The following is a 72,089-nucleotide window of genomic DNA, read 5'->3' as shown; positions in this document are numbered from 1 at the left end:
TGCTTGGTGTTTTTTTGTTTTTATCGGCGGTCATCGTCTACAGCGCTCCATTCCTCTTTCTGTCATAGATCCCATCCCCACACACTTACGATACATTCGTTATTTTTTATTTAACAACCAAAATATTCACTAGAAATAATTTATATGGCAGAACAACGTTTGCTGGGTCAGCTAGTATTATATATTATTAACTCCCAAGAGTTAAACTGCCACTTCTATGAAATGAATAGATATATTATAGAGGATTTTGATTAAATATACCTAGGTACCTTCATTATTGTAATTCACATACTCCCGTTATATTTGATTATAAAAATATGAATGCATGAACACTATTATCGAAATACTAAATTGGTAAGTATTCTGCTGGAAGTACCAGCAAAATAAAATATTATACAAAATGAAAATTAAAAATGGTTTGAATACATGGATTTATTTGGAAAAATAAAATTAGACTGTTCATCTTTTATCGCAGGGGACCTCAAAATCAGTCAGTGCGTCGGTCCTCTACATCAGTAAACGCGCCACTGCCTACATTTGAGTATTTTGTCTTTTTTTACGTAGGTATACAATGAATTAATATATCACGAAGGACTGATAAGTATCTTTGAGACTAGGTGGAGAATCTTGGCGGAAGTGAGATGTGATGGATTATAGCAACACTTCAACTACTTGCAATTCATTGAAGATGTCGACGTTGAAGAGTATAAAGAAAAAACCACCTCTAATATGATCTAATTTAACACGTTTAGCTTAAAACTGTGTAAAATGCGGAATGGTTCGTTAATTTTATACATAGAACTACGAGAATCCTAAATCAATATCACTACAAGGTTTATATCTAATAAATACCAACGAAAAGAAATTTTCATTGAAAACGGACTCGGAGATGTACATCTTGATAATAATTGAATTCGGATTGGAGTGACAAGGTACACACCGAGAATTGAAATACACATCTCTATAAAGAAATGATATGAGAACTAGTTGCATTATTTTAATTAAAAACATCAGTAGCCCGATGATGAGTACCTCTGCTACACGGAAGTAAGTCTGAGAGCTATTGAAGACACATCCACATTCCAATGTACTCCCATGTCGCGAAGGTACTCAGCACTTACCCACTAACCAAATATTTTTTTCAAAATTGTTTTTTTACCCATTCTCTCAAAAGATTACCGACCACCGATGTAGATAGTGTTTGTTACTTTTTAAAATTAAATTAAACCCTAAATCCAAGTCATATTATATAACAGTCAAAAAAGTTTGTGCGTTTTTTTTTACTAAGGTTAAAAATATAAATTAATAATTTAAGAAATACATATTAGTAAGTAATAAAATAAAATATAAAAATATTTGTCGGAATTCAATTTTTATACAATTACTGCAGACCGCTCGGCCACCGTGCTCGTCGTATTGTGTCGTTAAATTGTAATATAATGAGTATCACGGTAACATTTTGCGTTACACTCGTATTTGGTGCACAGAATTTTATTTTAATGTCACGGCGAGCGGTAAAACATATACATGTTAAAAAATCGTAGAAAAGTTCTTAATTGATAGATTCGTCTAAAAAGATTTTTTAAATTTCTGCTGATATTAACCGAAGGTCATAATATTCAACATCATAAGCCAACATTTAAAAGAGTTAGCTGAAAACTTTAATAAATATTTCTCTGAAAATTAAGATCCACGTAAAGACGGACATTATTAATTCCTTTTTGGAAGATATTTAATCATGCGCACTTGATCTTCGTGAGAAAGAAAAGCTGATCGAGTTATTTTCTGATGTCACTCTGGTGTCCAGACATAAAATGCAATCATTGTCTCAATTTTGGATATCATTTGATAAAGAATATCCATCTCTGAGTTATAAAGATCAAATTATTGGTAATTTTTTCGACTTCCTATTTATGTGAAAAGACTTTTTCATCTATGTCAGTAATAAAAACCAAACAGAGAAATCGAGCGCTTTGCCTCTCAGAAACAATGCTGCAACCACGTACCTATATCAAATTTGCTTACAAAGAAGCAGCAGCAGATGTGGCACTAACAAAAAGTTGTAATTTTATAAGATTTAATAAATAAAATTATATCTATAATGGTTATTATTTCTAGTTAATACCGGTCCGCGAAATATTTCTCATATTATGTCCACCGGACCGCGGGTGATAAAAGGTTGAAGAACACTAGTCTTACTGACACTATTTCTTTATTTTACGCTTTAATTATTGTGCTATGAGATACGACCGATTTACGACTTTACGTCAACCTGATACCCAATACGCAAATGCAACCTAACGAATTTGCATAGGAAAAATGCCAATCAAAATTTCTTTTCAAATTTGTTCAGCTCATTGTGAAGGATATTTCCAACGTAGTCTATCAAATTTGTGCTCAAAATGTGCGTGCGCGCATGAGCAACCCGTTTCATGAAATTTGAGTCGAGAAAATCGTCACACAAAATTTTCATTGAAAAAAAATCCTAGAGAGATTACCTATATTTTTTTAGATGTCCGATTCTAAGAAGATCCATAATATTATTATGTGCCTCCACAAAGTGAATGTTTGTATTAATGGATTTTTGTTTTTCACGACAAGTGTATGTCAGTCACTTACTCAACTTATTAGGGCCTTACTCTGACTCCAAACACACATTAAAAACTACATGTGTATTTGCCAGACCCGGGATTAAATTTGGGACCCACGACAGTATAAGCCGTCGCGTTAGCCGCTCGGCCATCGTAGGCGATAAAAGTTAGTAGATAATAGTTTGATATTTTTAGCGTACATCTGTTGATCACTGTTAAACTATGTTAAAATCAGTGATACCTCGTGTCGTAAGCAGGCCTTGCGCTGCTTCGTGTCCGGAAACTTGTACGTATGCAGTTCGCCGTAATACATTTCACCGTGAAATGTTGTATCGGAAATATATGGCCGTATATAAAAGACCGTTCAAACTCTTTGGGTCGTATAGTACTGACATAAAATTCATGTCTAAATAAAGCACGGTTCTTATCGGTTTAGACTTTACAGAGAGCCAGCAGCAAACAAATTTCGAAAATAGCCGATATTATACTGGATTATTTGTTATGTTGGGTTCGCTTAGGTTCGGTTAGGTTAGGTTTGGTTAGGTTAGGTTAGTTGCCAAAATAGGACGGGAGGAGATATACACTGCCATTGTCGGAAAACATAGTCTTCACAATGAAAGTAATGACAATGGTACCCGACTAATTAACTGTGCAGCGTCAGTAAATATGGTTATTGGTAGCACAATGTTTTCCCGTAAGGATATATATAAGGGAACTTGGAAATCCCCGGATGGGTGCAAAATAAACCAATTAGACCATAATATGTTGATAGACAACAGGCACAGATCGGATCTAATGAGCGTCCGGACATACAGAGGGGCTAATGTAGACTCAGACCATTTCCTAGTGTGTGGAAAAGTTAGAGCAAAGATCTCAAACACCAAAAAGGAAATGGGAACAAGAGCAAAACCCTTTGACACAAAGAAACTGAAGATTCCGCAGGAACTGGCTCGGTACCAGGAGAGCTTGAACACTCACCTGAGCGACAATGTTGAGGTTGGAGACCATGAAGAGGTGAATCAACACTGAGAAGAGTGCAAGACTGCCATAGTATCCTCAGCTAATGATACTTTAGGACGGCGAAAAACAGGTGAATGATCAGAATGGTTTGACGAAGATTGCCTTTAAGTCACTACGAGAAAAAATGAGGCTTACTTAATGATGCTACATAAGAAAACACGGGCATCAGACGATGAGTATAAAAAGCGCAGGCGTGACGAAAAGAAACTACACAAGAAAAAAAAACGTGATTATTTAAAAAAGGAAATGGTCTTACTTCAAGAACACTATAAAGCCCAAGAAAGTCTGCTGTTCTATAGAAAGATATATAATGTTAGGAAGGGTTTCAAGCCTCGTATCACAATGTGCAAGGATGACAATGGCATGATACTCACAGAAAAGCACCGTATTCTTGCCCGGTGGGTGGGTTTCTATGATCAACATTTAAATACCCCCCATAATGATGCCGGCAACACTAACTTTAATACTCATGATCAGGAATCAGTACCTACAAAGTGGCATGGATGATAACGAAGAACTACCGACATTAAATGAGGTAAAAGGTGCCATGTCAAGGTTAAAAACAAACAAATCGCCTGGAATAGAAATAACCTACAGAGTGAATTAATAAAATGTGGGGGAGAAAGCCTGCTCAAAGATTTACATAGCCTAATTCACCAAGTATGGACTTCAGAAAAGATGCCAGAGGAGTGGAAGGATGGGCTGATTTGTCCCCTGTACAAGAAAGGAAACCAACTAGAATATAGTAATTACAGAGTGACACTCCTTAACTCTGCATATAAACTGTTGTCGATTCTGATATTCCAGCGGCTGGAATGTAGAAGGAATACTCGGGCACTACCAAGGAGGCTTTCGACGAGGGAGATCATGACAATGTGTTACTCAAATATTCACTCTAAGACAGATTCTAGAAAAGACCACTGAATTCAATATTAACACGTAGGTATCACCTGTTCATCGATTTTAAGGCAGCTTATGATAGCATTAATCGATACCGGTTATACGAAGCAATGCGAGAATTTGAAATTCCGAGGAAAATAATTAAACTTGTAGAGATGACAATGACACCAGTACAATGCCGGGTAAAGCTTCAAGTGGAAATATCCGAGCCATATATATCACTGAATGGCCTAAGGCAAGGTGACGCTCTGGCATGCCTTCTTTTCAATATTGATACACGCGATACGGGATGCAAAGATTCATGCCCGTGGCAGCGGCACGATATTTACTAAGCCTGCGCAGCTGCTGGCGTATGCCGATGATATCGACATCATTGCAATATCAGAATTGGCGCTGAAAAAGGCATTCACAGCACTAGAAGTCTCTGCCAAAGGAATGGGTTTACAAATAAACGAGGCAAAAACTAAATACACGCCTGTCTATGTCACACCACGAGAAGTCGCACCAAAGTTAGATATTGGTGCATACAAGTTTGATACGGTCGACAGTTTCATATACCTTGGATCTCTTGTAACTCGACATAATGATATTACAGAAGAAATCAACAAGAGAATCATGTCTGCGAATAAATGCTACTTTGGTCTGTTAAGACATTTTAAGTCCCGCTTACTATCTCGCCGAACTAAAAGCACTCTTTACAAGACGCTTGTAAAGCCAGTGCTCACCTACGCATCGGAAACCTGGACATTAACTTTGCAAAATGAACGAGCCCTGAACATGAAATAAAAATTCTCCGTCATATTATATATGGACCGATCAGGGATGGCACCAATTGGAGGAGAAGATATAATGCTGAGCACTACGGGCTATACGAAGATTGCAGCGCAGTTCAATCAATTAAGATTGGGAGACTGCGATGGCTAGGTCATGTGCACCGTATGAATGACAATGAACCGGCAAAGAGTGATGTCCAGCAATCCAATAGGACGTAGAAGAAGAGGGAGGCCAAAGATTCGCTGGTTAGATGGAGCTGCCAGTGACTGCCGTATTCTGGGGTTACCAAATTGGAAAGCGGCCACACTGGATAGGGACAGGTGGAGGGAGCTGTTGGAGGAGGCCAGGACCCACACCGGGTTGTCGCACCCCTGATGAGGTTAGGTTTAGTTTTCATTCTTGAATAATTATTAAAATTTGGACAAAACAATTAAGGCAGATAATTACAATATTTAATTATACAACTTTGATAGTAGATTCCTCGGACATGATTTTTTATTAGTGCTATAGTATATAAGATAATTAATATACCTACTAAAAATCTTTACTATAAAAAGTCTTACATTTTGATTTAATAAAGGTTGTGAGAAAGACAAAAAGATGGCAGAACTGCTCTTAGGAAAATTCTCTGCCTTACGCGGCAACACTGAACACTGCCAAAACTAGTCATAACCTATCAAATTTGACAGACTTGGAAAAATATACTATTATGGTGAAATAATAACAATATTATTATTATCTATTTAATTCCAATTCCCAAACATTATATCTAGTGTTGTTTTTTCGTAAAGAAAAAATATTACAGTAACTTTCGATATTGTTAATGTGATATTTATGGAATATTTGTCGCTGCAAAATGTTTTCGTTTAAAAAGCTAAATTATCGGTTAATTAAGTATGATTCGCGTATCATACTTTCCTCGGTATCGAAAGATGTTCATAACATCGTCAGCAAACACAAAACCACCAATTTAACGTCGATTTATCCTGAAAGTACAAGGTTTACAAGATCTTTGCCATTGTTAGTTTCGAAAGGATTTCAACATTCGAGCATAAAGGTAAATACAAATACATGTGTAATTAAAAGCTTATTATTCTTTTTTTTACGTTTAAACGTAGGTATTTGTTTATTTTATCAGTGCGCAAATCCAACCCATCAGCTGGGACATAATATCTTTGTAACATTGTTTTATTTTATAGATTACTAAAATTTTAAATGCAGAGCTTCGGGCTATATGTTCGTTGATAGATCGCTCTATGAAGACTGGTACTAATAACGTTATGAATATTCAATGGAGACATATTCACACATCCTCAAGTACCAGCCAAAAATTGCCCCCATTTGGTCCACCGAAGGAATCGCCGAAGGTAGATATATATTATACTTAATATATTATAGCTAATACATAAAAATTATAAAATAATCATAAATTACCAACCATAAATCTGTGGAAAAGGATAAGTACCTACCTAGTTTAATTCTCGTAAAAAATAATAAATGATTAATGAATGATCTCTATTACAGCAAACAGATTCGGGTCGAGATCGTGTTGACCCACCCAAAAAGGATGATGACGATAACAAAGTACCTCCACTGCTCGCCAAAGCTTTCATTTGGATGCTTACAGGATATATTGTGATCGCTGTACTATCTCTTCTGTTCCCTAGTAATGTCCAGCCAGAGGTTATACAAAATTTTAACCACGTTTTTATTAGCTCGTATTCTTGTTTGTCCAGTACAGATTTTTTTCTTGTGTGTCCAGTACATTTTTTTTCTTGTTTGTCCAAGATTTGTATTGGACGATTGAAGATTTTTAACTAACTTCCCGATTAGCTAGACATTTGAAACTTTTAGATTATAACAGAACACGAAGACAATGCATTCTTTTAATACTTTTAGTCATTTTTAAGTAGAATTGAATTCATTTTCAGTTAATTCTGTTTTGTATGGAAAGTTATCATTGTTGGTTGCTTAGGGGGTGCTAGCAACTAAATTATTAATATATACATGCGTTACTATGGAAATCAAGATGAAATGTCAAAATGACATTTCAGTATTCTATAATAATATGTATTCAGTATTTCTATCAAGTACAATAAAAAGTTTTTATTAATACATAGAATTGTCAAGTTTATATGATTCAACAGAAAATTTAAAAACGTGTTAAGTATATAAAAAGTTCTTTTTATCTTGTAATTATTTTTTACTTATTTTCCATTTTATTATAGTAAATTTCCTAATTCTCTAATAAGTATTTAATTTTTTTACAGATGGCACGTTATGTATCTTGGAATGAATTCCTTTACCAAATGTTAGTTCGAGGTGAAGTAGAAGAATTGATAGTGAGACCAGATTTAAATATTGTTACTATTGTACTGCATGAAGGAGCGGTAATCAAAGGAAAAAAGGTATGTATTTTTTGATATAATTGTACTAAATATATTTTAAATAAAACCAATGATTTTTTTATTTTCTTTTTAGGTAGACCACCGCTTGTATCACATGAATATAGTTGATATGCACAGATTTGAAGATAAATTACGAGAAGCTGAAGAGTTATTAGGAGTTAAAGAAGGTAAGACTTTGGTTTTATTATCTGATTTTTACTGCATTCTATCAATAATATTATTGTTAAACAAACACTTAACCCTTAGCAGCCTCATACGTAAACACTGCGCGACTGCAACACGTATTACACTTGCGGTAATTTTAACCTTACTATCTGCAAAGTAGTCTCGCGCGGAAATGGCCAATGAGCGAAATAATGTTTATATTGACGTGTAAAAGGTGAAATAGTAGTGTTTCTTCGTCTAATAGCATATTTTTGGTCAATGACGTAAAAGCTAGTATAAATGTTTGACAGTTGTTTTAATATCTTGATATTTTGACTATGGATTAAAGGATTAAATCATGTCTGTGTACGATTGGAATGCAATTTTTATTGGCTTTTCTGTGATCTGATTACATTAGTGTCACATTGAATATCTGTATGTAATCAATAGACACAATCGAAGAATTTAAGCAATTGCGATGTATTTTAGGTGTTCCTGTTGTCTATGAAAGAGGTGGTGATACTGCGGGCAAAGTTCTCATCACTCTTTTGGTTATTGGCTTGATTGCTTCACTACTTTCAAAGAGCAAAGGATTTAAATCACCCATCAATCTTGATTCGTTTGTATGAACATTATTTTTTAATATGTTGTCCCTTCCCAATAAAGTGAATTAGCACATCCCTCCATTCCATTTTCCAGTATCCTATTCGTTTTCTGTTGAGAAACCAATTCTTTACTTTATTTTCACCATATTTTTCCTGTACGAATTTTTAATTAAAGCCTTTTTTATATTACACTGCATAATATTATTTTCTATCTTGTTATTATCTATAAAACTATTTACTTTGCGCTTATTGCTATTTATTGCCATTGTGTGCTTTGCGTTCCTTTATTGTTATTGATATTTTAAAATTGAAAAAATTTTAAACAATTATAATCAACGCATTTTCCACAACATGTATCTCTCACTGTTTAGCTTTAGAATTATGTAAATAATAATTAATAAAAGTTTTATTTTAATTTCAGACTCAAATGGGTCGTGCAAAATTTACACTAATTGATCCCTTATTAGGACCAGGGAAGGGAGTGAAATTTGATGATGTAGCAGGCTTAAAGGAGGCCAAAATAGAAGTCATCGAATTTGTTGATTATTTAAAACGTCCTCAATATTACAAGAGCCTTGGAGCAAAGGTATATTTCCCATTATTTTAATTTCGCAATACCTTTTGTAATATTTTGTGTTTCTTAATTTAAAATTTAATATTTTTTCATTTCTGGATTCAATTAGGTTCCCAAAGGCGCTTTACTATTGGGACCCCCAGGATGTGGAAAGACATTATTAGCGAAGGCTGTAGCGACAGAAGCTAATGTCCCATTTTTATCAATGAATGGCTCTGAATTCATCGAAATGATTGGAGGACTAGGCGCCGCTCGAGTTCGGTATTAAACCCTTTGAATGCTAAACTACGATATATTGTTACCCATAATACCAGCGAGAAATGCTAACCATGATCATTGTTGACGTCACAATGCTTAGAATGGAAAATTATTTTGAGAACTTCGTACTGCACTATTATCAAACCAGTTTTTATTATGTTTGCTTTGAAAATTTAATTACCTTTTTTTATCACTTTTGTGGACTATTTATTGGAAATAAAGGTTAGGTATTTATAAAACAGGAAATCCATGATAAACCTACGTCGTTTTAAACCTACCTATTGTTATTGTATCGTATTCTGAATAATTATTATAATACAATCAAAACATAAAAAAAAATCCTAATCAATTATAAATAATCTGAGGTTATTGGCAATTATCGAATCAGATCGAACAGGGAATGTATTGGGTGTTTTTTTAGAGGTGTAGAACTTTGAAATGAAATAAAACACATCAAAATTGTGGTAATGGACATGTTATTGCCTTTATTCGAAATAATAAAATTAAATAATAATAAATAATTTTATGCCATTAGTGTTTAAATATTATTTCGGGCATATGGACGCGGCTGGCTCGAAGAAAACGCAATCTGGAAGTCCAATTCCAAACTTTTTCGAGCAGCTGGGGCCGTATATCGGCAATAACGCGGCGAATTTTGGCTTCCAAGTCGTGTATCATCTCTGGTTTTTCAGTGTAGACCATAGATTCTCAAACTTATTTCGACCACCGCCCACTTTGAGATTTAAAAAAAATCTAGTGCCTCCCATATTTTTTAACTTACCTTTTTACATTACTATCTGCATATGTTAAAAACAGTTATTGCAAATATAATTTTTAAACATGAATTTTTATATAGATACGATAGATAGGGTGTGACCCATATCCTATCTCTGAGATCATAGAATGTTTCAATGAGAGGAAATAAAACTCATACTTAATCATATTTATAAGTATTTTCATTAACATTAAGAGAAGGCTTTAAATTTAAAACTTATCTAATGTGAAGAATGAATCTGGTGCATTTCGACGAGTTTGTGAATATCAGGCTCGAATCCACTTAAAAACAGCCGGAAGTCGCCGCGTTCAGTAACTTGCAACCGATTTATCTTTTTAGTTAACAACGTTGCTACAGCACTACATCCACGTTCACACAAATACGACGATGGGAATGCTATCAGAAATATTATTTGATATAATCTGGATATATTTTAAGATAGAATTTGTCTGCCGTCGCACCTCTAGATTTCTTTAAAGCCTCCTAATTTTCTTTGAGCCTTCTACTGCCCCCCCTGAAAGCCTCCAGCAGACCACAAGGGGGCGTTATCGCCCACTTTGAGAAAGACTGGCGTAGACTAACGACTTCACATATCTCCCCACAGAAAATAAACTAAAGGTGTGAAATCACACGATCTTTGAGGCCAATTCACAGATCCATAACGCGAAATTATGCGTTCATCGAATGTTTTCTTCAATAAATTAATTGTGGCATTTTGCGCCATCTTGTTGAAACCACAGCTCTTCCACATTATTGCCATTCAATTGGGGAATGAAAAAGTTAGTAATCATGGATCTATAGCGCCCTCCATTGACTGTAACATTGTGACCGGCATCATTTTTGAAGAAATATGGACCGATAATTCCATCAACCCATAAAGCACACCAAACAGTGACTTTTTCTGGATATAACGGCATCTTAATAATGGCTTGTGGATTTTCTTCACTCCAAATGCAGCAATTTTGCTTATTGACGTAGGTATTCAACCAAAAATGAGCCTCATGATGGAAATTATGTCGACCGTGCAATGAACGTAGTGCACGGTATGTTTCGCTAACTGAACCACAATTTTCGAAAGAGATTCGCACAATTTGCAACCATTGTTCTGGCGTACGTTTATTCATGGTAAAATGGCAAACCAACTGTCAGCTGTCAAATTGGCTGTCGCTGGAAAAAGTGTTGCCAATTTGAAAAACAAACCTCTAAAAAAACACCCGTTAGATACCTACTACTTACTAACTACCCACAATCGGCAATCCTCTATTCAATTCAACCTACAGGAAGTTGTTATCAGTCTCCCGCACGCTTGGTGTTAAAATAATAATCCGATGTCCCACAATCAATAAGAAAGGTAGGGTGTTTAAATATAATACCATATTTTTATATAAACTAAAATTATAAAACATAGCATTTCTCGCTGGAATTTTGAAAAACTTTGTAGCAGCGAAAAGCTCATGCATTCATTTGGTATAAGGAATATAAGTACTGATCTTCTTGTTAAATAAGATTTTGAGAGATATTTTAACTCAAGATGTTTCTATATATTATGATAATTCAGAAAAGAACAAAACTTAACTTACAAAACATGGAGAACCCATGTACATATTTAAATTCTAACTATGAAATTTCTTTTATATGCATTGTTACTAAAATTGATGATTTTTTAAAGTGTTCAGTTTACACTTTAATAATTGAAATTTAAAATATTGCATTTATGCATATAATATTATATCATATAGTGCAAAATCTTTACGGTGATAGGCGGCGGCTTGGAGAACTACATCCCCTCCTCTCGCGTTTCAGTACTTTCAATACTTCGAAATCGAAAACCATAGACAAGATAGATAGACACGAGCGCCGCCGCCAGGTCTCACGTTAAAGATTTCGCAGTCTAGTGCTAGATTTAAGTAATTTTTCGTAAAAGCATTGAATTATAATATACACGTTGTGTTCCAACAGAACAGACTATGTCAAGTGACATTATTTTCTTCAATAATTAAAACACCAAACAACTAAAAAAACAGTTGGGATAGTCTAACTAAATAAAGACGATATTAAATAATTAAAACCTAAAAAGGACTTATTTACTAAACTAAAGGTATTTGTTTATTTTGGCTAATCTTTTATGTTTTTACTATAGGGATTTATTTAAGGAAGCTGGTAAAAGGTCACCATGTATAGTATATATTGATGAAATAGACGCCATTGGTAAACAAAGACTGGGCATATCGGGTGGAGGAGGAACTGCTGGAACGAGTGGAGAAGGCGAACAGACACTTAATCAGTTACTAGTGGAAATGGATGGCATGGCCTCGAAAGAAGGCGTCATCATGCTCGCTTCTACAAACAGAGCTGATGTTCTCGACAAAGCTTTGCTTCGGCCTGGGAGGTTTGACCGTCACATTCTCATCGATTTGCCAACATTAGAAGAACGGCAACAGATTTTTGAGCGGCATCTGAAGGGCATTGTTTTAGAACATCTTCCACCATTCTATTCAAAAAGAATGTCTTATTTGAGTCCAGGTAATCAAAATCCTTATTACCAAAAGCAGTGGCGAAGAGTGGAGGTAGGTTATGGAGGTTCGACACAAAAAATTAATCAACTCCATCGACAAATTGTATTCTTAGTTTAATAAAAAACAAATAAGTATGATTGACAAAGTTTATGCAGTGTACTATTTATGTCAGATCTTTCGCCACTACACCATAGAGATAGACAACTATAATTTTAGATTAGCCTAGGCACTAGTGTCGCAATGTGAATATTGCCGGTGTATTGAGAGCTATTAGTTCTCCAAGCTACTGCATCTCAAGCTATAGTCGTCGATCTATAGTAAACACCTTATCGCTGATCCATCCACTAATGCAGTGTTTCAGTATGCTTTATGATACAGCTCGCGTTCGTTTATGTCGCCTTCAGGTTAGTGACCTTGTCTTTTAAGGGTCCAGGTGGCATTGCATCTTTCATTGTTTTAAAATTCAAAATACCGTATTTTGGTACACGAGATGTCCATGGTTATATCACTATTCCAAATTTTCTTTTGTCAATATAATATGTAGTATAGATTTAACTTAATTGTTATCTAACATTATATAGTAAGATATTAACATTTTCCTCTCGTATCTGAGCACTAAACTCTCAGATCTATTACAGATTAATGGTATTTCAAGATAGTATAAATTGGTGTATATTTTTGAATTTAAGTTTTACAAAACTACAATTACCAGGATATCTGATCCACAATCTGAGCCTGTATGTGTTATTGTAGAATGTAAAAGAGTGTATTGATTTTTAGGTTTCAGTGGAGCAGATATAGCTAATGTATGTAACGAAGCAGCTTTACACGCTGCTAGATTAGGTCAGACGACAGTAAACGGTGCTGACTTAGAATATGCCGTTGAAAGACTTGTTGGTATGTATACTAATTGAGCGTAGTTATGCACAAAGCAGCCGAGCCACACAAACCTCAAACAGAGATAGAAGCACTTTTATGGAAATTGTGTTTCTTTAAATCAGCAAAGCCTCTGTATACTGTGTATACTTTTTGAATGATAGTTATTATATATATGTATGATTTTGTATAACTTTTGAAGAGATAAAAGCATATAATCTATGAAATTTTGGTGTTTTAGCAGTCCAGGTGTTTTGAGTAAAATGATTTTTTTAGAATGTGCATTCTGCAGAATGCAGCCATCTCTTATTTTTGTAAGAAAAGTCTTTATTTTTAATATTTTCTTTAAAAATAGCCTTCTAAGTTACTAAATTATTATGGGAATTTCAAAATTCTGAAAATAATTCGAAAACCTTGTAAATTATACATCAATATTTAGCTGCCTGGCACTATTTTTTATATGAAAAATCTGTATATTATATTATATATAATAAAATGAAAAACATATAATGTAATTGAGAAAATAATGTTTATTATTTGAATGTAGAAAAACACACCTTACAGTCACAATTTTAAAAAATTACGTAAGTACATAATATTATCATTTGGCTGCTTTTTGCAGAACGAATATTGCATATTTTTAGAACGCATTTATATGACATTTTTGTATGACAGCAGCTTGGTTGCTTTATGCAAATCGAAAATGTCATATTCTGCGATTTGCAAAATCTTTAAAACGCATTTATATGAGATGTTTGTATGACAGCAGCTTGGCTGATTTGTGCAGAACGTAAAACAAACGTGTGAGATTATGGAAATCACAATAACTCATTTTTTTCAAAATTGTGGCTTGGCTGCTTTGTGCATAACTACGCTCAATTATTTCTAATGATTTCATTCTATTTTTTTAAATAGACCTCATGTTAATTCTTCCACAATCAATAACATACCATATAGCATACTCATCAAAGATTTTGTGTTGAGTTGAGTTGAGTTTTCTCCATTTACAAAATAATAACTTGTTAACGGCCCACTTGCTCAGCGTAGGTGAAAATGGAGCTTTTATGGTATTTTACGCGCATTACCATGATCTTACTCCCTACTTCATTTGCCTTTTGTCAATTTATGGCTGCGGCCGTATGTTGTAGCTTAACCACTGAGAAATGCCAATAGAAATGGCGTATTACAAAAAAAATACAACCTTATTCTTAGGTCAATAATTATTATAAAGCAATCATTATTCGTAGGATATTTATCACATTTGAATGGTCAAAGACATAGTTTATAATCAGTATCTTTAGAATTATCTTCAAATGTGTTAATCGTGCCCATTTTTTGAATAATAAAATGCCTAATTCTTATCAAATTTTGGATCACAAAGATTATAAAATATAATTTTTATCGTAAATATGTCACCATATTACAATACTAATTTTACTAATGGTTTTGTAAATGCGTTTAAAAATTAATGAATCTAAAAAATCTTAACACCAATGCACACGGACGTACTGAAATATGACTATATTCTAAGACATTAGAGCGAGAGGCTTAAAAGAATACTATTTTATGTAATAAAAATACTTTATACAGTCATCAAATGTTTAAAATAAATATAAAGGATAATAAGGCTTCAAAATTATATAAATAGATTATCTACAACGTTTAAGGAATGTCCAGGGTTATGCTCTGAAAATACCATAAAAGCTCCATTTTGACCTACGGTGAGCATGTGGGCCCTTAAAGGAAATGACTTGATTTCTAAAAAAACAAATGCCAAATAACAAATTAGAATTTATTAGTACAAGATAAGTAGTTTATATGAAATTAACTCACTGAAGTTGTATTTTTTACTATTCAGGAGGAACGGAGAAACGCAACCATGCAATGTCCCAGGAAGAAAAAAAGATAGTGGCTTTTCATGAATCCGGCCATGCTCTTGTTGGGTGGCTTTTAGAACACACGGATGCCTTGCTTAAAGTCACTATTGTACCTCGAACCAGCCTGGCTTTGGGATTTGCACAATATACACCCACAGATCAAAAACTATACAGCAAAGAAGAGGTATAATTATTGCATTGTAGATATTTATTATTTTTCTTTTTTGGTTCGTGTCTATTAAATATTATATTTTTACAACTCACTAAAACATACATAATCGCCAACATTTTTTAATTGGAGGAATCCTTGAAATATTTTGGAAAATCTATGAGAATCTACCTAAAACATCATCTATCATTATATCATTGCTATAGATATCTTGACGGTGAGCTACTGAACTACAATTCGCCCCCACCTCTCTTCTTTACACTACATACAGTGCTGTGAAAATAACTTCAAAAACTTACTAAATTCATACGAGAAAAATATTTCAAAACTTATATTATATTGAATATATTATCCATATTTATTGAAAAAAGGTTTAAGTACCACCTAATAAAAATGGGCATATTGTTCTAATTTGTCAATACAATTGAAAAAACTTTAAAACCAGACTCTGCATCCTACACAGAAACTCATTGACGGATTATCTAAATCCTTTTATTCTAGTATAAAATAAAATAGAGATTTTTTAAAGTAGAAAGAATGTCATAACGTAATGTACTTTAATTAATAATTTAATCATTTTCAGCTCTTTGATAGAATGTGCATGGCTCTAGGAGGGAGGGCGGCCGAAGCCTTGACTTTCAACCGAATTACTACTGGTGCACAAAACGATCTTGACAAAGTTACAAAAATGGCATATGCGCAGGTGCGACAGTTTGGAATGTGTGAAAAAGTGGGACTTATGTCATTTGCTGAAGAAAACAATGAAAGTGGAAGATCACCTTACAGCAAAACTTTAAAAAATCTTATCGATCTTGAAGCCAGAAATATTGTATCCAAAGCATATTTTCACACAGAAAAAGTTCTGAAGGACAATAGGGATAAATTGGAAATGGTAAGTTTAATATTTTCCATAATATAATTTGGTACCACCCCAAAAACACACCTATTTAAGGCAGCTGAAAATAAGTATGCTATGATGACAAGTACTCGTCGTCTGGTTGATTACTTGGCCTTAGGTTGATGTTTCGATTGTCTGATGGAGACGTCTGTGACTCTTTGAGAGGTGTCAATATGCATCCAGTGTTTTTAAATTCCGTTTACAAAGGATATAATTTTTTGTAATATGTATGCTTCTGAGATTTTCCAAATTATTTACGGTGAGGAATGTTACATTCATAAATGTCATGAAACAATAATTCATTTTACATATCATCAGTCAATTTTTAAAACCTCGTAAATCCAAAACATTTTTTTTTCAGAAGTGATTTAAAATTATTTAATTTTCATTTAAAATAAAATTTTGATTTATTGAACCATTTCTTTTAATCAACGAATAATTTACAAGATTTGAGAATGTAACATTCTATCTTTCTATATATTGAACACAGTCGAACTTGGTTATTACGAGGAAGATGGGACTGACTGAATTTGTTCGATATAACTCGTTATATCAGAGAAAAAGTATTTTTAAATGAGCGGTCACAAAAAGTGGCAATTCAAACAAAAATATACAATTAGAAGTTTACCCGAAACAACCATGGTATTCATAAACTACAAAAGAAGTTGTTTATTGTAATGAACGCTGGTAGGTACCTACTTACTTCACAAACCTTGGATTTTTTTTTCAAATCTTGTCGACGAAAACACAAATTAGGTAGGTACTTAGACACTCAACTAGTGTCATAAACGCAATCCGAACCCGGCGGTATCCTGTCCGTCGGATTTTATTGCTTAGGGTCGAAATGTTTTTAAACGATCCACACATTAGTTTTAAGAAAAATTTTGTCGATATTTTAGCTAGGTATATCCGATAAGGAGCTTGTTGAAAAAGTGAATAAATGTATAGAGAAAATCATAAACTAAAATGTCAACGAATGTTTCCTCATTACATCCGAGATCTCGCTATATCCGTGATTGTAATAACCGAGCTCGACTGTATACATAATCTGAAAACACCTCAGATATATGTGATATACGATGCCCAATGAGACTTGAACCTCTAACCCAGGAGTAGTCAACCTTTTTAAACCTACCGTCCACTTTTGTATCTCTGTTAGTAGTAAAATTTTCTAACCGCCCACCGGTTCCACAGTGGTGATTGATAAAGTAGGGAAGCAACTTTACTTCATAAAATTTATAAAGCAGAGTTACAGCAAGTTAAAGCAAATAATAATAATTAGGTACTTACCAAATACTTTATGTCAGACTTTCGCTAAGTTTACCAGAAATCTTTATAAAACAACTTACTGTGGTTAAATCTACCTTTTCATTAAATTTATACTTCGCATACATATAAGCGTAAAGTCTGATGAAATTACATTTAATTAATTAAATTATTAATGAGATCCCTGAGGCTGATGCTGCGAAATTACTGGATATCTGGCTCAATTTTTGTGAGGAACAAACGAAGGTCTCCTCTTTCGGAAATATTCAGACGGTTTCTTTCTTTGGTCATAATATGATTAACAGCACTGATACAAATACTTAGTATATTTTCTGAAATTTAAATTGTCACGGGGAATTTTATGAAAACATAATGAAAATGTTTTTAAAACCCCTACCGCCCACCATGAAAGCTGGAACGCCCACTAGTGGGCGGTAGGGACCAGGTTGACTACCTCTGCTGAAACCACTGGATATGGTAATTTGCTTCGCCAATATTTTTTTAAAAAAGATTTTTTGTAATAGGTAATATATCTGAGGTGTTTTCAAATTACATATGTATACAAAATTTTGATATTCATAAAATGAAAATAGGACAAATTATGCCAAATAACAAATGACAATTACTAGTATTTACGTGGATTGCAAAAAAATTATAAGGGTTTGTGAGATGTTATATAGGAAAATGGCACATTAAACTGTAACACGATTCAGTAATTTTCATAGGGAAACTACAGAAAGTGCAATCTGGGTTTCTTGAAAATCTTTCTCAGTTTATAAACTTATATACATACTGACTGATTCTAATCCTCCAAATAATAATCTGTTTTCAGTTGGCAGATACACTCTTGGCTAAAGAAACATTGAACTACGCTGATGTAGAGAGATTGATTGGACCCCCTCCCCATGGGAAGAAGAAACTAATAGAACCAGTTGACTTTGAAATGTCCATAGGAAAATTGGAGATAAAAATTGAAGAAACTCCAACTTCAAATAATTCCAGTCAACCTGAGGGCAATAGTGATAATTCGAAATAACTTATTTTCTGTATTTATTTAAGCATCCCTACTATTGTAAAACATATTCAAATCTATATAAATACTGAGTATTAAATCATGCCTTAGTTATCTAGAAAGACCTTATTATTATAGAAGAAAAACTGCTAAACAAAATTAAACTAATTTTAAAATGTGTTTATTGTTTTGATGTGTAAATCTTTCACACCCGACCCCTAAAAAAATTGTACGTTGCTAATAGAAAATGTGAACGGAAACATGTCTGCAAGGTGGTGCGCGCAACAAATGGATCAGATAATGATCTCGTGGAAAAAGTAACACAATCCTGAATGGACTATATTATGCGTATGTATGCTCAAATAAAGGTGCCTTTTCATGGTATCACTTATTACATTTATTTTCACATTAACTTGTTACTAGTAGCTGTGATATATTATTGACTAGACTTCGGTTTTTTAGGTCACCACTGCACATTGATGTACTGAAATATGACTATATTCTAAAACATTACATCGAGAGGTTTAACCCTTACACTGCGTATGGCATGTAAACATGCCATAGACTTGTATCTCGTATTTTCGACCAAACTAGAAGAGACACTTGTGGATAATATGCTTTAAAAATTAGTTCAAACCTTTAGGAAGACATATCAGGCAACAGATCATAAAAATGTCAAGTAAAACACAAGGAAATATATCTTTGAAAAGAACACTCGTTATTCAGTCATTTGAATCGCGCGCCATTGCGAAGACGGGTGTACTCGATGCGTCACCAGGGTTATCAAAACAAAACATGGCTCATGCATCGAAAAGTGTGCATCGATATTATTTTTATTTACCTTTTAATTAATTATTACGATTACGTTAGTGTTATGTATTTTTTCTTAGTGATTTGTGATCTCGATAGAAACTTTTTGACGATTTGTTTTTAGTATTTTTTGTCATTATAAATATATGTGAAATAATTATTTCACCCGCCAAAATGTCACTACCACATAATATTATCGAAGAAATTATGCTGGAAAATATTTTATCAACGCACAGCTCTCCAGTAAATTTGTATGGCTTTGTTCATTGTTCCCATATTTGATATTTACATTATTATAATGGGTAATAATTTTTATTTTTGATGTGCCACGAAACTGTGTTAGCTCTGTTTTCACGCTCGTATTTTGCCTGGCGATCTTTCGACAAGCCCTTTGTACAATGAAAAAGCCGACGGCGCCTCATAAATTATAGTATAATAGTATTTTAGCAGTGGGGTAATTATTTTTACTGTTTTATTCTCCAAAACATCCTAATGAGTAAGTGTCACGATAACGAACATTATTTTATGGCGATGAAAATAAATATAGATTCATAATTTGAAGCGGTAATAAAATTTGAGTTTACGACTTACTAAGTGCGATAACCGATAACCCACTCATTCCACAAGTGTGATTGTGATTTAGTAATATATCTGTCATAGACCGTAACCAACTCTGGCAGCATGTACTCAGCCCTGTGTTTTACAAATACAAACGCAGCGGGGCGCTCGCTAGTATGTGTTAAAAATTGTGTATGTTACATTGGACGGCTGCCATAATGACCGTGCGGCCAAATCTTGGATATTTTTTAGCGTCTTCATTTTCTTCGATTTATTTTAGTGAGAATGTCACGAATATAGTTTATTTCTTGGTGTATTTGGAATAACTGATATATAGTTTATCTAGTAATCTATTTTTTAATTTTAAAATCGATCTGTTTTAGCTGTAGTGACCGTTTAAACAGATCGGTTGACTGAAAATAAATTCCCGCGAAAATGGCTCGCGTGGAAAGGGTTAATAGAATACTATTTTATGTAATAAAAATACTTTATGCAATCATCAAATGTTTCAAATAAATATAAAGGATAATAAGGCTTCAAAATTATATAAATAGATTATCTACAACGTTTAAGGAATGTCCTGGCTTATGCTCTGAAAATACCATAAAATCTCCATTTTGACCTATGTGACGCATGTGAAGTGAGCTGTAAAACAACTTGATATCACCTATAGTCTTACACAAACATAACACACACAACCAGACAAGTACTAATTGAACTAACATTTTTGGTACTGTTCGGTTATACGGAATACAGCGGAAAGCACATTTTGAAAATAGCCGATAAACTGGATTATTTGTTAGGTTAACCTAACCAAACCTAACCTAAACTAACCCAAACTAACAAATAATCCAGTATATCGGGTATTTTCAAAATGCGTTTTCCGCTGTATTCTGTATAACCGAACAGTACCACATTTTTTTTTCAAATAAACTTACCCACTTCAATCATGCAACAATTTATCAAAAAATATTTTGGAATTATCAATCACAAAATGTAGGAACATTATAAAAAAAAAACACTATTAAATTAACTCATTTATATATTTTCTTGTAAGATAATTAAATGTCTTAATATTAATTACAATGGGAATAATTTACATTTTTTAAAGAATTACATTCTAATAGAAATAAACCATTTAATAATAGTATAATACAATCAATGTACACATATCATCAAATATAAATCTCTGATATTACTCAATGTGGGTTAATTTAAAAAGTTGAAAGAGTTATAGGCAAAAACTTTATAATAAATGAATTATTAACTCTTTTTTACATTCATGTTGTGTGCAACCATAGCAAATACTTAAATATAAGTACAATATGAAAATATATGTAAAAATTATATATAGAGGGTTAAGAAATGAGACCTCGGGTCAAAATAACAACTTTACAGGAGAGGGAAAAAACTCACCTGCACACTGTGTTTGATATTACAAAATGTCAATGCTTTTGACATCAATAGTGAATGTATGTATGACAGACGGCTGGCGGCAAATAAAATGATGCATTTATGAGTGATCATTAGTTGAATAGTTCAGATAGAAGATTCGAGATATCGTGTCAAACGTTTTTGGAAGCTAAATATCTTTTTAAGAATTTTCAGCTTTCATCGGTAGTTACCAATACTACCAATATTAATCAATACTGCAAAAAAACTATTTTGAACAAAATGTTACCTACGAGGTATCGTTTCTTATCCCTCAATTTGTAATGCAACAGTATGTTAAACTTAGGACATCTTTCACCTCGTTGTACTTAATACAACACATTCATTCTTACAGACAAAAATAATCCAGAAATTTTATAGTAGTTTCACAATCCTAAAGACTACGGACTACACATATATAAAGAAATGGTAGCTGAATTGAGTATAATACAATCAACGTTCCCAATAGACTAGGAAAATAAATATTAAATAGAGATCGTATCCATTGATCTTATCCTAGGCAGATTAAAATAATATATTTTTTATACAGAGAGGAATGCAAGTCGGGAATATATTATTTTAAATTCCCTCAACAGAACACTAATTTGATGGTAACTCCAGAGCACAAAACAATAAAACAAATTCTATGGTATTTATTGCACAGTCAGAGCTGATTTTGTAACTGTTGAAACATTCTGATTTATTACATTTGCGTTTGGAAAATCAGATCAGAGTGTATTTTTGGCGTATGACAGGTAACACATAATTTATTTTTTCACACAAAAAACACTCGATTGGATTCGAACCAACGATTGTTCGGTTATCAGCCGAACGCACAACCATTACGCCACAGAATGATACTGCAATCGTGACGATTATACAGTATAATATTAAAGTTTAGAATTGTTCCGTTGCTAGGCAGCAAATTTATTATCATCGGCCATTTGCAATTAATTACGTAAACAAACTATTAAACTTCACAGTGGCAGTTGTTACTTTAAAAATAAAAAATTATATAATTTAGTAATATAAGTTAAAGTGTATAGAAATAAACCAACGGCGTTCCAATAAGCGGTCCTTTTTCTTGAGTGTGTAATTTAACAAGATAATTAAGAGCTATTCGAAGAATCTAGTTAATCATAAGTTTTGTTTTTGTTTTGTTACACCAAAGAAGTATAACTTCTAACGCGCGTACATAAGTACACACACCGATTTTTTTATATACTGGCTTTCACGCAGAATTGACAATGAACAACATGAAAGACTTAAACAATAAGGTATTTCGTTTCCAATGTAAGATTTATCTGCTTCAATTGTTATTGTATTAATAATACCTACATGGGATGAAAATTATTACTATAGAAGCTAGTTTTGTTTTTACATTTTTCGACATGACTATTAATTATGACTTTATTACATGTTAAGAGAATTCTTGAGATACAAATATGTCATTGTTTGCTGAAAATTAAACAATACATTCTTATTTCCATTATTTTATGAGTGATTCAATCATATACAGGCGGTCGGTCCTTGACTTTCTTACAATTCGCTATTTCATGTTTCTTAAAATTTTGATTTTTTGCCAGTTTATTTGTTTATGTATGTGTAATATACATGAGTGAGAAACGGAGAAACTAGTTTTGATATGGACAAAAGAAATTTTAATGACTCATAAACTCAGGGTGCAGTGCGTAAGGCGCTGGCCTTCCACCCAAGAATTCTGGATTCGATTCCCGATGAGGACATAATATGTGTTTTTCTCAAAGCCTGGGTGTTTGTGATTGTTCAAAATTACTAATAACCACTTTGTACGAAAAAGCAAGGACATGGTTATTAATAATTCTAAAAAAAAAAGACTCAAACCTCATACGATCGTGACTAAGATGGAAATAATTAGGCATTCTGATAGCGGCGAATTTTTCGCTTCAATCGACAGTATGTACGACTTAAGCCTGTCTAGAATAATGTTCTATTTTAAAAAGAAGATCATGTATAATTAAGGAATATGTTCAAAATTCTGGAAACTCCAAAGATTGTTTCCAAAAGATACGGCATAATGAGGAATGAAATGGAAAGATCTTTGTCAAGGATAAGGATATCAAAATGATGTCCCCATGAGTTTTTCAATTATGCAAGCTAAGGCTCTTAGTTTGCATGAAAATTAGAAGACTCGGTTAAAAAAATATATGAAATTTCAAGCAAGTAAAGGCTGGTTCAGCAAATGTAAACTGAGGTATTCTTTACAATTAATATTTTTCTTCATTGTCGAAATATTTTAAAATACACTTTTCGATGTATTTTTTTACATTACTCTACTTTCATACATTCAACATTCGTACACATTTTCAGGAACCAATTTTCTTCAAAAGTCAAGGACCGCCTGTAGTGAAAAATCCAGTGCTCATTTTATTACTCTATGTCAGTGATATTCAAATTGTGGCTCTGTGGCTCCGCAGAATATTTTCAAAGCTTTCACGACTTTTATATAAAAATTAGATTTATGTTTTATCAAAACTTTTACCAACATTTTTTTCCATTCCACAAAGGAATAAAATTTAAAACACAGGGTTGCGCAAGTGTTAGAAATTGAAAGACTGGTCTGTAGTAATTGAATGATATTGATATTAAAAATGAATATAAAGCAGAATATTATTTTATTACACACATATGTATCCAATAATATTACTTAAAGACAAAATGCACAGCGAAAATTAATAGTACAATAATTGTTGTTTTATAAATCTAGTAAGCTCAATAAAATTTGAGTGTATATGTTAAGCTAACTAATATTATACCTAGAGCTGGTCTACTTACCAGTAGACTTTCCTGGCGTCTGATAGCACTTATTGTGGGCCGTAATATGTTTATAAAATTAGAACTACTCATATAAATTTAACTGGCGTTTACTTGTTATAACTCCATTATAATGATTTTGAAACTAAATAAAATTTTACATTTTGTTGTTTCAAAACCATTAGAAATATGCCCCAAAAATTATGTCTACTCGTAGTAATGCAATGCATTAAAATACATTCAATTGAAATCATTTTTAATTCACATGTATCGACATCAACTTACACAAATTATTATCAAAATATACCTGCTTTGTTGCATTGCATATAGCAAAAATGCCATTTGCTACACACTTTAAAAAGAATATATTTTTTTATAATCTGTAACTACACAGATACAAATATTATAACTAGACTGAATGTTACCTTATATTGATTTTATAGTGTATTTCTCCCATCGTTAGCCTTCCTTCATGTACAAAAATTAATTTATAAAAAAAGGAAGACAAACCTAAACTATTCAGTGGCAAATGGCAACAAATTCTTTAAGGGCTGTCTGAAATTTGGTCTACTATACCAGAATCTCTTCTATGCTTCTCAGTCAAATGTAAAGAATAAGCCATATTTCCAAATTCCAAAAAATATCTATGGTAAAGTATTCATAGTGGGAAACAACTAAGTGAACAGCGGTAATTATGCACATTGGTAAATTTGCATAATTTTATAATCAGCCACTATATTATTATGAAAAAAATACATCTAAAACACTGACTTAGTACTTTTTTATGATTGTAGTAAACATAGTATCTAATACAATGCATTATTATGATATCATAATTGAATATTTACAATAAATTCTTTGTATATAATATTTAATTATGTTTTGAAAGTTCTTTTGAAAGTTTTGAAGTTTCTCTTATGTAAAATAAGTTTCTAAAAAAAATTCAGTTGACAAAATTAAAACTCAAACCTATAAAAAAAATCCAATTAAATTGTATATGCATACATTTATTTATACACAATTTCAAATAAAGCATTATGAGTATGCATGATTATGAATGGTACCTTAAGCACTTGCAGAGATTTTTTAATCTTCTCTATTTTCCGTGTGCATACACTTTTATATGAAAAGAAAGTCAATACAAATGTTTAAAAAATCCAGAAAACAATTAATGAGCGAAAATATAAATATTGGACCATATTATGCATATATAGATCAAGCAACCTATCAAAAAAAAATACTTGTGAATAACAGCAGCTAGTAAATCCATTAAATAAAACTGTCAGAAACACCTGCAGACGCACTACTGATTGATCATTTAATAATAGTAATGCCATTGTATAATACGTAGTATAAATCCATTGAAAATTAAGGCTGATCAAAAATTGATGGTAAAAATTTATCGCCCGTGTTAAAATATATTTAGATTAGCAATAAGTATTGGTGTCTTCATTTGCTTGTACATAAACATGCTATTATTTATACGTATAAAAATACAATATATCAGGTAATCTATACAGATCAACCTTCCTTTGACAAACATTACAGTCAATTAGTTAATTTTTTTATAAACATTGCTTAATCTGTAAATGCATATAACCGTCTAATTTAATACACACAATATAACAAGAAATTAGATATGCATAATAGATAACATCACTTTTCAACAAAACAAAAGAACATTGAAATAGCATTTTGCAGCACTTAAAAATATACACAGCCGTTTTTTCATTTTTGTTTTGCCATTATATCGCGATAATATATAATTCACCAGTATTTGTTCATCACCTCTATAATACTTCAACCAGATAACTTGATGTGTGCTGATTTTGAGTATATACCCAATTACTAACTTCTTCAACTAGAAATCTTCTGTTAACCACCGACAACAACAATGTTTGAAGATATCTCGCTCTTTCTTACCTGTTGACAGTTACAAGAGAAGTGAATATTATCATGGTGAGAAGACAGAAGAACAAATTCATTCCAATTACATATACCTGAGTTTAAAATAAATTCAACTTTCCAACCAAATCAAGTTATCTAGTTGTAATATAAAAGATTGGATATGTACAAATACATGGATATGTGATCAATCACAATCTTGAAAAACATTAGTTGTATATTGCGTTTTCAAGAATATTTCTGTGCAAAAGGGAAATAAGTCTAAAATCATTATTTTTCAGAAGATCCAAAAGAAGATTGAGTTTTGGACATATGGAAACTTCCATGTTTCTGTGTGAAATTTACTAATTCAGAGAGGTTGTATCAACTTTTACTCATTTATAATGGTTATATCAACCGATTTTTCAATTTTTAAGACATATCTGCTTTTTCCTTACGCACACAAATTTCTGTTTCTTCAATATGCCAAATTAAGGATAATGCGTATATTGAGATAAATGAGAAAAAGGATGAGTTAAGTGAATGTCTCTACAGTTTTATTCAAACCTGCCAGAAGTGCTCAAAAGAGCACAAAAAATGTTCCGCTGAAATCTTGTAATATGCGAATACACAGAAAAACAAAATAATACTTTATAGTACACATTCCGACCATGTCCGATCCTAATAGGATCATATGGGCCTCCACAGAGTAGAGGTTTTGTATTAACAGATTTTGTTTTTTTACGAGAAATGGATGTCAGCCACTTGCTCAACCTATTAGGTCCATACCCTGACTCACACACAAATTGAAAAACAATATGTGTACTTGCCAGACCCAGGATTCGAACCTGAGACCCACGGCGTGATAGTCCAACGCTTATGCCGCGCGGCCACCGTGGGTGTTAATACTTTATAGTAGGGTCCACTAAAGATTATTTTCGTGTGAACAAAGCTAATGCGAATGCTATATTCAATCCAAACTCCACGAAATCAATTCATGGGCAAAATCATAAAATATTATTTCACTCAACAGCATTGTATGCTTAGATGATGCCTAATTATAATATATTATGCACAAGAAAGTGGAAAGTAGTTACCTCGGATTGCGTTATAGTTCGTAAATAGTAGGTCAGTTTTCAATTATTTTAAAATACTCTACTCTAGTTGTCGCTGGCAATTCAGCGGTGCGTGAAGTATGGTCTGTCATATTATATTAGAGCAGTAGCTCTACAATCTTTTTACATAGGTACCAAATATTTTATGACAAATAAACTTGCAGATTATCAAGCAATTGGACAATAAATTCATAACATTATTTCTCTGTTTTTACATACTATTTTATTAAGTATTTCAGGGTAACTCACGGCGGATACACTGAATAGAGCTGCTGAATTAGGTACTTACTAAATTCAACACAGAAAAATTTCCCATACAAAGTTGTCCAAAAAACTTTCTTTTGGCTCTCCTAAAAAATGGTGATTTTATACTAATCTCCCTCTTCTACCTACACAGATTTTATAGTATGCATTAAAATATATTCAACTGTATTTGACTCTCAACATTTATTTTGAGTAATATTACTAAACATCTGAATATTTTGTACTATATATTTCAGAAATATTGCTTATTTTGATAAGACAAAATAATTTGAATGCTAACTATATTAATAAAATGCCTTCGACATGTTAGGACTCATTTATAATGGTGAGAACAGTCCGTATCAATTCTATTAGCAATACCATTTTCTTGTATACCAGACAATCAAAGAACTTTGAACTGTTTCTCTGAAGTCTCGTATCCCACAATATTCAACCATAATGACGTCTCAAAATGAAAAGATTAAGCTATCAATATAATAATATAGTGTACGATCCAATCGGTTAAAATATGTATTAAATACTTTTCTCAGCAATAATCTAGATATGTATTAACATTACTTTTTCTAAATATTTGACTTTGAATGTAGGTATACAATAAAAATAAAGCCTATTATAAAATGAGGCAATGAGAATCAAGTTGTCCGTGAGTCAAGTGAGGGCGCCATATGCTAATATTTGACATATCATTCAATACTTTTTATACTGTGATGAGCTTAGTTCTAAATTCAAACACCGGACGATTTAGCAGTGTCTTCCAAACTTTATTACTTCACTGCACACTTGTGAAAGGGATTTGTTCCGCAGCACACCAAATAAAGCCTTAAAAAGGAAATTTACCTTATTAATATGAATAAAGGAAATCATAGTGTAAGTAACATTTTTTTTTATATTTTATCAACATATATTGTCCATAATTTTATTAGTGAGAAGGATGCAATTGACCTTTAGAAAGAATTCTGTCAAAACGCGGCTCTAAATTAGAAAACAAACACGTAGCTCCTCATCTACCATCTGTAACCGCTCTCATTTTTTTTATTTCATTTCCACGAGCGCTGAAAAACCAAATTCGCACAGATACTACAAACCAAACGGCAACAGAGATTTAATTGCTGGTGTAGCCAATCGAGGATATTGACTCAAAAGCTCATATTCTCAGCATCGAAGAAAGAAAATATTTCTGCTCGCCTCTTTGCGATAGTACTTTTCTTTTTGAGAGCCAACCTACTTCAGTATGAAGCAGCAGATACTTAAAATCAGAATCCATATTTTCACACAGTGAAAGTGAAGTGACAAATATTTATTTAAATATATAGATGTTGAATTTATTTAAAAATGAAGAAAATTTAAATGTATAGGCATTATTTAAAATGAATAGTCTGGAGGCTTCTTCCTTCGCGGCACACCTGTTGCGGCACACAGTTTGGCAGACACTGATTTAGATGGTAGATCTTAGATATAACTATAGAAAATGTGAAAAAATTGAGTAAGATTTATTTAAGTACATATTATAATAAAATACTTTTATTTAAATATTGATGAATTTAATATAGTTCCAAGAGAATTCTGATATTCTGGAGAAAATATATTTCCGACCATGTCCGATCCTAAACGGTCCTCCAGAAAGTGGAGGTTTGTATTAACAGATTTTGTTTTTACAAGAAATGAATGTCAGACACAACCTATTAGGTCCATACTCCGACTCACACACAAATTGAAAAACAATGTGTACTTCCCAGACCCAGGATTTAAACCTGGGACCCACGACGCTTAAGCCGCGCGGCCATCGTGGGTGTAGAGAAAATAAATAGAATGATATTATTACAAATTTTAAAAAATTTGGTTAATATTGATTCTTATTGCCTCATATAGCATAACTTTCTTCATACAGCCACATGTAGAGGAAGGACAGATTCTTCTGGCATTGTGGCCAGGACGAAATTACTTTGCAACAGTGTTAGTGTCATTTGAAAATAACGATACCAACATCTAAATGAGTCACATATACTGCCAAAAGAATCTGACACCAATCTACCACAATATACAATGGATTGTATTGTAATTTTCGAATTCTATATACATATTTTGTTGATAATTGAACACTATAATAATTAATGAATACATGCTACATATTATTATTGTAATACTACATTAATAAAAAATATTGGTGTGATTAATTCATTTTTCCGTGAAACACTGAAAGACAATGTTTTCATTGACATATATAAAAAATAAACCAATTTCTTCTACAGAATTTATAATATCTAGTGAGGTAACCACTCGGAGAGAAGATGAATACATACGGCCATGTCATAAACGACAAAATGATCTTTAATTCAAAGGCCATAGACAATCAATCTCGCAATAGTGGCTTAAGGCAGATGTAGGTAAACGGAATTCATAGATGGAGAACTCCCAATGAATGGATGCGTAATTTACAGCCGCATTTGTACTAAAAAGTGTTGCTTACTGTATAATACATAGCTACATTTTAAATAATTTTCTAGCGTTATGAATATATTCTGAATTTTGAGGCAGATTAAACACTTTTGCAACACATCGCATAGCCTAAGAATACATTTTGTTAAGGGTTTAGTTTAATAATAATTATTGAAATAATGCAATATTTGATAATAAAATGATGATCTAATAACTTGTTTGAGGATAAGAATATTAAAGAAGAAAATATCTATGAACAGTGATAATAAATATAAGAATTATAACAACATTAACAAGAATATTGATAGATAGTAAATACTAGTTCATAAAAATTATAACAATTGCATCAATTATCACACTGCATAGAAATAATTAGATACTAACTCTTGATTTTAAAGGCCAATATTTCTTTTCTATTATTATTGAGCTGTCTACATCTCTCAATACATAAATGAACTTAGCAGCTATACTTTTCAGTCTGGCATTCATTTATCATTTCGTTTATTAGTGCAGAGTTTAAATTAATACATATTATGAATTGTATAACAATTAAAACAGTGATTAGTAAACTTTCAGGGCAAATTTTACAACCAATTCACCAAACCATTCAACCAAACCATTTCAACATTTAAAAACACTTTATTTATCACTGCCATTAAGTACTAATATAAGGAGAGCCTCATCGGTTACCCATGATAGTAGATGTATAGAATTAAATAGAAATATTACAGCAAACATTTAATACATATACTTATTTCAGAAACAAATATAATAGAAATATTACTGCTTCAAAGATAAAACTGAGTATGAGAGATTGTCCACATATTTTTTCAATATTCAAGTCCGTTTATTAATTTAATAACAAATAATAATCGTGTATCAGTTGGAAAAAAAATTTACTTGTATTTTAAGACTTATTTTTACTCTGAAAGTCTAAAGTTTAAATTGTACTAAGTGAGTTTTACCTTTGAATGATGATACAATAGATGAGTGCAAAACAGTGTAATGTTGCTTAAATAAATTTTATAACAAAATTTCTAAATTCTAAAATGGCTCCAGTTAAATGTGTGCCATTCATTGTTTACAGGAGTAATTTGGTTACAATACACATACAAATGATTAATTGAATCTGGGGATAGCTTACTAATGGTGTTACCTAAATAGTTGAGATAAATTGAATGGAAAAACAGTCACTGCAAATAATGTGTTTGAAGAAATGCCTCATCGATTAGCACAATTCGTCCTCACTTTCTCTGCTGATGTCAGCTTTAGCAACACTGTCTTCCTGAAATGATAAAATAAGCAGTTAATTTCATACAAGTAGAAAAAAAATATATTGAGCCTACGGTGGGTTTACGTGTGGAAGGCATTGATGGAGATTGGAATCGACTTCAATCTCTTATTATAGTTAGACAAGATAAAAGTGAACATTTTGATGTTCGGTTGTGGTCGGCTATTTTCGGTCAATACACGAGCGCCTAAGAAGGACACAGTCCATATTACACATAGAAAGTCGTCAAAATTACTTTCAATATAGATAATTATTAAACTACTGCCCACAACAAGATCTCGGCGATAACAGCAAGTCGCTGTAATCGCATGTTTTTGAAAACAATTCTATTCTCAGTAATTCACTTCCAATTATTATTCGATAATTAACAATAGAAAAAGAAATTAAAATAACTTCACCTCTTAATTAGTATTATTATGATAGTTAGGTTAAATAATACTGGGTAATTATTGAGTTTGGAAGGAAATAAATTAATAAACCCACACAATTAGCATAACACAAATTATGACTTAATAAGTAGAATTGAACAGTATACATATTAAATATATCGATGATCCAATCAAATTTTTTTATAATTTTCAAATAACGTCTTTTAATTGGTATTGTTAGTAAAGTTGTTATAAAACGCATACTGTGAAAATCATTTTCTATAAAAATACATATCCACATATCATTATAATAATTGTACTATTTTTTCACCATGTAAATATTCGGTCACATTAAAAACAATAATTTCTCATACTTGCCTTTGTAAAGGTTTTTTGTAATACCCCGATCGAGATGGGGTATTCATTGTAAACTGTAAATATACTATTGTATCGTTCGTGTAAAACAGACTTTTCAGACGCAGACGCAGCGTTAACGCTCACAGACGCAGCATTTACACACCTACTATATGTGCACGAAAGTATGTGTGCTTCTGCGCAGGTCCGTTTCTAAGTTATTTAGCTATAAGTAATAAGAAAGAATGACATGCACAGAGAATCCATATCCATTCTGAGCTACTAACTATTTTTAAGCCCGTGTCCGATGCATGAGATGTCCACAAGGTAACTCTGGCTGGGACTCACCCCCAGGCCGTCTTCGCAAGGATGGGCAGACAATAAGAGAGCAAAAAGGGTATGTGTGTCCTGTTACGAGTGAAAGCTAAAGATCATAGCCTAAAGGACAATAATTACAGTCAGCCATTTTTATTTTTTTTAGAATTATTAATAACCATGTCCTTGATTTTTCGTACAAGGTGGTTATTAGTAATTTTGAACAATTACGAATACCCAGGCTTTAAATACTTAGCATACAAAACTTAAAATGGTTTCCCAATAAATTTCATAAAATGCAACAGAATAGAAATATCTACATTCCATTGAAAAAATGAATAACTTATTTATTTATTTTGAATAATTAGTTTTGAGATTTACATTTACTGTCTAAACCTAACCCTTTTAAATAAAATCTCACCTCCGTTGCAGATGCATCTGATGGGGAAACATATGACGGGGCAGCATTTTCCCTCACCACGGCTTTGGGGGCAGAAATCCCTTGGGGTAGAGGCAGTGTTCTTGCCAGATTGGCATATTCAATGTCCATGTGTCGAATGAATGGACTGCTAAGTGCCGACTTGGCGCCATCAGGATCTTCATCATCGAAGGCTTGCAGTAGCATCTCCACAGTTTGAACTTCTGGAGCCTCACAGTAGTTTCCCCATTCTTTGAAAGCTTTCTCGGCAGCTACACAATCGCCCCGCGCCAATTGAACAAGTACAAGAGCCACAGTCAGCCGACCAATAGCTTGAAATGCTTCATTTTGTTGCTGGAAACCAATTTCACGCCTCAGAGCATCTGCCGCCTCATCGAACCTAAATGAAAAAGATGTTTCTTTTATCCAATCCAAAGTACAAATGCTAAGACAGATCAACTGATTTTGTTGACTTACACTTCTGCTACCTCCGCATTAATACCTGACTATGCAAATCAATTAGGACACGTTACAATGTTATATGTACAAATTTTAAACAAAGATCAATCTGGTATTAAAATATACTATTGAAATGAATGACTGTTGTAAAAATATACTTTAAATTAGGAAGTTTTTGTTATGGCCTATAGAGTCGAGGGTCCCAGGTTCGAATCCTGGGTCTGGCAAGTAAACATATTGTTTTTCAATTTGTGTATGAGTCAGAGTATGGACCTAATAGGTTGAGCAAGTGGCTGACATCCATTTCTCGTAAAAACAAAATTCTGTCAATACAAACCTCCACTCTGTGGAGGCCCATATGATCCTATTAGGATCGGACATGGTCGAAAGAAAAAGAAAAGAAAGAAAATAATAATAAAAATTGTATTCCACATCCAATTATTAGATGGAGAATTATTAATATAAAATAATATATCTTACATTTGTAATTTGACTAATATGCGTGCAGCCTTGCTTACATATTCTGCCGCCTGCCTACTTCCATCCTCCAACTAAAAATTACACAAAATTAACAACATTAGTGTACAAGAGTTAATTGGTGGCAATTAAAAAATATTTAGCCCTAAAAACGATTTGTTGATGAAAAAAATATTTATTACATGCTTTATAATAATATATGAGTAAGTGCCAATTAACCTCAAAGATAGGATTAGGCAATCAATAAAAAATTGGTGACTTATATTTGACTGATTGAACAGTAATGGTTTTGAAATTACTATCCTACACCAAAAAATCAAATAATTCTATTGCCTGGAATTCAATGATAATTATAATCATATTAAATTTTTCAATGAAATAAAGTTACTGTAACTTACAGAAACAACATCCGCAGCATGTTGATAAAGATGGAGGGCAATCTCAGGGTTATGCTGCTCCAATATCTTTGCCGCTTTATCGAGAATCGCAGCACCTGAGTCCAATGAACCATGTTGCTGATAAAGATTGCATGCCTCTTCTGCTAATGACTGTATTTCTTTAGGCGTTCCCGAATCCTTGCAGAGCAAAACTGACTGCTCTAAGCTTTTCGCAGCATGGAATAAAGACCTGTTCTCTTTGTAACATCTGGAAGCTTTCCTCAGGCATTCCTTTGCTTTCTCGGTAGATTTATCAACTCGGTAACAGGTCGCTGTAAATAAAAATAATATAACAATTTCAATTTTAACTTCTCCAATTGGTAAATTCTGTATAAAAATACTGACTGATCAGTGATCAATAATAATTAAAATGTGCTATAAATTTAACAGATATTGTAAAAATGATAATTTTCTCCATTACACTCCCGTAACTTTATATGAGGAAATAGGCGTAGAACATTGCCTTTATTATTCTACACTGAAGTGCATTTATTTATTTAAGAAAACAAAACACTGTGGACAAAATAAATCTAAATTCAAGACATTCACAACACGAGATTTGCTATCCAGGGTCATTCATTAACAAGATGCTATAATCTAATTTAAGAATTATAACTTCTTTATTTTCTGAATAATGACTATTGACTTCAAAAAATATTTAAAAATGTTTTTAATATTTGAATGTACTACTTAATCACGTACTATTATCATCATGATAATGCGTTAGTAAGAGTTGTAAGCCGGTGCATTATAATGATAGTGATAACTTGACATAATCAAGCTCGTATGATTTTTGTAATTAACAAGACTGTTTCTTTTTCGGAGCAAAGGAGAACATGTTGTACTCTCCAACCCCTTCCAATATGTTAATAAATTAACTGCATGTACAACTAACTACCACATAAATATAGTTTGTCGAATGTTTAAATCAATATCAAAATAAATGGGTTTGATGGGATCCCAACCGTAAATGAAATGACTTTTACAAGTTACTACACCACTCCCCGAATTGATATCCCAACATTACCCTCTGCCGCCCATAGAAAATAACCTTAAGCCTTAGGGTAACACTACACACCGTTGATAAAATTAATAGATTTATATCTAAGCTTATTCTTTGGAAAAATGACAGACACAAGTATTATTGAAAATTTTATAATTCGATAGTGTGCTGTAACGGGAAAAGGTTGAGAGTCAATCGTCTAGACCAGCAGTACCAAACTATGGCTGGTTGCAAGGTAATTCCGGCCCACAACCTTCACATTTTGTTTTAACCTTTACTCAGTTTTAAAACTGCTTCCCAAAAAAATCGGCAATTTACAGCATTGCTTCATACATTTAAATGACACACCCGATTCATTTCCACTCTGACTATTCATAATCTCTTTTGTAAAAATGGTGACACATTTACACATCATTCTCACTCCTTTACTGGGACTGCAACTGAGAATGAATGAATCACCGAATTGATGTCAAATGGACATTAATTATGTAATACCTGTTATAGAAAATATTATTATAAGATAAGGAAACATACCAGCTTTACTATATTCATCTGCAGCGGAGTCATAGTCAGGCTTCCATTTTAATAGTGATGTCTTTAGACTGAAAATAAATTATATAAACAGGTACTGAAAACTATCATTATTTTAAGTACATAATACCTTCACATTACCACGTTTTTTTTTGCTCGTATTCTTGTTTGTTCGGTGGTTGTTTATCCAGTACAAATCTTGCAATCGATTTTTAACTAACTTCCCGACTAGCTAGACATTTGAAACTTTTAGAATATATCAGAACACAATGCCAATGCATTATTTTAATACTTTTAGCAAGGGCTTTTTTTTTCATTTAACGCGGTGGAACGGCGTTCCGGCACCTTTTTTCACGGTTTTATTTCAAAATCAATTAAACGAAAAAATATTTGCGCTTAAGTAATTACAATAATAATTCGTTAAAATGATAAAATAAGGTACAGGTGGAAGCCATTTTGAATGTTGGCGTGTTATTGTTAGTGAAGTAACCGTATAGTTTAAATAGCAAACCTGCGTATGTAACTAGCTTCATACGTATGTCTTTGCGTATTATGATTTTGACAGTTTGACGTTTATCGCATGGCGGCATCTGCGTATATTGTTATTTACGTTTGTTTAGTCAGTTTGTGTTACGATTACGTGTTGTGCAACTATTTTATATATTATTTAGTGCAACCCCAAGTTTAAATATGAAAAAAATTTCCTGTTACTTCTCAACCACCGGCAGCGGCGCCGATTCCGCAAATAAAAAGCTCAAAACAGAAACGATGACAGAAGATATGGAAATATCGGTACATGTAGATGTTCCTGAATCATCTCGAGCTGATCTCGGGGATCAAGGTCGAACTCAAAACGATTGGCCAGACTGCTGGTCATTAGATCAAAAAAACGATTTTTGCTGAAAAAACGAATGGTTGAACGTACACAAAATGAAACTTGGCTGCACAATAGAAACGTTGTAACTCTTGGAACTGAAACGACAATGGGAATGAAAATATCCAAAGAATGGGCCAATAATGAAATCACGTATTCTGGGAAAGAGAGGAAGCTACAATTGGGGTCACTTCGAAAAAAAATTTTCGATCAAAAAAAAAGCAGATTGAAAATACTTTTTTAAAATCGTTATCTCGCGAAAAAGTAATAACAGCAAACATTTTTCGAACTGCATATAAAGTAGCTAAGGAAAATCAATCATTCAATATGTTTGAAAGTGAAATTAATCTCCAAGAACTAAATGGGATCAAAATGGGTCATATTCTCCATTCCACTAACGCATGTATTAACATTGTAAATCATATATGTGATGAAATGAGAAAAAATGTTTTCAAAGAAATTGTTCAATCGAAAAATATAATTTCTTTGATAATTGATGAGTCTACCACCATAAGCCAAAAAACCACCCTCATTGTGTATGTTCGATGCTGTGTCGAAAGTGTTGGAATGAATTCACCAATTAATTTGTTTTTGGATTTGATTGAACTTAAAGACGTAACGGCAAAAGGAATATTTGAATCATTACTCCAATCTCTTGATTTATATGGGATGACAGAAGAATATTTAAAAAAATATTTAGTTTCGGTTGCATGCGACGGCGCTGCTGTGATGTTAGGTTCTAAAAATGGAGTGAAAAAATTGCTGACAGAAAAATTTCCTTCAATTATAGTTTGGCATTGTACTAATCACAGATTAGAATTATCAGTAAGTGATGTTGTAAAGAAAATTTCAGGGATCAATAGATTCAAATCATTTATTGATAAACTTTATGTTTTATACCACGCGTCGCCGAAAAATAATAGAGAGTTGCATTTATGTGCAGAATCACTAGGCGTTGAGGTACTGAAAATCGGAAGAGTTTTAAGTACCCGATGGGTGGCATCTAGTTTTCGTATAGTTTCGGCCGTGTGGAATAATTATGAATCACTTGTGCGTCATTTTGAAGAAGCGATGAATGACCCTACAAGAGATAAAAATGACAAGTGTACTTACAGTGGCTTAAAGAACAAAATAACATCAACAGCATTTTTATTGGATCTAGCATTGATGTGCGACGCTCTCCAAGAATTGTCGGAACTTAGTTTGGACCTACATAATCGCAATGTGAACCTTTACATTGCAAATCGAAAAATAAATGAACTCGTTCAAGTTTTTGAAGAAAGAAAACAGAATTTTGGACCCTATTATAAATGTGCTGCAGCTGCTATAAGCAATCTGCATTTTCGTGGAGTTTTACTTCACGAAAAAGTTTCTAAAAATGATCCTCCTATTGATACGAAAATATTTTATTCCACGTTGAAAACGTCAATTGAAAAAAGGCTGCTAGATAATAAAGATGTTGAGTTTGCACTTTGGGCTCGCGTACTTGACCAAAAATATTGGCCTGAAGACATTGATAATCGGTTGACATTTGGAGAGATGGAAATTAGAAACATTTCGATCAGGCTACAACTAGATGAACGAGAAATGATTCGTGGATTTCGCGAATACATTCTCGAAAAGACATATTCTGAAAAACTCTTGCGTTTGGTATATGCTCTGAATTCTATTCCCATTTCTTCAAGTGAATGTGAATGGGGGTTTTCGCAAATGAATCTTATTACTACCCCAACAAGAGCTTCGTTAAACACTAAAACAGTTTCGGCACTCTTGTTCATCAAACTCGTGGGACCACCCTTGACACTTTTCGATCCTTCAAAATATGTTGATAAGTGGTTACTTAAAGGAAGACATTCGGCCTTAGACTCTAACACTAAGAAAAAGAATCGAGATGATGTATCAGACGAGAATTGGAAAAAACTTTGGAAATCACTCTAAACTTTTATTCAAGTTCATAAATAAATACATTACATATGTATTTACAATTATATTTTAAATTTAGTCTTATTTGTACAATATATTTCAAATATAATGCATGTATTTTATTGTTTCTGTAGCTTTGTTTTGACTAAAATAAAAAATTATCGTAAAAATCAACCTTTTTTTGTTCGCTTCGTGGCATAGCTCCTTTAAATTTCATTTAAGTGACATTTGAATATAATTTTATTTAGTAAAAAGCTTGACATGAAGTGAGTTCCGGCACCTTTTTTTTTTTAAAAAAAAGCCCTGCTTTTAGCCATCTTTAAATAGAATTGAATTTATTTTCAGTTAATTCTGTTTTGTATAAAAAGTTATTTCGGAAGAAATCCGTAAAAAGTAAAATACTATTATTGGTTGCTAAGTGGGTGGTCCTAGCAACTAAATTATTAATATATACGTGCATTACTATGGAAATCAAAATGATATTTCAATATTCTATATTTGTTTGTTTGTTGCAAAATACCAAAAAATTATTTGTTGACAATTGCCTTATTTGTCCTAAATATATTTTTTTACTTATATTGAACGTCACACAATATGGCCAATGAAACCGCAACGCATCGCAAATGCCGTTTAGAAAAGGAGAAGAAGAAGCGACAGGAAAAACAACAAGAGAATGATGTGAGTCATTTTTTACATTTAGCTAAGCGGCAAAAGCGCCAAAATGAAGCACCAGAAGAGCAGCGAATGGCGCAGTGCACAATTGCGCACGAAAAAAAATGAAAGAACGATTGAGACAGCTTCCGAGCGTGACTCTCGACTCGATAGCCAAAGAACAAGAACAGCTCAATCACGAGCCAATGAGACTCGAGAAGAGCATGAAGCTAGACTTCAACGTCTTCGAGATGCATATTCTGAACGTTCAGAGCATGCAGCAGATTTTCAAAAGACGATAAACACTTTCTGTGATAAGACTTGTGATATCTGCCAAAAGATGTGCTACCCTAACCAGGTAGCAAAGTATAAGCTGTTGATGACTGAAAGGTCATGCCTGTCTCCTGAACTAGCCAACAAGACTGAACTGCTCGTTTGCCATCGCTGTCATAAGCACTTGAGGAGTACTAAAACTCAATGTCCATCCAAGGCGTATTGGAATAACTTACTTCCGGGTGAAATTGGGCCAGAACAGCAACTTTAACACTGCGTGATCCCTTATGTCAAGGTGATCAAGTTTCCTGGGCGATTTGGTTACTTCGGCTTTAAAGGCCATGCCACTTTGTTTGCTCTCGAAATTTTCGAAGTTACTGAAAAGCTACACGAAATGCTTCCTCGATCGAGCACTGATGCTGGTATTGTTGTAGTCACTGAGACTCTAGAGAACTTGAACATTTTTCGGGACTACAGTATTTCACCTGAGCGTCTTTATAAGGCACTCAATTGGCTCATTGCTAATAATGAAACGCAGGATGTTATTCGTGTTGTTTCCGCAGAGCCACAGCAGCCAAATAATGATGACAATGCTGCTCAGCCTCATAGCGCCTACATGCCAATAAATGATTTGTCTCGAATCGTGCGCGCATCCTGGCATCAATGCAATATGAGTGTCCTTGATGAATTATCTGTCGGTCATCAATGCTTTACCATGGTTATAGGCAATTCGATTCGCGATTCAATCCTCCCAACTAGCCAATAGTATACTAATGTTCTAAATAAGAACATGACTGAAGCAGATGTCCTATATCTACAAATTTTCTTTGAAACTGAAAATCGACCTGGCGCAATTCCTATTGACGACGATACCTGGAGATCAAAAATCTCGACGTTGTCAAAATGACATCTTGATGTATGACAATGCCTTTGGTCTCGAATACGAGGATCAGGCATATCATGGTAGTCTATGCGATCAGCAAAATAATGGAGAAAGTACTTTTACTCTCCGAGCTGCCATCAACATGCTGCTTGTAAATTATTATGCCGGCGTTCTCGTTACCGTTGGCAAATCCCTTGGTCTTATGTACTTTGATGGCAAGTACTATTTTACCGATTCGCACTCGTGCGGTAAAAAAAGAACTTCTGGTAATGCTAATGAAAAGGCTTGCATTATTGAGTGCGATACTTTTGAAGAGTTTTTTCGCATTGTATGTCGCACAGTAAAATCAAAGCGCGACACCCAATTCTCGATTCATGGCATTCGTGTTGTTATCAAGGTTAATGCTCTTCCGCTTCAAGAGTATTTGAGACAACATACTACAATGCGAATGGAAGAGATTGCTACTCAATTTGAGCCAGAGCCAAAAACCGCCGTTCCGCTGTAATATGTTCCTGTACAAACATCACTCATGGCTCCAATTGATCATTGACGTTGATGATGAATTGGTTGAAGCAACCAATGTTAATGAGATTGTTCAAAAGACCAAAGACAATATCGTTAATGTGAATCACGAGAAGAAAGCAGAGGAATTTACATGGTTTTATCTGTTTCCATTTGGCGTTAATGATTTAAATGAAAATCGAGAAGTCAAAAACACGCCATTGGATTATTATCAGCAGCGAATTCAAGGCAAAGACCCTCGATTTCAACAGAAAGGCTTCTTGTTCTACGCACTATCGATATTTGAATTCTTGAGAGTTCAATCAATAATTAATGCGTTTGGCAAGAAAATGCAAGGACAAGATGGTGCTGTAGAGCAGTGCTCCGCAACCGGTGTGATGAGACGATGCTAGGTGTGCCGCGGAGCATTGCTTCCAAAAAAAAACACAAATAATTTTGTATATTATACAATACTTACTTAATAGCCAAATTTGCGTAAATGGCTGGTAATAAATACATTTGAGCACCTGCATGAACTTAATAAAACAATGCAAGGTCAGAATGAAAATATATTGACATGATCTGATAAATTAGAAAGATTTAAGACAAGGATCTCTACAAATGTACCAAAGGATCTACCAGACCACCAATGAAAACAAGCAATTAATTTTGGATCCGTCTCAAAAACATTTAACTTTGCTTCAAAAGAAATTTCATCATTACTTTCATACAATCAATATGACTGGATTCGAAACCCTTTTGCAACCAATGCCAAAAATTCTATAGAACCTCTTATGGTATTTTCTGGATTTCGGTTAATAAAGAATATCCTCGTATTTCTGACAAGGCTACCAAACTAACTAAGTAAGGCTAAAAACTTGTATGATCATTGAAACAAGCTATTTATTGATAATACCAATACATGGGAATAATAATGTACATTTGGTTCTTCGTCGTGTGTTATGTTTATTTAATTACTGGGATACAATTTATTATTATTGTGTCAATACTCGGCAAATAATTATTGTTTACCCGACAACTAATCGTAGTTCAAGTGGATGAATTAATATATACAAAAAATCACTAAACATAGAATCAATACGATTTATTTTACTTTGAACATCATTTGAAAAACGCTATTTTAAAGTATCACACTGTCTTTAACCTTAGCGATAGGTAGGGGGGCGCCGAAGATTCTGGCCTGGGGTCTATGTTTTGGTGTATAAATTGTTTTACGTGTGGTGTGATGCGGAATTTTGGGAAAACTTTTTGTGTGCCGTGGGTGAGAAAAGGTTGCAGAGCACTGCTATAGAGGATCTTCATCTACATTTGCGAAACCTCCGAGGATCAGCATCATATTGACGCTTCGCACATAATGAATTGATTGCTTTCATTCGTTACATGAATATGGTCAAATTAAGCATGTCGAGGGTTGAATCAAGTGTGTGGGTCCAAAATCGATAATCATCACCTCTGTATACAACGGACTGTCTTATACAAGGGAACGCACTAGCCTGCCTTCTACTTAATGTAACCCTTGAAAAGATTATCCATGATGTAAAATTGGAAGCCAATGCCATAATGTTCAATAAATCAATTGGCATATGACAACGATATCGATGTCATTGTCTGGTCCCCAGAAGCCCTCAAACGTGTATTTATTTTTGTAAAGTCAGTAGCCGCAAACATGGGACTCCGGATAAATGAAAGTAAAACGAAGTACATGCCAGTTCTCCACAGTGCAACAAATGATACTGCCAACCTTACCATTGGTGGTAATGCTTTTAAAACTGTGGATTCCTTTGTTTATCTAGGATCCCTTATCGCAAAAACTAATACTTAACGCAAGCGATGAAATAAATCGCCAGATCACCCTCACCAACAGGTGCTATTTTCTTCTCCAAAAGCTTCTGAAGAATAAGGCACTTTCAAAGAAAACCAAAACCTTATATAAAAATCTTCAGCGCCCAGTAGGTATTAATGTATCGATCAGAATGCTGAGCACTCAGCAAACAGGATGAGAGAAATATGAATATCTTTGAGAGGAGAGTTTTGAAAAGAATCTTTGGAATTATTCAAGAAGATGGTATTTGGAGATCGAAGTATATGAGGAGTTGTACATACTTTATCGGATTGAAAAGATCATATGGCATATGAAATTGCAGACTGCGCTGGCCACGTGCATATAAAGCCGAAGGATATACGCAACAAGACGGGTTATGTACACAACCCTGAATGCATGAGAAGACCTGAGCAGGCGACATTAAGATGGCTGGACTGCGCCACATGAGATTTAATAATGCTCAGTCAAAGCAACTGGAGTATCAGCGCTGGATTTTCCAGGATGGAGGAAGTTTTTGAAAGAGACCAAGACCCGCCAAGAGTTGTAGTGCCATAAATGATGACTTAATATTTTCATCTGCATAACCTTATCTATCCATAGATTCATCAGTAACGTTGATATTGCAGTAAATTTATTCACAAGAGCTTGTGGAAACAAGTCATACTAAAACGATATCTAATTTCTGTTTGTGTTAGTATAAGTACTTACTAAACAAGTCAATCCATGTTTTGGTCTGTACATTTATTACAAGTACCTAGCAATCAAAAATAATATGTGCGCGTGTACCATTAAATCCGAAGTCTGTTGTGTTTGTTTGTGACATTCTTCACTACATTTTAAAAGAAAAAATATTCCAGTGGCATATACACGACATTGATTTATTAAAATCACGATAAACATATTTTTAAAAAAAACCAATATTATCAACACTGTTTTCCTTAGCTGACATGACATGACAATAACAGCTTGAATTTACAATAATGCATAAATCTTGAAGATAATAATTACCACATACCTGCGTTCAGCAAGCCTAATGTGCTCTAAAGCTTCTTCTGTCTTTGCCGACATCTTCGTTGAAATATAAAAAAGAATTTCGTTAACAAATCGGACAACACGTCCAGAAAGAATCAATAATTTGACAGCAGTCTCGTTCCTCCCTTCACTGGGTTGCCAGGCTGATTTTTGAAACAGTGTTGCTATCTTTTTTCACACAAATACAATTTACGAGACGTGAGATAAAAAATTGTTATTTCCGCATAAATTATAGTACGTTTTTTACTCGCCAGATTTTTGAGACGTTTTATCTTTGTATATAGGTATATACAGTATAATATTATTATACTACCTATATAGAAACAACTAGTCATTTTTATCTACGATCATACGACGTGTAGCCAATTTTCTCTTCGAAACCTCATAAGTACAAGCCTTTGTCGAATTTTGCTCTTCAACGACAACCAGTTTTAGAAGTTATTTTGCTTTTCTGACCCAAATGAAAACTTTGCAGAGTCAAAGTTCACAGTTTTTCTCTGAATATCAAAACCATCTACTTCAAGGCACGAAATGGAACGGATTGCACCGGAGCGCCATTTCGCTTCATAAAATCCCTAAAGTTACCACTCCGTCTCGTGGAAAAAATATTTTGACTGTTTGAGCTAGATAGGCCATATTACCAAAAATCTAACACATTTATTTTTATAAACTATACAATATAATAAGGTAACTAAATTAAGATTTTTGAAAAATTATCGAACGCTCCGGTTTATAAAATTTTCCATTTCAAGCGCTGATATACTTATAGAATTGGTGGCGTATCTATTAAATAATTGTCTATTTTTATAGTCATCATCATCAGCCGGGTTCGATCAACTGCTGAATGGAGGCCTCCCTTAGCTCCTTCCACTCTCCTTGGTCCCTAGTTCTTCGTTGCCACGTACATCCACCGAACTTTATGAGTTTGTCTATCCAGCTGGTTTTAGGGAGTCCCTGCGGTCGTTAATGCGTCTTGCGTACCACTGTAACATGACAGCATTTGTTCAGCGGTTGTCTACTCGCCGGACGACATATACAGTGTATTACTATTTCATCTGGTTATCAACCTCTATCACATCACATACTCTTGTCTGCTTCATTATCCTTTGAGTGTTTGTGATCTCCCCGCGTCTTGCTCGATATGCACTCTTTTCAATGACACATTGCGCTAGTCGTAATTTTTTAATGTTTCTTAGGTAGGTATATTTATTAATAGCCTGTGTTTCACACGAATGCGTGATCACTAGTTCTACACATTGGTTAAATAGGTACTTTACGGTTAAGACGTCACGATGAAAATACTTTTCATTCGCCAAATTGTACTCCATGCCAGTTTGGTTCCGCGAGCAAATCTATGTATAGTACCTACGATAATTAAAACTATGATAGTACACGTACTATAATTTTGGTACGGTTGGCTAGACCAAAATAGTAAAATGACAAAAATGATGAGCATAAAAAAATATTAAATTACGATACTGCGAGAAATTGGAATTATTTAATATTTGTATGTGACTAATAAATATTAAAAATATATTTTCTATTTGTGTTTGTGTATTTTTAAGAAGCAGCTTATAAAACAAAAATTAAGGTTGCGGGCCGTAGTCCGTATGCAAGGTAATTCCGGCCTGCCATAGTTTGGAGACGCCTGGTCTAAACCTTGATTCTCAACTTTTTTGTCACGACACACTATAAAATTAGGTATAAAATGATCGCTGTAATTTTTTGGATATTTTAAATTAACGACAATCTTTATTAAGTACAATTAGTTTCATGTTTTTAAGCTTAGATAGGTATAAACATATTGACGTTACATTTTATGGACGGGAGTAGGTAATCAAAGAGTCAATTTTTAAAAGTCATTTCATGTACAGTTGGGATCCCAACAAACCCATTTATTTTTATATTAATTTAAGCATTTCGACAAAACATAATATTTATTTGTTAGTTAGTTCTACACAGTTAAGCAATTTATTTATTAACGTACCTACCTACCTATTGGAAGGGGGCTGGAGACTACAAGAAATTTCTTTTGCTCCGAAAAACAGCAGTGTGTTAATTATAAAAAAATGAAAGGAGCTTGTTTGTGTCAAGTTACCCTATCATACTCACTAACGCATTATTATGATGATACCACTGGTCTAAATGGACCGGAGCGTACGGGAGCGCACTGGAGCACCGTTCCAGTTTATAAATCCCCAAAATTATTGCACCGTCTCGTAGAAAAAATAATTTGTCCCGAGCTACCTACAAATCTCTTAGAATGATCACAGATGCCCCATGGTTTGTTTGCAATACATTCATAAAGACTTGAACATAAAAACTATCTACATTCTAGGTACGACCATTTCTTAAAGTGGTGTGTTAGATTTTTACATTGCATGGCAAATCTAGCAGAGAGGATCCAATTAATAATATTATGTCCACGAGAGAGAGCGAGAATTTTGGGGACTTAACAAACCGGAACGGTGCTCCGGTGCACTCTGGTCCATTTTGAGCATTGCGTAGTCTGAAGTGTTTTAATTTTTTTTAAGGTTAACAGTAGTCGGGGGCAGCATAAATAATGTCACAATGAGATGAGAATCGCAGTATTTTATACCTCATCATAGGATCATTAGACGTACGTCTAAAGTTAGAGCTAGATATTATTATACTGAAGAAGTCCAAGTAATAAAAAAAGTAAATAAAGATAACTATTTGATTTGTATGAAACAAACATTACAGTTCAAGTATCTCTAAACTATAAACATAGGTACCACATAAGTATGCAGTGCATCTTGTTGCTTTTGACTTTATGCTTGTGACGGTTGGATATTTTTGTGAAAGTTACTTCAGAGGTTTTGTTCTGGATGTATATTTCTTCTTTTTCGGTCATATCCGCCACTTAGTTGGAGCATAGAGACAATTTTTACTCATTTATAAATTATTATTCACTTGCGAACCGTAGGTACCATGAGCGGTACTACATTATTTTTTTAATGGTGTTGATAATGAGTTTAGCACTTTTTGAACTAGTTCTTAGAATGTATACATGGATTTTTTTTTTGAACAAAGAAAATTCAAATGGGAAGAATTTAATAGATACTAGTTACTATGGAAATTCTTTAGACCGTATCTGGCAATAGTCTGGCTACAGCGGTATCCATGGATTAGGATTTATTGCAAGTTTGACGTTTCTTTTATTTGAGAATGGGATTTGAAGTAACTCGATTTCAGGGTGACGTCGACGAAGAGTTAATATGTCCTATTTGTTCAAGTGTGTTGGAAGAACCAGTCCAGGTTTGCTAATAAATCTTAAAACAGTATATGCCAAACATTATTTACATTGCAGGCATTCAGCCATATGCACATAATCTACAAAACTATGTTTGATTTTAGGCTTCCATTTGTGAACATGCATTTTGTCGTGGATGTATTACTGAATGGATAAGTCGCCAGCCAACATGCCCTGTAGATCGTCAAGCCGTTACCTCTGGTCAATTACGGACAGTCCCGAGAATATTAAGAAATCTCCTAGCCAGGTTCATTGTTATATTTAGTTTATGTTGAAAATCTTATATTTATTTGAGTTTATTATCATAATTACCAGTCTTTCTTCTTTGGAATGATGTTCTTAACACAGTTGCATCGGTAGATAGTCACAAGTGGAAAATAACAGTCGAAAATTTGGTTTGAATGTCTGTCATCAAAATGGAATTATGATTTGTTTTTATTTATGGTTTGTATTTTTTTTTCAGATTGTCTATCAATTGTGACAATGCAGTGTATGGATGTCAATCTATTTTGAAATTGGATTCTCTTCCTGTGCATCTGGGAGAATGTGAATTCAATCCAAAGCGGCCAATGCCATGCGAGCATGGGTGTGGAATGGTCACACCAAAAGATGAACTCAACGATCATAACTGTATCAGAGAATTACGAGCTTTAATACAATCACAACAGACCAACCTTAATGGATTCCAACAATTAATAAATGATCTGAAATTTAGTATAAACGAACAGAAGCGTGAATTGCAACTATTAAAGGTAAACACACAAATAATGCATATGACACGAATTATGTGATTGGATGAATATTAATAAATTGCATTTGGTTATCTTATAATTGAGATTCCGAGGATGAACAAATGGTGACCAAATTGAGTAAATTGGCTTCAAAGCTAAATAGTACCTATGCAATTGAAAATTATAAACTGTTTTAAACATTCTGTAAATTAGGTTTTATTCTCAAATGATATATTGCTATTCCAAAAAGAAAGGGTTATTTCTTTATCTTTGAAAGAAGACAAGTCAGGCCAATACATTCAAATTGCACACATGCATTGCTATAAAAATAATAATATTTTAAGCGCCATTTCCATGACATATAATCCAAATAAAATGCTTAAAACTTTTCATATAATGGCAGTGACATGTTTGAATCTTCTTTCACACATACTTAAATAGGGAAGTGCGTGATGATGTGATAACTGATAATTTATATTTAATTAACTCTGTACTATATAATTCGTAGCACCTCAGTTATAGTTATAATATAGGATCACAATTTACAAAAATTGACCACAGCAAAAAATTACGTGTTTTCTTAATTAAATCTTTTCGTAAAACATCATAAATTACTTATTTTAAGAAGGTAATAAAAATAATCCTGACATTTTATGACGCATTAACACACATGGCACCGGAAATTTGGTAGGCACATCTATAATATTTTTTCCCCATACATTTCATAATTCATAATTCGAATTTTTTTTCCATTTTCGGTCCCGTGGAATTCGTATTAACGAGGGTTTACTGTAGTTTTATTAATAGGACGGGTGAACTTTTGCCAGAAACAATGAGTGCTAACATAGCACCCAAATTCAAATACTACCCAGTAACCTCAGTGGATGTGGAACGGTCCTTTTCCACTTATAAAAATATTTTGAGTGATCGAAAATACAATCTTACTACCGAACATTTGGAACAGTACCTGATTGTTAATGTTGACAAGAGTAACAAAATGTTAAATAATTGTTGATTAATAATTATCGTCGATACTTCCTAATTGTCTACTGATTATGAAATAAAAAAAGTAAAAATTCGTATTTTTTTTTATTTAATCTTGCATATATTGACACTTTTCATGCATATTTTAAGCATTTTTCATGCATATTTCAAGCTTTTTATGTTGCATATAATCCGGTCTCTTATGATAATATACGTCACTCTATTTAGAGCAGAACTTTTCAACTGGTATGCTGCAATATATTGTTGCCTATAGTAAAATTGAAGTGTCTATGCAAAATGTGAACTTGTAAGCATTAGGACTCTCCACAAAACTGTTAATAAATTTTGTTATCGAAATTGCCTGTAGACATGCGGTTTTCATGTCTCTTTGGTTTTTATATAATATTACACTATTACCAAAAACCTTTAAGGGGGGACATGCTCGTCGAAGGTCAAAATTGAGTTTTTATTGTATTTTCAAACCATGATCCTGGACACTCCTTAAACGTTGTAGATAATCTATTTATATAATTTTGAAGCCTTATTATCCTTTATAGTTATTTTAAACATATGATGACTGCATAAAGTATTTTTGTTACATAAAATAGTATTCTTTTAAACCTCTCGCTCTAATGTTTTAGAATATAGTCATATTTCGGTACATAACTGTGCAGTGGTGTTAAGATTTTTTACATTTATTAATTTTTAAACGCATTTATAAAACCATTAGCATAATTTATTACGAGATAATTTTTGTAAAATATTCACGATAAAAAATTATATTGATAATCTCTGTGATCCCAAATTTGACAAGAATTAGACATTTTATTATTCAAAAAATCGGCAAGATTAACACATTTGAAGATAATTCTAAAGATATTTGTTATAAGCTATGTCTTTGACCATTCAAGTGTGATAAACATCTTATGAATAATGATTGCTTTATAATAATTATTGACCTAAGAATAAGGTAGTGTTTTTTTGAAATACGCCATTTCTTTTGTCATTCCCTAGTGGTTAAGCTACAACATACGGCCATAGCCATAAATTGACAAACTATAATTAAAGTAGGGAGTAAAATTATGTTAACGCGCGTGTTTGAACATGTACCTACCGAATTTTTTTTTTATTTTTTTTAAACGGTACATGTTCAAACACGCGCGTCAATATCATTTTACTCCCTACTTCAATTATAGTTTGTTAATTTATGGCTACGGCCGTATGTTGTAGCTTAACCACTAGGGAATGACAAAAGAAATAGCGTATTTCAAAAAAACACTACCTTATTCTTAGGTCAATAATTATTATAAAGCAATCATTATTCATAAGATGTTTATCACACTTGAATGGTCAAAGACATAGCTTATAATAAATATCTTTAGAATCATCTTGAAATGTGTTAATCTTGCCGATTTTTTGAATAATAAAATGTCTAATTCTTGTCAAATTTGGGATCACAGAGATTATCAATATAATTTTTTATCGTGAATATTTTACAAAAATTATCTCGTAATAAATTATGCTAATGGTTTCATAAATGCGTTTAAAAATTAATAAATGTAAAAAATCTTAACACCACTGCACATTTATGTACTGAAATATGACTATATTCTAAAACATTAGAGCGAGAGGTTTAAAAGAATACTATTTTATGTAACAAAAATACTTTATGCAGTCATCAAATGTTTAAAATAACTATAAAGGATAATAAGGCTTCAAAATTATATAAATAGATTATCTACAACGTTTAAGGAGTGTCCAGGATCATGGTTTGAAAATACAATAAAAACTCAATTTTGACCTACGACGAGCATGTCCCCCCTTAATACAAAGAACTATATTATTATTTGAACAGTGTGCTGTGTCACGAAATGAATATTTCTTCAATTTATTTATAGGATTTTATGGGGGCAATGAGAATTTCAAATCCTGCTATGCGTGCCATAGCAGACCAAATGGAGCGAGATGAAGTAATACGATGGAGTGGAACTTTGGCACGCGCGAGAGTTACTAGATGGGGCGGTATGATATCTACCCCAGATAATGCACTTCAGGTAACTGATAATATATTATTTACATTAAAATCTTACAGTAGTCGAAAACAGTGTTTCTCAACCGGTGGTCCGCAGAAATTATCTGGCAGTCCGTGAATTTTCGGCGTCCAATACCTATGCTAAAAATTCCAATAAAATCTTCAAAATCCGTGCACCTGCAAGTGTTTGTGCATTGTGTTTTTGTTTTTAAAATAGATTAATGGTTTTACGTGACAAAATCAACCGCGATCAGTTGTTTCACTTGCACTTAGTTGCAATATAGTCATCATGCGCTGAATTGTTAATATTTTTATTTATGTGTTAGTGGTCCGCTTTCTCCTATTTTCAGTGGTCCGCAGGTGTAAGATGGTTGAGAAATAGCATGTATCTTCATGCAGAGCTATCATAATTAAGGTCATTCTTTAGCTACCTTACAAGTGATTCGCCTACAACCATGCTACTATAAAATATAATAAAATTTGACATCAACAATTACTATAGTTTTTTAGCAGTATGTCGTGTGGAAAATAAACTGCAGCATATAGACCTATATAGGTCGCTTTTCTTTTACTGTTATGTATACCTTTTATTTTGATTTCCTAGAAGGATTTGACTTATGCCATTTGGTGTAAAGATAGATATTCACTTTGGACTTCTAAATATGCATCTAACCTGTTTTGACCAAATTTTGAATTGTACGCCCCCATATACTGACCTTATGGAACTATAATATTATGCCATTTGCATACAAACTTGCTGAATAAATGTATGAAATCTAGACAATTTATTATAATGGATTTTATAGCATTAACTCTTATTTTAAGGTAGGCTCTTTTTAAATTTAATATTTACATAATTTTTTTTTTCATAGAACATAATTAAACGGTCTTTATCGGAATCTGGCTGTCCACCCCATATAATAGATGATCTAATGGAGAATTGCCATGAGAGAAGATGGCCACCAGGATTGTGTGCTTTGGAAACTAGACAAAACAATAGAAGGTATGTTTTTAAATATTTATTGTAATGTTTTTATGCTACTTATACAAAGATAAAAGAAGTAATTAATAGAAGGTAAGAGCCAAAAATCAGTAAGTTCACATGTGGTCAAAATCTAACAAAACACAAAATTATTCTACGTGTAATTTCACACAATATGTGTTGCTCTATAACAGTGATGAGTAACCCGTGGCCGCCGGTATTGTTTTCTACGGCCCACGGTAGTAAAGATAATCGGTTGGGAAACTTATGCAAAATATATATTATGAATGCGGCCACCAAAAAGTTTCATGTATCGAAATCCTCCGGAGAAATGAAACAACCTAACTTTAAAACCAACCAAAAATAATTTTGTTGTCCATGGGATTTTGAATCAAGAAACGGAGTGGCTATTTGAAATACATTCCTGATGTACACTACAATCATAGCTTAACAGGTTTTTTACTTGAAATTGTGACAGATTACTTGTGTGATGTTTTGAATCCAAGATAGGGGCCATTCCAGACATTGATGAGAAAATCAATCGTAACTCTTTTTACAGTTAGTTGTTTTAGGACAATTTTGTATTAAATCTTTTTTGTTCATAAAAATAAAAAAAGGTTATGTGTTTCTTGATATATTTTGTCATTCAACACTTGTTGAACACATATAATGGTTTTCAAAATGGTTGAAAATGGAGAATTTGGCATATCTTTCAGGCTATCGAAGCTATGCCTAAATAATCTCTATACTTCATAGGATATAATATGTATACATCTATCTTCTTCTTTCACCCTGTCACCCCAGTATTGGAGCATAGGGCAACCACAAGTTCGCACCACTTTCCTCGGTCCATTGCCAACTCTCGCGCCCCTGCTATGCCAGACCTGCAGCACGCACATCGCTTTTGTAGCACTGCTGCATTGTGATGGAGGACCGCCAGCGATGGAATCCTTGAGGCTGTGGCACAAGTATACTAAGTGTCACACTCTGGTGGCATCTGGAACACATGTTCCAGCCACGCGAAGCGTCTCTTCGTGATTACCTCAATCGCCAAAGACTGCTGTGTCTGCTTACAAACTCGAGTGTTTGTAACCGGTTGTACCAATGTACCCCTAAGATTCGACGGAGACATCAATTTTCAAAGTTCAAAATCCGAGACCTTTGCAGCTTAGTAAAGCTTAGCTTAGCCACAGCACAGGCAGCAGCATGCACACGTTGAACAAACGACATTTGGTCTTCACAGTATACAGCCTTGACCTCCATAAGACTCCAAGTTGGCTGAATGCAACCCGCCATACCCATGCAGATTCCAAGCTCTCTGAAAATACGACACCTAAGTATTTGAACCTTGTCACTAGCTCGACGGGTAGACCGGAAACCTGCAGGGGAATATCGGCGTCAATGCATGTGTATACGTCTATATGATACCCTATCTTTTTTAACTTCAAAATTAACATTGCATTATCACATAAAATATTTTAATACAGTAGATGAGTATTAGTGTAAAAATTGAGAATTGAGCCATTTTTAGTCAATCAGCGCTTCACTGCGATATGTATATTAATTTAAAAATTGTTTTTTTATAGGTTATATGAAAGTTACATTTGCAAGCGAGTACCTGGAAAGCAAGCGGTTCTTGTTCTACATTGTGACAATACACACATTGGTGAAAACATGATGGTTGAACCTGGTTTAGTTATGATATTTGCTCATGGTATTGAATAGGAATGGCTCCTTGGAAACTACCAGTGTTGTTGCGATATAATTATAAAATTCATGGTTATTTATTGATGGAACTTATTGTTAATGCCCAATGTGTGCATACTATGATGAATTTTACTACTCCCATGTGGGTTGTCATGAAATAAGTGTAGGTGTATGTCGTTGTCATCATTTTTTCCTTTTATTTAATTTATTTTAAATGACGAAACCGTTGTCACCGATGAACTGATGTACGATGTTCTCTATTATTTTGGTTCTAAAATGTCTCGTGTTTTTAAATATTATTAACCATTGCTCAAACCACACGGCAGACATGGATTAATGGTGATGATGCTCATACTGCAGACTCGCACATATGTGTACTGGTGATATAAATGGGTTAACAAGGGTTTAGTATACACTCACAAAATATATTTTATGCATGAATTAAAAAAAAGTATTGTAAAAAATATGTTTAGGCTATCTCTATTGAAATACTAGAGTTTTATCTACCTTTAGAACTTTACTCTGATTATGTTTTTTATTTGTCCTAGATATAGGTACTTGATAAAAGCTCTCATGCATAATATCGAGACACAATACTGAAATGTATCATCACCTGTCATCTTATGTCTTATGATTTATTAATGTATGTAATATGGGTATCAATGCTGCACATGATCCATTGATTCTTTACAAAAAATCACCAGTAGTATAATATTGCAGTCCATATAAAAATATAGAGACAATATTTATTAAACATTTCAAATTCAAATAAGTTTGCAAAAGTTGATTTAACTCATAATAACGTGGTATCATTTTTTTTTTTAAATTAGTAAATCATGGTACCATATTGCATCGATTAAAAGATAGCACAGATTATATGGGAAAAGTCTGCATGAGCAGGTAAAATGCTGTGGGTTAGCCTCCACAAACTGCACCATCTGACAATCAATGATAGTGAATTAGCTTATCCACACGAACATTGCGGTTGCCCCGCTACGCCAGTATTATAGATTGTGCAATCAAGCATAGTTGTTGTGTTCCACGTTCTGAAAATGTTTGACACTGAAAAGTTTATTGTTGAGGTAATTTTGAATTGCCCAGTAGACAAACGATTCGCTAATCTGGGACACGAGTCCACAAACACGGGTTGACTGCCCAAGTAGAATAGGACGTATTTTGTTGCTTTTCATTCGCCGCGTTTTGAAGATCATTTTACAATTTTGTATTATGCAAAATTTAGGGGCAATCGGTAGTGGCTGAACCGCGGCGTTTTACCTGCTCGTACCGAATGACCCAAAGACAGCCTTATTTTTAAATACCAATAATAAAATAGGTCATAAAAACTTTATTACCCAAATGACAATCACATAATCACAATAAAAAGCTGTATGTTATTTAGGTGCCGCATTCAGTTTTCAAGTTTTTCATTCAAGATCGTTGATTTCAGCGTTTTCCTGTAGAATATTATTTTTATCAGCGATTGCCAGACACCTTCGGTGATAAGATCACATACCATATTTTAAGACACCAAAATTTTATAATCGATGCGTTACGAAACATACCAACTATTTATTTTATTAAATTGCAATTGAATCAGGATATTCCGTTTTTTTTATTACAACGTAACTCCATTGGTAACTTGTTTACCTACATTATGTATAGGTCAACACAATCAAAAGTATGAATTCATAGTTTCATTCATTAAAATAATATTATACAAAGGTACGAACTTGTTCAAAAGTGGATTAATAAATATTCAATTATTATTAAATTTTAAGTGTTTGTGGGTTGTAATTAGGTTGTAGTGCAGCGATTAAAAAAAGAATATGATACATGCTACCATATTCATTATTAATAATCATCAGATTCTGACTTGAAAAAGTATTTCATTTTGCAAATAATAATCAATAATTACAAAATATATTAATAGCAATAATCAACAATGGTGTCGACATTTTTGTGCCACAATTTGATTTTGCTACAAAATTGCCTACCTATACGTTCACTTATAGTCCAGATCGAATGCATTGTAGAGAATGTTTCGGATGTTTTATTCACTTAGTATATTAATATATCATCATCCCCTTCCAGCTATAATTTTACGAAATGCAGTAGGTACATAATAAAAGTATGTTGGATATAAAAATGGACTTTCCAATGTAATTTTCAAGAAAATAATAAAACTTGAAATAATCAACACAATCAAAAGTATGAATTCATAGTTAATTATATTAACCCTTTGATTTATTAATATAATATTATATTTTTTTGTTATACCACCCTCCTAATCAATTTAATGAATAAACATAAATAATTGAATGAGATAGTCAAAAGTATTATTACAGCCTATAATTAATTTATAACATAAGTGTGATGTATATGTCAATTTCAAGTTCAACTCGACATAATGGCCCGTTTACATGTGCATGGATTTACTGGCAGCAGTACGTATTGTCGCGACCATTAAAATGCAAATGTAAACGTGTATTATAGTGCATGTTGCAAGACTGCATGGATCAAAAAAGTTAGCGGCTTCTGAATTTTCACGCGATAGTTGCAACTTGCGTGAACTATACGCATGCGCAGTAGAACAATAGTGGCGAATCTGCCGGAAAAAATACAAACTACGCAGCGCATTTTGACGTTTTCCAATTTTCACAACTTATCAAATAGCACCGTACAATGTCTACAACGTGTCTCGCTTACACTTGAAGAATGAGATTGGCGAGACAGTCAACAATATTACATGTAAACAGTTATCGCTATAGTTTAATTTATACACTATTGATGCCAGTAAATCCATGGACGGGTACAGGTGCTATACAAGTACATGTACGCAATATGAGTCCAGTTAGACCTAGAACTTTTAACTCTTAATGTATTTTACTGCGAATATCTCAAAATAATGTTGTTTACAAAACCTACTTGACCTACTTACATAATCCATGTTAGCAAAGGAGATAAAAATTAACTGAATTAATTTTATTTATCACGCAACCAAGCACACTTTATTTGAAATAAATATTTTATTTATTTTGCACAACTGTTTGATATAAAGAGTATGTCATGTCAGTGTGTAGGATGTCATGGTAAATCATGCAGCTAAAGGCAAACAATGAATTTATATACATATTGTTGTAGGGCTCGACAAATTAATACATTCAATTTTACCTATATTGTTAAACAAGAAATGATGATTTCTATACCCTAGTGTTTTAATTAACTTAAAGTAATTCAATGCTTAAAATATATTTACATACTTTTTGTAACACATCAGAAACGTAGATATAAAAATGATATTTATGATATTGAACCCATAACCATGTTCAGGGTGTTGTGTTTTAATGTTTAGACTACTGATGCACTTACTAATCCTAACAATTTGTTACTGACATGCTATTTCAATGCTTTGAGTTGATATCTGATGTACTCCCATACAATTCACATATTCATTCCTAGTTTTATTCGGTATTGATATACGTTTCAGTTTGAATAATTTTTTGAGCACTGCTTAATAGCCAGTTTACACATGCATGGATTTACTGCAGTACATCGCGACCATAACAAGAAAATGCAAGTGTAAACACGTATCATCATGCAAGTTGCAAGACTGCAAGCATGCATCAGATAGGTTCAGCTGTTTCTGAAATTTCCCGTGATTCTTGCAACTTGCACGCATGTGAATTAGAAATACCATATTGTGAACAAGTGAACCTAACAGAGAAAAAATACAGTACTACACTGCGCAGAACATTTTGACGTTTACCGATTATCTATGCACCTATCAAATAGAACCACACAAAGACAACAATCGCATTTGCTAACGCTTAAAGAATGAGATTGGTGAGACAGTCAGCACCTTTGCGTGTAAGTGGTTATTATCGCAATAGTTTAATTTACACTATTGGTACCAGTGAATCTATGCATGTGTACAGGCGCTATTAATGCTGAGCATTTTGTGAAATTTGTTGTCTTAATTTGAATTACTCTCCTATTAAGTACTAAGGACCAATATTTATTATTAGTATGTTTATGTAATCTTAGGTTCTGTATATTATGAGAAGTTTGTTGTATAATTAAGTGATATAGAGAATAAAAAAGACTTATTTTAATTAAATTGTCCGAATTGTATTTCAAGAATATTTGGTATTATATTCTGCATAGAATGATGAACTTTAATGGCACAAATATGATTGATTTCTTGTTACGTATATTTCGTCTATTCTTATTGAGCTTATTTTGATAGTTTGTTTATTTATGTGATTAGACAGCTATATGCATTTATGAATCTCAAGAAATCTTTCAATCAAAAACTCATCTTCACACTAGCGTTTTTTTATTTTTGCCTGTTAAAATTTTCATTACATAATTTCGGGAATTGGCAATTTATTTATAATTAAATCTCAATTGATCTGAATGCATAATGCAGTCCAATTAATGTTTACATTGGCAACCATGATCTTATGTGTATATTATCAATTGAATACAGAATGTTTATATTCATAATAAATTATATATATTAATTGCTGTCTGTATACTAAGTAATTCCATACCTGATTGATCTCATATAATTAAGAATTCCGGTGTTTTAGAATGAATTGATGGATATCACTAAACAATCCATTATCGAGACTACAATATCAAATACAATCACCACTACTGCACAATACTTGTTCTTCAATTTATCTTTGATATTGAAGTAAATTAAAAAAGTTAAAGAAAAATAAATCATACCCAGCTATACTTCTGGTGTTTATATTCGTAATACTTTGTTATACCATATATTTTTACCTTAGTGTTTTTATGTAATTCCATTTAGAATAAAAAATATAATAATATGGTATTACTGGAAATTTTAAATGTCTTAAAAGATAGAAAAGATCAATAATATACATTTTGGTACACTTATTATTTTTCATGTATTTTTTTACATTATCTAAATGAAAATTTATTTATTAAGCATGAGATTTTGTTACAGCATCATGCGTTTGTAGTACATTTATTTTTATTTTATGCATACAATACTTAATGCGATAATATTATATCACAGTGTTTGTATACGGCTTTGCTTGGGTGTTTGCCTTGGCGTTTGTGTATTTTTACTGTTCCACATTATTTTATGAAGAACAAAATAATAAATATGTTGTTGGTTCTTTTGCGCAGTGTCAAGAATTTATAGATTCTGATTATGCGATTGCTTGGTTAGATTGCATTATTTTCCCCAAAGATAATCTTTCAGCCATTGACAAATCTTTTTTGGAAATTATTGTCATCTCACAGTAGATTTTTGGATTATCCACCCATTACATTGCTCCATAAAAATGACCATGGAAGAAGCATTTATCACATAAATTATTTCTTGTCGCATTGAACGATTGACCTTATTACTTGTTGTTATGACAAGGCAAGGCAAATCAAGAATTGAAGCCGCTTGAAGCTATAGGTGAATCAATATAACCTCTGACATCTTCCATGTTTTTGGAAATATACTCATCTCTTTAGAAATGTAAACATTATCGGGTCCCTAAGAGCAAGTTTTATTTTTTTAATACACCTAAACACATCACCCTCATCAATTGGAATGATTTTGACGAATGGACACCTTTCTTCACTTGTTCCTTACTTACATAAGTTACATAGATAGACCTAATGCGACCAGCAAATATATCGAACACTCAATCTCTGGTCACCTTTTCACCCTTCCAATTGGTAAACCTACTATACCTTAATGATATCACATGACACCAAAATAATTGTGATTGTGTTGAATCGTTAAGAAGGTTCTGATCGAAATGAGACAACTTTAATTTTGTGAATAATGACACTCCTTTGAATGAATGGCAATATTTTAATGAAAATCAACCGCAAGGATAAAAATCAAGCCCATCATAATATTATATTATTATAACTTTCCCGAATGTCATACCAGAAAAACGGCCAACATCCATTCAATATCTTAGGTTTTCCAGTACCTTCGTTCTTCGAATGAGGTAGATTCCTGCAATTTCGAAAATATCCTCTTCCATCATAACTCGATTGTAATATTGTAGATACTGTTAGTGAATTCTGAATTCAAGTCGAGATATTTTTGATGTCAAATAATTTCTTCATACATTTTTATTCCACTACCAAGGTTACCAATATTAAAGGAATATTATGAAATGAGGGATGTATGGTACGTCCGTAGATTCAAATTTTGATAATGTATGGAAAACTTCTATATCTCATTAATTAAACCACACAAATACTGCAAAATAAATGCGGTGATCCAAATTTTAGCCAAGGAATCTTCAGTAAAAATTTCAGCGTTCTAGAGCTTGCCATTTCGGAGCCTTTAAATTCTGATTATGTATTTAATATAAATAATATTATCAGAAAATTAAATAAGTTTGCATTATATGAGGATGTAAAAAAGTATACTATTACAGCTGTTCGAAATAATATAGCGCCAAATGTATATAATTCTATTTGTCATTGTAACTAATCGATTTTTTAGAAATCCTCAATAAAACATTTGAAAGATTGGAAAAATACTTGGCTCATTATAACAAGAATAATATTATGTTACATAATCTCTAGATTGTATTACATATTTTTTTGTTTGTATATATATGCACATTGTTTTTTTAAAACCAGACTATCTCAGTCGCACATTCAATAAGTTTAATAAAACAAATGTCATACTAAAAAAAGACAATTTTAAATGTAATTATATAATTTCTAGCACAACAGTTTAACCATACCTAAACCAAATTATGTGAAATTACAAAATTGTATTTACTGTGAAATTTAAAAAAGTGCAATTGAGTTGGACTGGCAATAGTGGTGACTAGAGGTGGGAAAACTGGTCAATTTTGAAGACTAAGTATACTTACTACCAGTATAAAAAAATACTTAGTATCACAACTTGTTCCAAAATACTTACATACTAGTATTTGGAATACTATATAGAGCGTTTGGCGTGCGTATGCGACATAAGTCTCATACTCAACCGGAACTAAAACTTTACTCCATATTAGTACCTATTTGAAATATCGGCTTCAATAGAATCGCTAAAAATACACTGAGCTGGGCTTATCGCAATTTCCCATTTATTATAAAATTTTAAACACATTTTAGATTTATGAGTTGTTTTTATGTTATGTTATAATATTCTTGTAAAGATAAAATGAATAACAATGATGTTTTTTATTTTAAACTGCCGTCACCAAAGATGATGTCATTCACATACGTAGACTAATAAATTAAAATATAATTGTATTCAAGTGCTATCTCGCTCGCGCGCATTTAATGTCAATAGTATTGAAAGTCTACCAACTAGCCAGCGACTCGCGATGTTTTTTGGAACAAGTTTATTGGGTCACACGTACTGAGTATGGGTAGCTTCATCCGATACTTGAGTACACAAACTGGTGACAGTATTTCCAACTCACCTCTAGTGGCGACATATGCGTTAGAAAATGGTACCCCATTATTTTGCAGCTTTCTCTGATACTTACTTGGTATCCTCTTAGACAGTGGTTTTCAAAGTTTTTCATTTCACAGCGGCATTTAAAAAATCAATTAGCAATATTGGCAAGCCTGTTGTTCACGAGACAGTTTCTCAAATCTTAGAATCAAATTAGACACAACCACCCTCACCTACTGTTGGGTTTAATGTGATATTTGGTTAATATTACAGCTACTACTGAACACCCAATTTTTCTTAAGATAAGTAAGCCACCACAATTGGAACCAATATTCACTCTATTAATACTCACAATAAGGATATTAATTTATTTCATCCTTTAATAATATCTAAAATTTGCCTATTATAGTATGTATTTACTACTGGTAAAGGCAGTTCTTCATGAGGCTTTTATGTTCCTCTTTATGCAAACTTGTAGGAAGTCAGGAAACCATTGCTGGGTGTTGACATTTGGTTTAGAAAAGCACTAGTTTAATATATCTTTCAATTTTGTCGCAAAATAGTCACAAGGTTTACCAACCAGGAAGATGCACCTGATGTCAGAACATTCATACAGAATATAAATAGTTTAAAAAAAAAAAATACATTCATTGCAGTTTTGGACATAAAGTGTAAGCACCTATTGTTTGAATTGGAATTTCTACTTCTTTTTATATATTTGCTATAAACTTAATTTAGGATGTGGCGAATCACTGTGAATCATATTGATCAGTACGCCCTGACTGAGCGCAGCTGATTTGTTTCATCCGTTATGGAGTCTCTATTCTTAAGTCACACACGGTGTCATATGTACCTACGTTTTACATTTACCTATCCTTGGATGAGTTGGGGAATGCTGTACTTTTGTCCTCTCACAGTGTGGCTGTGGAACTAGTTTTCGCACAAACTTCTTGGTGCTTTCTCATTTGTTGGAGGATATTAACATTTGTCAATTTGTCACCCAATCACACAGGAACACACACTGGAAATCCTCAACTCCTGTGATATCTTCTAGTTAATTGTCGATATCTCCATGCCATAGAAAAGAATTTGAAGGACATAAAAGTGAGCCTGAGTCAGGTCTCGATAGCTAAGGTGTCTCATTTTAGGAAAGGCACTCCATGCTATCTCAATTCTTGTTTTTATATTTCGGGACTGGTTCGATTTATTATTGATATTTGTCCATTAATATTTATATTGGGTTTCGTGTTTAATTGGCCCACGTTTCATAATATTGTATCGTATAAAATGTGAAAAGAAAAATTAGTTAACTAAAATCAAGTTTAAATGTTTAGGAGTCAATTTTTATTACTCAGGTGGATATAAACATAAATGATATTATTGGTTTCTATAAAATAAATGGTTCACTTGATGGCATGATTACAATAAAATGTGTCCCTATGCAAAGCATGTAATTTGTTTGGTAGACCAAATGCATACACTATTCTATTTTACCATGGTTTTCTTAGCTCATAATCTTGTTTGTCTGGTGGTTGTTTATCCAGCACAAATCTTGCAGTCGATTTTTAACTAACTTCCCGACCAGCTAGACATTTGAAACTTTTAGAATATATCAGAACACAATGCCAATGCATTCTTTTAATACTTTTAGCCATCTTTAAGTAGAATTGAATTCATTTTCAGTTAATTCTGTTTTGTATGAAAACTTATTTCGGAAGAAATCCATAATCCAATCCACTATTATTGGTTGCTAAGAAGGTGGTCCTAGCAACTAAATTATTAATATATATGTGCGTTACTATGGAAATCAAAATGACATTTCAGTATTCTATATTTGTTTATTGTAAAATAGCAAAAAAATGATTTGTTGACAATAGACTTATTTGTCCTAAATTATTAATACATAGAATTGTCAAGTTTCTATGATTCAACAGAAAATTTAAAAACGTGGTATATAAAAAGTTCTTTTTATCTTGTAATTATTTCAGTTTAAGCAGATTTAATGTTTTAAAATATTATTTAAGACATGGATGATCACATATTTCACATTCGCGTTTCCTGAACATTTTACCTCTTGGCATATAGTTTTTACTTAGCACAACCAAAAAGACACTGCAGTTTCTTTTTATTGGTACTATATTATGTTGTACATTCACTGTAGCATATGACTCAGATCATTGTGGCCGTGTCAGTGCAATGAATTAAGAGCATACATATGCGAAACAGCAAATAATCCCAATTCATATCACAAATATACATGCACCAAACGAAGACAATACTCTAATGAATGCAATAAACTATGATTATTTTGAAAGATTGAACTATGTTCTTGAAAAATAACAATATTTTTTTTTTAGAATTTTAATTTAATCATCAAATCTTTAGCCTTTTCCGAAATGCCTGGTTACACTAAATAACAATAAACGGCATATTTAAAATCCTCTTGTAAAGATATGAAAACGGTCATCATATATTTTTTTATTCCTACTATTTCCTTATATCATATAGAATTCCATGAGCTAATTATTTTTTTGGAATAAGATCGATTACAATACGCGTGCGGGTGAGCGACAATAGGTGAGATGAAATTTCGCATTCGTCGCCAATCGCCATTCAAGGTGGCAGTACGTTGATTTTTTGTGATGGCGTAAAAGTATATTCTTATATCGTGTAAAGATGACTAAAAAACGTTATACTTTACTCAAAAAAGAAAACATGTCAATGAATATATTATTACTAATAACAATAAACATAACACTAAATGGACGCATGTTGAATGTTTATGACAAATTATGTTCCGTGCGGGATGCCTCATTAGTTCAATCCGCGCGTCGCATAGTTACGATCTTTTTAGACCATGCCTCAGCTGAGGTATGGTCTTAAGACGTTTGAAATTTTAAATTTTTTCGAATAACCCTTGGCATACCTACTTGGAATTAAATGCGATGCGTCCCATGCTTTGAAAACCTGTGTCTGAAGAATAATGCTGCTATGAATTTTTTATATTGGAAAATTGTCTATAATTTCCTGTTGTCATAATAGTACATTACATTAAGCAAAAACTAAGTGTGATGTAGTCATTGTAATCTTTATATTATTATTTATTATGAATATGTATATAATATATAAAACTATTTATACGCCTCAATAGAAACCATTATTACAATATTATTTTTTATTTAGGAAATAATTCAGTTATTTTGTATCTGTAGTAATTCCCTTCTTTATTTCCATAATATATTAATTTATTTAATTTTAAACACCTTAGTAAAATATTATTACTTTTGTCATGTGTATATTTTTGTATGACTATTATTAATCTCAAATTAAGTAAAACTCTTGATTCGAAGACACCTTTTATTTTATTTATTTACATACTCCTAACATTCCTGCACCAAAAATATCTATGATGATGTCCCCTAGTGATTAATCTAAAAAAAAAGTGACAATACTTGGTATTGGTATCGGAAGAAAAGTATTGATATGAAATATTCATATCAGAAATGTGTACATGAAGTTTTCTGCTCCTTCATATTATGACATCACTCCATAATGGAATGCTTGCGAGGAAGAAGTTGGACAGGGGGAGGTATTAAAAAATGTAATGTCATAAAATCAACTAAATACCTATCAGTGGATTTAAATTGTAAGGATGCTTTTGAAAATAAAAAGAAAAATACATTTCCAGTAATATCGATTAGTCACATTAAAATTTATGACATTCAACTTGATTGAATGTTTAAATGGAGCACTGGTTTACTGTTTATTTCCTTTTAATACAGAAGTGGAACTTATAAACTTCAATTTAATAAGTGCAATTATTCAACTAAAATTATGCTGAATTATAAAAAAAAAATGTTACCTATGTACCTACCTAGTTTTGTAGGTATTCATACAATATTATACCAAGTATGTAAATTCGGAGTGGATATTATAATAACCAATAACATTATAACATAAAAAGGTCACTCTATAATAATATTATGATCACATGAAGAAGAAATCATCAAACTACAGAGTACTAATAAGATAAAACACAATTAAAAATATAATATGATTGTTGCTAGTAAACAAAAAAACCTCATTCATTCAAGAAAGTGCCAAAGTAGAATGAAGTGCTGAAATCTATACTAGTCTTCGCAATAAGATAGATGCTCTTGAGGATATTTTCTCATAAACAGATTCAACGGACGCTGCCATTGCCATTCCACAATTGTAGTTATTGGAATCAAAAACAACAATGTTCAATAAGAGTTTTCCCAACTTACAGAATTTTGTTAACTGTTTCCAACAGAAGCAGTCATTATTTCGATTTAGTTACAGCGGTCAATAAGCAATATTATCGCTTGTACGTAATGCTAGATCCAGTTGAGCTTTGTGTCTGACAGTCGCCATGATGAATAATTATTGTGTTAGTGGGCATAAGGTTGAATTATTATTCAGATTTTAGTTATCGCCGAGATGATAATGTCAGCCAGGTGGTAGGTACTGTTTAAAAAATTGTTAATCGAGTGAATAAAATATGGTTATGCTGTATTTCAAATGATGTTTTGAGGTACTATTTTATTGATATTTCTGGTATGTTCCGCATCCACAGCATCTATGGACTGCTCGCCACTGATACCCACAGTACTAATTTTTATCTGAGAATAAAATATTTCATATGAATATTATACTGAAACCAAATGGGAAAGGTGTGAATTGAAAATGTGAGAGGATGGTAAAAGATTTTGTGGTGATGGGGGGAGGAAGGCGTCAAAAATACCGAAAATCGTGTGATGTCATTTATGTATGACCCCTTCCATATAACCGTATATAAGTAGTTTTGTGATGATTTGATAAATAAACAATTTAATCTCATGAACAAATTTTTATTTCATTTATATTATTACTGATATAAAATTATGTTGACCATGTGAGAAGGTTAATATAAACTACACAATTATATTATTAGCATTTTGCAAGACCAGATAACTTTCACAGCCATGATTTGGCAACAATTTATAAATTATTATCAGTGCTTACAATTATTGTAGATACATAGTTATAATGTATTATGCAGTACATAGTTTTTTGATCTTATCAACATAGTATGGTTGTGTCCTGATATAAAAATAATATTACATTAGGAGGCATCTATTTATTAATTATATTTGTACTCATTTACTTTATCAGTAGCAGCAATATTAAACTGTTTTGTTGTGTCTAATTTGCTGATTTTTAATTAATTATTTTTTGAACAAAATTATTAAAAGAAAATATGTCCAAATGATTAAATTTACAGATGCATTCTTCCATGATAGATGCATGCTATAGGTCTCTTAATTCTTTCATAATTGAATTCTCAACCCCTCGTTCATTGGAGAGAGAGCAACTCAAAACACCAGCAAATTTGAATTCTTTTCCGCGCACACAGATGCGACTTAATTCATAGAGTCGAAACATCAAAAAACACAACTGTCAAAACTATTCAAGCCAGATAAACGTCATTTGTACATCAGACAAAGAAACAGTGAATTTATAACAGAAATATACAGTATATTTCTTTATGTATATAAAAAAGTAGGATGTTTCTTAATCTGAAATGTCATTTCATTATAAGTAATCACCACAATTGTTATTTTCGAAACGACAAGCCGGCGCTTGTACAAGTTTTAGGTTGAAAAGCTACTCGAACGCCATGAATAGCATGGATTTTTTGAATAGGGGTGGCAACATTTTAATATACACATTTTAGTGATTTTCATATTGAGCACTTCCAACTGTATTGTATGTGTTAACAGATATTTTTTCCAACCGACAATGTTGCATCAATGCTGTGTGCAATAGTATAATAAGTTACATGGGTTATGTGAATGCCAACAAAATCACATTAACATAATCGACGTATTTCAGTTTGTATGTGCGACCTACCTTTGTATGAAACGAGACTTTATCGTTTATAAAAGATTCAGAATAAATGCATATCGACTTTTCATCCGAATGTTGGTAGAAGCTTCAATATTGACATTTCATATTAATATAGTAACTGTTGTTCTTTGAACATTCAAGTCACAAACATTAAACACAATTTTGTTTTAATAACTTGTAGCACCAATTTTATTATTTTCTAAAATTATTGTAAATAAAACTATATTTACAATATTAACAAAATGCATTTGAGTACCTTGGTATCAAAGTGGGACATAAGCCATTTACAAAATTTTACAGGAGACTGACAAACATGTGTGAAAAGTGACCGTTTTTCATATAACATACCAACTTTAAACTCAAAAATCTCTATGAAAACCACCGTTTTTGATACTTTTAGTGGATTTTTTGAAAAGAGCATCACTTGCACTACCATAATCAATTAAAACATGAATTTAGTGGGAGGTGGCGTATGTCCCACTTTGATACCAAGGTACTCATTTAGAGGTGTCTAATAACAAAAATTGATAAGTCATACATATGGTCAAAATCTAAAAAAAAATCTTCAATATTCTATGTGCAATTTAACTCAATATGTAATGGTCTATAACTTTTATAATGCCTCATATTCACATGAAAAAATGTTTAAAAACCTAAGAGTTTATGGAACTGATTTTAAAGTATTATAAATAAATGTTGACACATCTAAAATTATTTTCTATGGATTTTATATAACGTTAAAATCAATCAGTAGCCATTTAACAATGATTTGTCGATTGACATCGGTTTTTGTTATTAGACGCTTCATTTATTTATATCAATGAGGGTTCTACTCAATTACATAATAGAAATATGGTTGTAAATTTTTTCCATAGAATATTTCATTATGTATTGGAAGTTTGAGATTGCGTTATGAAAATAAAAGAGGAATAGGCACTCTTGTTAAATGTTTAAATGCATACTCAAATGATATTAGCTATGTTCATCTTCCAAGTTCTAAGTGGTAGTTGTTGGCTACCCCAATTAATATGGTATGTTAAAAAAAATGCATTAGTGATGATATTTTCTACTTTAAAAGTTTGATAAACTAATTCACTAGCAATTTGATATTAAGATAACACATTTCTCTATCAAATTAATAAAACTATGATAACTATAACCAGTAGATTCCAGTTACAAAATGATAATATAAATCAATAATTTATGTTATTATTATTATGTAAAATGGAATTCTACCATGTATATAAATACCGACTCAATTAATAAATTCCAAGTTTTATAAACTTGTCTTTTCTCAAAATTAAATTCTATGGACCTACATAATTATTATAATATGTTCTGTTTCCACCAAAATAATGTCAGAAAAAATGTTCATTTGGTATTTTATTTTAAATATTATATAGGTTAAGTAAAACTTTGACAAGCTAAGTATAACGATTTTAGCATGAAAATATATGGAATGAAAAAACCACTTCAGACATAATATAATGGATTAAAGAAATCCCATGATGCCATTTTTATTATTATAAACATAAAATCATATTACATAATATTTTGAGATCAATTATGACCATATTATATATATAAATTCTATAAACTACAGGTATTTTGAAAACATATAATATGTACTTATTAAATAACTGAATGCCCATTAGAGAAAAATAAAATTTATATTTTGACTTTCAGAAAAATTTATTAATCATAGTCAATCTATTGAAAATATCTGTTGGCCGGCTCGCACATCTAAACTCGGTTCGTCTGCAACACAGCCGTAAATCAAACCTTGTAGGAATGTCGCAGTCATGTTGCACAGTCAGCCGCGCACATAGGTGCCTACCGACAGTGACATGCATAACCGTTCGAAATGTCAAAGTCAACAAAGATTATTATGTATTTGTGCTGCAGAAATCTTTTGGAGTGTCCCCTTATATATGGACGGATATTTTTCAATCTCTTGGATGAAGTAAATATTGGTGCGCTTGCCTGTCATTTTAAATGTGAGTGGACGTTTGAATTAAAAATGGTCGTCACGTAGCGATTTTCGCATGCATAACTGCAACATGAAGGACGAGCAACACCATATATTTTTTTTCAAACTAAAATGTCGCATTCCAGCAGTGTGCAGAGGTTCGTTAAGTAATGTGTGTTTTGTAAATACCAACAAAGTCACATCTTCATATTCAACGTGTTGCAGTTGAGACGAGTTTTGATGTGCGAGCTGGCTTAGAGACGAAGTTAGACATTTTAAACGAGTCATGATTATTATGAAGTCTGTATTATTAAAATTTTCTGGGAATCCTATTTATTACACCTTATTTCATTTTACACTACAAATTAACCACCAGTTAACTAAAAATTTTACAGTAAACTATGTTAAAGTAACTACTAAATGACAAAAATTAACTTACTTAGGTATGTGGCACCCACATGAAACATACGTTTGAGCAATGATTATGATTAATTAACTTTAAAATTGAATGATATCATATTATATTTATCTAATGTTGTTGCCTTGATGGTGAATAGAGCCAGACAAATTTTGAAAACGGTTTTATTTGACCAAACAACTCTTAAAATAGGTACCAAATTTTATGGTGGTGAACAGAAACAAGTGATATTTTGATAGAAATATGGTTTTATTAAAATTGCAAATCTAATAGACAAAAATATATGTGTTTACTAAGCTTCAAAAGTCTATATCTTTAAACTGGGATAGGTCTATTTACCATCAAAGCGACATTATGATTAGCTTTCACAGTATATAATGCAGGATATGTCATGTCACCTTTAAAATAAGTAATTTTATAAAGATGTGTACTCGTAGATACAGTAAACCACAGTTGAAAAGTTAAGCAAATCAAAATATGTACCTACAATAGCAGATGAGTAATAATTGATGTACATATTATAATTATTCTCACCAGTATAGCGGTATCTAATCACTAGATATAATTGTTTCTTTTTTCCGACACACCCTAAATGAGCTGCATTATGCATTCAGGCAATACTTTATTGTCTGTTAGTGTTTGCATTTAGAGCACTTGTCCCTTAAGGTCAATTATTTGTTTCTATAAATGAATAACATAGTTCAAACAGTATATGAATTCATAATATATCCTTATCATTATGAATTTTGTATGTACATTGGTTAAGGGCGGACGTGCTCAGCGTTGGTCAAAATGGAGCTTTTATTGCATTTTTTAAAGCATGATCCTGGACATTCCTTAAACGTTGTAGATAATCTTTTTATATATTTTTGAAGCCTTATTATCCTTTATATTTATTTTAAACATTTGATGACTGCATAAAGTATTTTTATTACATAAAATAGTATTTTTTTAAACCTCTCGCTCTAATGTTTTAGAATATAGTCATATTTCAGTACATACATGTGCAGTGGTGTTAAGATTTTTTGTGTTTATTAATTTTTAAACACATTTACAAAACCATTAGTATAATTTATGTCGACATTATTATCGTGAAATATTTACGATAAAAAAATATATTGATAGTCTCTGTGATCCCAAATTTGACAAGAATTAGGCATTTTACTATATAATAAAATGAATAAAATGCCTAATTCTTGTCAAATTTGGGATCACAGAGATTATCAATATAATTTTTTATCGTAAATATTTCACTATAATAATGTCGAAATAAATTATACTAATGGTTTTGTAAAAGCGTTTAAAAAATAATAAACGTAAAAAATCTAAACACCACTGCACATTGTATGTACTGAAATGACTATATTCTAAAACATTAGAGCGAGAGGTTTAAAAGAATACTATTTTATGTAATAAAAATACTTTATGCAGTCATCAAATGTTTAAAATAAATATAAAGGATAATAAGGCTTCAAAAATATATAAAAAGATTATCTACAACGTTTAAGGAATGTCCAGGATCATGCATTGAAAAATGCAATAAAAGCTCCATTTTGACCTACGCTGAGCATGTCCCCCCTTAATTGAAGAAGGAAAAACATATATAATAGAGCAAATTTTGTGACTAAGTAACTTTGTATCTATAGTAAAAAAATTAATCCACTGTACACCAACTACACAATAAAATGCATTAAAGACTCGATACATAAAATATGTGCCTGGCAATAAGGAAAAATTAAATCACGTCACTGAAAGCAGAGTATGGTATTGGTGGCACTGGATAGTTGTTGAATAATTTTACAGCATTCAATCAACGAAATTGCCATTGTGGAAACTTGATCCCTATGTATGTAAGGGTGACAAAGACATACTCTCAGAAACCATGACCCATGAGATTGAACACACCATCATAGGCGTGAAAAGTCCTGAGAGTGAATATAGTAGGTAACTACATATAGACATTTAAAAAAATGTTTATGAGACGGAGAATGGATGATTATTTACAGCTTGCTTGCGCAAAAATTCAGTCATTCAGTGTTCGGCTGCTTTAGAGACTGTTGAATTGATGAAGTAAGTATGAATGAACATGAGACTGTGGACAGAGTAGAATTAAGGAAACTTGGAGGTGCCTTTATCCAGCAGTGAAATGAAGGATAAAAGGATATGTTTATGATGATAACGAAAAAAAAATGTCGAGAAACATTTTTATTTGAGAAGAAAACCACTCAGGAATGTAAAGGTTATTATACAAATAGCAATGATAAGATTGTTATGCCGTTTTAATAGTAAAATCACACAGGCAACGTTTACTAGTTAGATCCCAACTTATTAAAATGATCAAAATGACAGTAGAATTTGATTAGTTTGATTACATAAATATGCCTCTGTCATCAGCAACAGAAGTATATTATGTAAATTGATATTTATCAATCTGAAATAGCTACTCTTTTACTCCATACAAGAAATCTTAAGTTATGGTGTATGGAGATTTACATGGAATGGCTGGGGGATTTGTAGTAGGTGGTGGGTGGGGTGGGGTATTTAACTCATGTCATCCACAATATATTGTCATAGTGTAATTTGAGCAATGTTATTGACTGTCTAATTTAGGATTCCAATGCTTCCAAGTGCTCAGAACTAAAAACAGTCTTTTTGGATTTCCAGCGAATTTTCTGCCCATCAGACTATAGGATGAAGACAACTTTCTTCGCCTTATAGATTCATCGATAAAAGCTCGTATTTCCTTCAATTGATTAAGAGATGGATCAATTACTGTGTAATTACCTATGGAAATAAAGACAATAATTATTGCAGTAACATTGGTATACCAAAAAAATACTTATTGAAAACCTTTATTGTATCTTATTATTATTGTTTTTACTAGAGTAAATGTAAAAAAGGTGAAGATGCAAGAAGACTGCTGAGTGAGAAGGATTCAAGCGCCATGTCCAATGATCTCAGTGATGTCGAAATTCCTTTGCTCACTGGAAAAGCAATGGATAACTCTACGCCAGAAATCTAATTGCAGTAGCGAACATAGGTCAATCAATCATAGAATATTATTTATTAGACTAGTTAGCCATAAAT

General features: G+C 32.5%; 4 protein-coding genes across 4 annotated transcripts in view; 2 read left to right on the top strand and 2 right to left on the bottom strand.

The window, feature by feature from the left end:
- Positions 1-5,915: 5,915 nt before the first annotated feature.
- LOC147079712 (mitochondrial inner membrane m-AAA protease component paraplegin-like) lies at positions 5,916-18,851 on the top strand. Its single transcript, XM_085943485.1, has 13 exons — positions 5,916-6,342; positions 6,485-6,652; positions 6,810-6,968; positions 7,556-7,693; positions 7,767-7,860; positions 8,327-8,460; positions 8,864-9,028; positions 9,126-9,277; positions 12,190-12,572; positions 13,346-13,462; positions 15,300-15,502; positions 16,071-16,379; positions 18,484-18,851. Exons 1-13 carry the CDS (start codon positions 6,142-6,144, stop codon positions 18,685-18,687), a joined length of 2,427 nt encoding a protein of 808 aa, XP_085799611.1. The 5' UTR covers positions 5,916-6,141; the 3' UTR covers positions 18,688-18,851.
- Positions 18,852-29,701: 10,850 nt separating this feature from the next.
- Positions 29,702-43,713, bottom strand: LOC147079711 (gamma-soluble NSF attachment protein-like). Its single transcript, XM_085943473.1, has 6 exons — positions 43,571-43,713; positions 35,611-35,678; positions 34,035-34,345; positions 33,640-33,710; positions 32,704-33,100; positions 29,702-31,239 (listed from the first exon to the last, which is right to left on the bottom strand). The coding sequence occupies exons 1-6, from the start codon at positions 43,621-43,623 to the stop codon at positions 31,183-31,185; spliced, it is 957 nt and encodes a 318-aa protein (XP_085799599.1). The 5' UTR covers positions 43,624-43,713; the 3' UTR covers positions 29,702-31,182.
- Positions 43,714-46,698: 2,985 nt separating this feature from the next.
- Positions 46,699-55,212, top strand: elgi (E3 ubiquitin-protein ligase NRDP1 elgi). The gene is made up of 6 exons (XM_085943461.1): positions 46,699-46,866; positions 46,966-47,108; positions 47,325-47,613; positions 50,475-50,630; positions 51,481-51,611; positions 53,177-55,212. The coding sequence occupies exons 1-6, from the start codon at positions 46,777-46,779 to the stop codon at positions 53,313-53,315; spliced, it is 948 nt and encodes a 315-aa protein (XP_085799587.1). The 5' UTR covers positions 46,699-46,776; the 3' UTR covers positions 53,316-55,212.
- A 15,352-nt stretch (positions 55,213-70,564) lies between these two features.
- The window catches only part of LOC147079709 (peptidoglycan-recognition protein SC2-like), an 8,398-nt gene continuing 6,873 nt past the window's right edge, over positions 70,565-72,089 (bottom strand). The window contains exon 5 of the mRNA XM_085943443.1: positions 70,565-71,786. Coding sequence (XP_085799569.1) covers positions 71,593-71,786 — 194 coding nt within the window. The 3' untranslated portion in view covers positions 70,565-71,592. The remainder of the gene's footprint in view (positions 71,787-72,089) is intronic.

The sequence above is a fragment of the Rhyacophila brunnea genome, unplaced genomic scaffold (assembly GCF_057557595.1).
Source record: "Rhyacophila brunnea isolate RB1 unplaced genomic scaffold, BYU_Rbru_1.0 scaffold_1, whole genome shotgun sequence".
Classification (NCBI taxonomy): domain Eukaryota; kingdom Metazoa; phylum Arthropoda; class Insecta; order Trichoptera; family Rhyacophilidae; genus Rhyacophila; species Rhyacophila brunnea.
This window is presented reverse-complemented; position numbering and strand designations above follow the sequence as displayed.

Excerpts from the sequence above, each read along its gene's own strand:
- LOC147079712 (XM_085943485.1), top strand. The coding sequence starts at position 6,142 with ATGTTTTCGTTTAAAAAGCTAAATTATCGGTTAATTAAGTATGATTCG. Across the intron at positions 8,461-8,863 it reads CCATCAATCTTGATTCGTTT|ACTCAAATGGGTCGTGCAAA; the intron begins GTATGAACATTA and ends TTTTAATTTCAG. Across the intron at positions 9,278-12,189 it reads CTAGGCGCCGCTCGAGTTCG|GGATTTATTTAAGGAAGCTG; the intron begins GTATTAAACCCT and ends TTTTTACTATAG.
- LOC147079711 (XM_085943473.1), bottom strand. The coding sequence starts at position 43,623 with ATGTCGGCAAAGACAGAAGAAGCTTTAGAGCACATTAGGCTTGCTGAA. Across the intron at positions 34,346-35,610 it reads AGATGAATATAGTAAAGCTG|CGACCTGTTACCGAGTTGAT; the intron begins GTATGTTTCCTT and ends TTTTATTTACAG. Across the intron at positions 31,240-32,703 it reads CAGATGCATCTGCAACGGAG|GAAGACAGTGTTGCTAAAGC; the intron begins GTGAGATTTTAT and ends TTATCATTTCAG.
- elgi (XM_085943461.1), top strand. The coding sequence starts at position 46,777 with ATGGGATTTGAAGTAACTCGATTTCAGGGTGACGTCGACGAAGAGTTA. Across the intron at positions 50,631-51,480 it reads CCCCAGATAATGCACTTCAG|AACATAATTAAACGGTCTTT; the intron begins GTAACTGATAAT and ends TTTTTTTCATAG. Across the intron at positions 51,612-53,176 it reads ACTAGACAAAACAATAGAAG|GTTATATGAAAGTTACATTT; the intron begins GTATGTTTTTAA and ends GTTTTTTTATAG.